Source organism: Pseudophryne corroboree, chromosome 11 (genome assembly GCF_028390025.1).
Source record: "Pseudophryne corroboree isolate aPseCor3 chromosome 11, aPseCor3.hap2, whole genome shotgun sequence".
NCBI lineage: Eukaryota > Metazoa > Chordata > Amphibia > Anura > Myobatrachidae > Pseudophryne > Pseudophryne corroboree.
In genome coordinates, this window is record NC_086454.1 from 332,888,486 (window position 1) to 332,960,574 (window position 72,089).

A 72,089-nucleotide genomic window follows, 5' to 3' on the forward strand; every position below is an offset into this window, starting at 1 on the left:
AAAACCAACACAGAGTGAACAGAGAAGCCCAGAGGCTAAGAAACTGGGTGTCTCCCTAATATTAGAAATGCTCAGATGGAAAAAGCAAGATGTTGTGTTTTAATACGTAGAGAACCCGAAATGCTGTTGCTAAGGGCAACAGCAAAACCCTAAAGGGTTACCAACGGGTGTGGCAGTAAACTCCTTGGTCAGAGATGGAATAATAGACACAAGGAGAGTCTCCACAATCCTAATTCTCACTTGCAGGGCCCAGGTTCAGCTTACTGCCACTAAACTGACACATGGACGCCCTGCACAGTGAGAGAGGATTATGCAGGCAGGTCTGAAAGTACAGCCACAAACCTGCTGGGTTCACAGAATAGCAAAAGAACCTCAGCAGGCTAAACGACTGACTCCAGTCTTACTGCTAGGTCTGGATTGGCAGAGTGTAGTACCAAATGCCCAGGCCTATTTGCAGTAAGCAACAACAAAATACAAAGCTACACAGTACTGGCTAACTTTCAGGAACTGACTAACCAACAAAGATTCAGCAGCATCTGCTTAACCTGAGAAGAGGCCTTATAAAGCAGGTGCTGTCCACGCCCCCCTCAGACCTCACAGACTGTGAGCACAAAAACCAGCACCGGATCCCATGCCTGTAACCACTGCACAGCAAAAGACCCGAACCGGAGTATCAGCTGCGCTCAGGTTACTCCGCTAGCACTTGTCTCCCGGTTGCCATGACGACGTGGCAGCACAGGGCAGGAGACCCTAACAGTACCCCCCCTCTGACGAGGGGTCAAAGAACCCCTACCACCGGGTTTATCGGGGAACTGCGAGAAGAAAGAGCGTATCAGTCTGGGGGCATGAAGATCACAACTGCGCACCCACGACCGCTCCTCCGGGCCATACCCCTTCCAGTGCACCAAAAATGACAGCCGACCCCGAACCATCTTGGAGTCAAGAATCCTTTCAACAACAAACTCCCTCTGGCCACGTATCAGAAGAGGGGAAGGTCTTCCTCTGGAATAAGGATTACTAATCGCCCGTTTTAAAAGGGAACAATGAAATGTTTTATTGATACCCAAAGAACGGGGCAGATCTAACTGAAATGCCACCGGATTGATAACCCTGGTGATCTTATAAGGGCCGATGAACCGGGGGCCTAACTTATGAGATGGCTGTTTCAACTTCAAATTCTTGGTAGACAACCAGACGAAGTCTCCTAATTTGAAGCTGCAGGGTCTTTTCCGCTTATCAAAAACCCTTTTGGTCACTAATGACACAGACACAAGGGCTTTCTTCACTTTCCTCCAAATACCTCTAAGGACCGAAACGACAGAGGAACCACCAGGCGTGGAGTCCAGGGGGTCAAAAGAATTGGCCTTAGGATGATGCCCATACACACAAAGGAAGGGAGAGATCCCTGTAGCAGAGTGAGCCGCGTTGTTATAGGCAAACTCCGCCATTGACAGATGAGCAACCCAGTCAGTCTGACACTTGGAGACATAACACCTGAGGAACTGCTCCAAGGTCTGGTTCACCCTTTCAGTCTGCCCATTAGACTGCGGATGGTAGCCTGACGACAAGCTAACAGAAATCTGGAGATCGGAACAAAATGCCCTCCAGAATTTGGCCACAAACTGGGATCCGCGGTCAGAGACCACATCAAGTGGCAACCCGTGGAGGCGCACAACATGCAGCATAAATAATTCAGACAGGCGTCTGGCCGATGGCAGCCCAACCAGTGGAACGAAGTGCGCCATCTTCGAAAACCTGTCAACGACAACCCAGATGGCTGTCATCCCAGAGGATTTGGGCAAGTCCACATCAAAATCCATTGAAATGTGGGTCCATGGCTTAGATGGAATAGAGAGTGGATGTAATGGGCCAACAGGAACCCCTCTAGGAGTCTTATTTCGGGCACAGATGTCACATGCCCGAACCCACTGATCCACATCCTTAGCCACCGAGGGCCACCACACCGCCCTAGATAGCAACTCCCGAGTTCTGGCAATACCCGGGTGACCTGCCGACTTCTTGGCATGGAATTCCAGGAACACTCGCTGTCTTAACCTAGGAGGCACAAACAAAAGACCTACCGGAAGGTCAGGAGGAGCCTGCTCCTGTGCTCTAAGGACTAATGACAAGAGGTCCTGGGTAATGCCCACTTTAATACATGATGGGGACACAATGGGCAACGGCTCCTCTGTGGTCTCCTGGATTGGAGCAAAACTCCGCGAGAGCGCATCAGCCTTGATGTTTTTTGACCCAGGGCGATATGTTATCAAAAAATTAAAGCGAGCAAAAAACAAAGCCCATCGTGCCTGCCTGGCATTGAGACGCTTCGCTGACTCTAAATATGCCAAATTCTTATGGTCGGTGAGAATTGAGACCACAAACTTAGCCCCCTCAAGCCAGTGTCTCCACTCCTCGAGTGCATCCTTAATAGCCAACAATTCCCGGTTACCCACGTCATAATTCATCTCGGCAGGCGAAAATTTACGGGAAAAGTAAGCACAGGGATGAAGGCGATTATCAGACACTCCCATCTGAGAGAGCACTGCCCCAGTACCCATCTCAGAGGCATCCACCTCCACCACAAAAGGACGCTCTGGATCTGGGTGTCGCAGCACCTTGGCCGAGACAAATGCCCTTTTGAGACGGGCAAAAGCCGCTTTGGCCTCACGAGACCAGTGAGCAACATCCGCCCCTTTCTTAGTGAGTGCCACCAAGGACGAAAATCCAGCGATAAATCGTCTATAAAAATTTGCAAAGCCCAGGAAACGCTGAAGCGCCTTCAAACTAGTAGGCTGCACCCAATCCAGGACTGCCTGTACCTTGGAACCCTCCATTTGGAAACCTTCTGGGGAGATAATATATCCTAGAAATGCGATTTGCTGAACTTCAAATTCGCACTTCTCCAGCTTCGCCCCAAGCCGGTGGTCTCTGAGTTTCTGGAGGACTAAGCGTACATGCTTCCGATGTTCCTCCAGGGAATGGGAGAAGATTAGGATGTCATCTAATTATACAACTAAGAATCTATCCAAATATTCCCTGAGCACATCGTTCATGAAATCCTGGAAGACTGCCGGGGCATTACAGAGCCCAAAAGGCATCACCAAATATTCATAATGCCCTGAGTGGGTATTAAAGGCAGTCTTCCATTCATCCCCCTCTCTTATTCGGATTAGATTGTACGCACCGCGTAGGTCAATCTTAGAAAAAATGGTGGCAGTACGAAGCTGGTCAAACAAGACCGAAATGAGAGGCAGTGGGTATGAGTTTTTAATCGTGATACGGTTCAATTCCCTGAAGTCGATGCAGGGTCGCAATGAACCGTCCTTTTTACCCACGAAGAAGAACCCCGACCCAACTGGAGACTGTGAAGGTCTGATAAATCCTTTAGCCAAGTTTTCCTGAATGTACTCTGCCATAGCCTGAGTCTCAGGACGTGACAGGGAGTACAACCTGCTCTTGGGAAGCTTAGCATTCGGCAACAAATCAATGGCACAGTCATAGGGGCGATGGGGAGGTAGTACCTCTGCAACTTTTTTGGAGAACACGTCCGCAAAATCTGCATAACACCCTGGCAATCCTGGCAAACTTAGCTGCGAGAGCCTGACTGGAAGGCTCAAGCAACTCCTGAAACAATCAGTACCCCAACTAAGAATCTCCCCAGAGACCTAGTCAAATTGAGGATTGTGGGCCCTTAACCAGGGTAACCCCAACACCAATGGGGCAAAAGTACAGACAGTCACATAAAAGGACAATTTTTCAGAGTGTGTGGCTCCAATAAACAAAGAAATCTGGCTAGTGCAAGAGGTAATTTTACCCTGGGATAATGGTTCCCCGTTTAACCCACAAATCTCAATTTCCGACGCCAAGGGTACTAAGGAAACAGAGTGTTTCAGGGCGAATTGGCGGTCCATAAAAACCCCGTCGGCCCCACTGTCCACAAAGGCCTCAGTCTTGACAGTTTGACCGAGGATCTTCAAGGTCACCGGAATGATAAAAGTCTTCTTGGGAAATTCTGACTTCTGGCCTGACAGGATATTTCCCATCACCCTCAGGCCCTGAAGTTTTCCGGCTTTTCTGGGCATGATACTACCACATGACCCTTATTCCCACAGTACAAACACAACCCCTGCTGTCTCCTCCGCGTCTTCTCACGCGAGGAGAGGCGGGTAGCCCCAATCTGCATAGGCTCCTCGGAAAATTCCTCAGAGTCTGAGGTTCCCTTGGGAAAGAAGGAAACCTCGGTCTCCCTTTCAAGCCTACGCTCTCTCAGCCGTCTATCCACCCGGATGGATAACTGCATGAGCTGATCCAAGCTATCAGGCAAGGGATATTGTACCAGTTGGTCTTTTATCTGGTTAGAAAGACCTCTTCGGTACTGGTGTCTCAGGGCTGGGTCATTCCACTGGGTATCATGGGCCAACCTCCGAAACTCCGTACAGTAAACCTCAACTGGCCTTCGCCCTTGCTTAAGGATCGAAATCTGAGCCTCGGCTGAGGCCGTCTTGTCAGGGTCATCATACAACATGCCCAGTGCCGTAAAAAAAGCATCAACACTTTTAAGCGACGGACAGTCAGGCTGCAACCCATATGCCCAGACCTGTGGGTCTCCTTGTAGCAAGGAAATCACTATGCCCACCCGCTGAATCTCTGACCCAGAAGACTGAGGCCTAAGCTGGAAATATAACTTGCAGCTCTCCTTGAAACAAAAGAACTGCGAGCGATCTCCAGAAAAACGATCCGGAAGATTTACTTTCGGCTCCTTAACCCCTGAAGGTGCTGCTGCTGCGGGAGCTCCGCCAGCGGCCTGGGAGGTGTGCATTTTAATGGACAAATCATTAAATTGACGAGTCAGGACCTGCACCTGATCGACCACCTGTTGCAACGTATTTTGAGGGGTATGCTCCATATTCCCACAAAATTTCAACAGGAGTATTGGGCTGCTGAATATGTTATGCACACCAGTGCCTGCAGGAATGTACTGGTGTTTGAACTGTTATACACACCAGTGCCTGCAGGAATGTACTGGTGTCTGAACAGAGAGGGATGCAAAACAAATGAACTCACAGACAGACTGGGAAATATGACATAACGTACACAGAAGGTGATAGGGTAACAAAACCAACACAGAGTGAACAGAGAAGCCCAGAGGCTAAGAAACTGGGTGTCTCCCTAGTATTAGAAATGCTCAGATGGAAAAAGCAAGATGTTGTGTTTTAATACGTAGAGAACCCGAAATGCTGTTGCAAAGGGCAACAGCAAAACCCTAAAGGGTTACCAACGGGTGTGGCAGTAAACTCCTTGGTCAGAGATGGAATAATAGACACAAGGAGAGTCTCCACAATCCTAATTCTCACTTGCAGGGTCCAGGTTCAGCTTACTGCCACTAAACTGACACATGGACGCCCTGCACAGTGAGAGAGGATTATGCAGGCAGGTCTGAAAGTACAGCCACAAACCTGCTGGGTTCACAGAATAGCAAAAGAACCTCAGCAGGCTAAACGACTGACTCCAGTCTTACTGCTAGGTCTGGATTGGCAGAGTGTAGTACCAAATGCCCAGGCCTATTTGCAGTAAGCAACAACAAAATACAAAGCTACACGGTACTGGCTAACTTTCAGGAACTGACTAACCAACAAAGATTCAGCAGCATCTGCTTAACCTGAGAAGAGGCCTTATAAAGCAGGTGCTGTCCACTCCCCCCTCAGACCTCACAGACTGTGAGCACAAAAACTAGCACCGGATCCCATGCCTGTAACCACTGCACAGCAAAAGACTCGAACCGGAGTATCAGCTGCGCTCAGGTTACTCCGCTAGCACTTGTCTCCCGGTTGCCATGACGACGTGGCAGCACAGGGCAGGAGACCCTAACAGGGGAGGATCGGTTCTCCATCTGCGGAGAGGTAGTTGGGTGAAAGAAAGGTCTCAGGTCCGCCTGAGGTCTCGTAACTTTTTGAGGTTGGTTGTTGCTCCTTCTAGAAGATTTTGTGGTTCGCCCCATAATCCGGTGAGATCAGCGAGGGGGATGTTTGCAATAAGCTCAGAATGTATCGGGTTCAAACGGAAACATACAGCAGCATGGCTCCTAGGGAGCGGTCACTCCCCGTGGCCTGGTCTCATGTGGTCATCAGGTGACCTCGAGTAGGATATCAGAGGACTTGTGTCCAGGGAGGCACATTTCTGTGAACAGAGGTGTTGCTGGCAGCGTATGGCAGGTCTATGGAGTACACTGAAGCGGATACGCCTCGGACAATTGTTGTGGATCGTTGAAGATAAAATCAGGGCACTGACAATTCGTAAATCAGGAGAGAGAATGGGGCGTAGTTCTGTAAAGCAGAGTGGCTAGGAAGTTAGGGGATCCCTATATAAGAGAAGGGGTCAGGCAGCAGGATATGAGAGAGAGTGGCCTGTGTGGGATCCCTCCGGGGGGGAAGGGGGGGGGTCCGCAACGAACCCCTAAGTGTTGACGGTCTCTATTTGTAACCTCGCTGAGAGATCACCAGCAGGGATGGCCTATGTAGCTTCGTGTGAAGCGGGCCCACTGCCAGGGGTCATCCAATGAGCAGGGCCGCGGTTACAGGCTATTCATTAGGCCGCAGCTAGAAGACCTATTCTCCGTCTCCGGGTATATCGCCCCAAGGAGCGAGGGGAGGCTTTGCGGGGTCCCCCGGGGGAAGCGGGGTGTCAGGGATTGCCCCAAGGGGCACGAGAGTCTGGCCCCGGAGTATGCCCGTATGAGGCGAGGGACCGCGTCCCACCCAGCGGCCTGTCAGAGGTGGGTGATGACGCCTGTCGGTAATGAGGGCGTGAGGGGGGAGAGGAGGAGGACACCTCTCGCGGGCTGGGGCAGGGGGAGAGGCTCACCTGGCCACGGAGGGTCGCCCCCACCGGGTATTTGCTGTGTCCCCCTCTGTCTCCCGAGATCTAAGATGGCAGCCGCCGGGGCTCCGGATCACCCGCTCCGTCACCGGCCGGGTCCCGGGCCCTCCCTCTCCGTCCGGCTGGTCCCAGCGGTGTGGGAGTGACGATCCGGCGCCACGAGCGAGGTGCAGGGATCTCTGTCAGGCGCTCCAGGTAGGGTCACTTCGCGGCGGGGACGCCGTCAGCAAATCGAGGCCCCGGCTTGTATGTGGTGAGTAGGCCGCAACCCGCAGGAGCCAGAAAATCGGCTCCCCAATTCCGCAGCACCAGCTCACCACTACCACAGCCGTTCCTTACTGCAGGGCTTTAAAGTCTGTAATGTGTAAGGCGCGTGGAGGCTTAATTTAATCAGAAAAACTCCTGGTTTCAGAGGAGCTCACTGAAAGTGCTGCCAGCCTGATCAGCCTCCAGGCCACGCCCCCGGTAACATATGTTTAATTCAAGTGAACACCTGGAACCTGATCCCTAGATGAGGAGGTGGGGCCACCCAGGCAGTGGGGCCCACCGGGGGTTTTCCCTGTATCCCTGTGGGCCAGTCCAACCCTGAGGGGCATTTTCAGGCCCGGCGCATACCGCTCAGCGAAGGGATGCAGTGCAGGTAGGCGCCAGAAAGGAGAGGCGTTCTACCTGCTCTGCATCCCCGCTGTTTTGTCCCTGCTGCTGCCCGCTGCCGCTGCGCATGTTGCACTGTCCGACAGGCAGCAGCGGCGCCAGCAGCGCGAAGTGCGGCGCCTTCCCTTTGCTTGCTGCAGGTCAAGATGTCTTCCCAGTGGCCCTCACTCATCCCACCGACCGGGCCGGCTGAGCTGCTGCGATCGGATGTCAGCTCTGATCCGCAGTGTCCAGGGAGCCGCACAGCAGGGAGAGGAGCACGACGGCAGGAAGCGGTAGCTAGAGAGATCACTGAGTGACTTCAGCTGCAGTGCCAGCCAGGATGCATCATGGGTGGAGGCTTGCTGCATGCTGTGAGTGAGGGGGATGTCAGCAGGGCTGTTTCTAGCCAATTTGGCTCCCAGTGCGAGATTTAAAATTGCGCCCCCCCAATGACATTTAAAAAAAATGCGCCCCCTCTAGATTAAAAAAAAACTAGCGCGCGCGCTCCCAGCAAGCAGCTGTGACCTCATTTTGATGGGCGTGGCTTCATTTTAATGGGCGTGGCCTCATCGGAAAAGACTACCTTATACCCCAGTATTTGACCCTGCAGCAACAGATCATGGCCACCATAGGAAAAAATTAATTCTACCATATTAAGCCCCACACAGTAATGCCCCCTGCACCATATTATGCCACACACCGCAATGCCCTTGATACATTAAATCCCCACATTACGGCAGACAGAGTCCCCATTTTATACATTACGGCAGGCAAGAGTCCCCATTTTACACATTACAGCAGGCAAGAGTCCGTCATTCCGCAAAACTCCGCCCCCCCGAACTGGGTACTCGGGGAGAGGGAGGAGGAGGAAGCCAGGGAGCCACAGTCAGTGCCGAGGCGGGCGCCCCGTGCGATTGCACTGCTCGCCCGCCCCAAGAAACGGCCCTGGATGTCAGAAGGTGGCTGCTGTATGTGTAGTAGATCTAGGGGGAGAGGAGAGGAGTGTCAGGTGTTGGCTGCTGTGTGTGTGTGTGTGTGGGGGGGGGGGGGGGGGGGATGGGGGGCTGAGGAGGGAGGGGGGGGGGCTGAGGAGATGTGGATGCTGGATCAGTATGGGGGGGTCTCTCTGGACACAGCTATACTGTTTCTCTGGCTACTGTTATGCACCAGAGGGAGGACAGACTGGGAGGGAGGGCGTCTTGTGCTTGTCAGCTGCCGGTCACTGCTAAGGGGAGGGAAGGTCGGCCACTGCTGTGTGCTTGGGGGGAGGATAGAGTGTAGGACAGGACGGCTGCTGTGTGTGGTGGAGGAGGTGCTTACTGCTAGTGTGGGGTGTGCAGATGTGTGCTCCCTATATTGTCCTCCTAATAAATATAAATGATGTGTGTGTGTGTGTGTATATATATATATATATATATATATATATATATATATTGCAGAAGACCCGGCACTCCACGAGGTATTATCAGCTGGATTTGGTGCCCTTACACAAGAAAGGTATAGCAGCACAAACGTACGGCACTCAAAACCACTTGTTAAAAAATGACAAAAGCATATTTTGAGTTTTTCTTCAGGTTAACAACTCAAAATAGAGTTTGAAACGTTGTTATACGCAAACATGCTTTTGTCATTTTTTAACAAGTGGTTTTGAGTGCCGTACGTTTGTGCTGCTATATATATATATATATATATATATATATATAAAATATAATATACAGTATGTCAAGGGATGGGTGGTGCAGGGTTCCAGGGTGATGTTGTGGGTCGAGGGTAAGGGTGCAGGGTTGAGGGGGGCAAACAGAGATATCAGTGTATCAGGCCCAAAGATTTCTGTTGCTGGCCCTGGGAGCAGGAACACCATTCGTGTAACAAGGTTCCCACATAATCCCGGCCGGAGTGCAGCAGAGGTTCCACCAGTGAGTCCGTACTTGGAGGCACTGAATGCAGGTGAGCGGTGGTGCGGGGCTTTGTCTTAGCATGGTCCTGTGTGCACATGTGCCCAGTCCCACCCCCTTATTACACACTCGCCCCCCCCCCCCACTCAACATCCTGTGAGCATTATGCGTATAAGCGGCACTACTAACTGTGGATATTATGTGTATAAAGGGCACCACTACCTCTAGGCATTAGGTGTTTATAGGGCACCACTACCTGTGGGCATTATGTGTATAAGTGGCAATACTATCTGTGGGCATTATGTGTATAAGTGGCAATACTATCTGTGGGCATTATGTGTATAAGTGGCACTACTACCTGTGGGCATTATGTGTATAAGTGGCACTACTACCTGTGGGCATTATGTGTATAAAGGGCACTACTACCTGTGGGCATTATGTGTATAAAGGGCACTACTACCTGTGGGCATTGTGTATAAGTGGCACTACTACCTGTGGGCATTGTGTATAAGTGGCACTACTAACTGTGGGCATTATGTGTATAAAGGGCACTACTACCTGTGGGCATTGTGTATAAGTGGCACTACTACCTGTGGGCATTATGTGTATAAGTGGCACTACTAACTGTGGACATTATGTAAAATAAACAGCACTACTACCTGTGGGCATTATGTGTATAAGCAGCACTACTACCTGTGGCCATTATGTGTATAATCAGCACTACCTATGGGCAAGTATAATTGGCACTGCTGTGTGGCGTAACATGTACGAGGGGCACTACTATGTGGTGTAATGTCAATAAGATTGTACTACTGTGTGGTGTAATTTGAAAATGTTGGTACCATTTTGTGGCCACACCCCTTTTTTTTGCAAAACAAGCTTTCGGTGCACAATATCCCTTTGTAACGTATGGAAGGGAGGGCGCAAATGTACAGTTTGCAGGGGGGCACCGAACACCCTAGCACCGACCCTGCACAAAAGGGGTCATTCCGAGTTGATCGCTCGCTAGCTATTTTTTTGCAGCGCTGCGATCAGATAGTCGCCGCCTATGGGGGAGTGTATTTTCGCTTTGCAAGTGTGCGAACGCCTGTGCAGCCGAGCTCTGCAAAAACATTTTGTGCAGTTTCTAAGTAGGTCTGAACTTACTCAGCCGCTGCGATCACTTCAGCCTGTCCGGTCCCGGAATTGTCGTCAGACACCCGCCCTGCAAACGCTTGGACACGCCTGCGTTTTTCCAAGCACTCCCAGAAAACGGTCAGTTGACACCCACAAACGCCCTCTTCCTGTCAATCTCCTTGCGATCACCCGTGCAAATGGATTCTTCGTTAAATCCATCACTCAGCAATGATCCACTTGGCACCCGTACGACGCGCCTGCGCATTGCGGTGCATATGCATGCGCAGTAGTGACCTGATCGCTGCGCTGCGAAAAACGGCAGCGTGCGAACAGGTCGGAATGACCCCCAAAGTCTCATATACCCAGCTACGGCGCACAGCACCGAGATCATGCATTCAGTGTACGGTTATGATCCATATGTGTAGAGTTTGTATGTGTCTACCATGTTTTCGTGGGGTTTCTGATGCAGCAGAATGCAACTCCCCGCACCAACAGATTGCTGAACTCCTAACAATCAAACCACGTATTTCATGAAAATAAATATATTACTTGGGTGTTGTTTTATATTGCATTGTATTGTATGTATGTTAGACAGCTGGAGAGCTGCTTTTCTTTACAAAGCCAAGCTAACACATAATACACTATTAATAAACGATATCCGCAAAGTGCGGTGTGTAAGTAATTATGTATAAAATCATATGTAACGCTGAGATCAGGCGCATGCGCCCATGCTGCTGGCACTGGGACTATTTGTCAGGTGTAACACTACGCGGAAGGTTACTCGCACAAGACGCAACAACGTACCACACCAACATCAGAACAGCGTCTGTATCACCACGCCCATCCAAGAACCACGCCTATTTATGCTAATAACAGATCGTTCGTCCAATCACGGTATTGTTTTCGTCTTCGGGACCTCCCCCGGAAGTAGCTTTTGCGGCGAACTGGGAGGAGGAGGTGTTGCTGCCAGGTGCACGCCGGCTGTGTGTACGGCGGGGGCGCCGGTGCTGCTGCGGTGCCATGGATGCCCGCGGCGGCGGTGGTGGTGCCGGTACCCGGGTGCGGGCGCTGTACTCCTGCGAGCACTGGGAGATTGTGAAGCCGTCCGTCAGCGAGCTGTCTCGGGAGGTCCGCACCAACATACTGTGCACGGTGAAGGGATGCGGCAAAGTTCTCCCCAACCCCCCCGCCCTCAACATGCACTTGGTGAAGTCCCATGGCGTGCAGGTGAGGTGATTGTGGGACGTACCGCAATGAGAAGGCATGGAGGGGTGTCCTGTGTAGTAAATATGGGAATTGCACAAGATGGAGGTTTTGATGTGGGGAGAGTGACTGCGACCTTACATGGTCAGGAGGCTGCGTGCAGTCCTGGTGTCAGTGTGGGAATGAATGGCTAAGGTGGTGCTATGTATTTCCATGGTCATGTAGCATGTTCCCAATGGTCCTGCCTTTAGGAGGGTGACATGCTGGGGTGACATGCCTGGTCTGTGCCAGCCCAGGGTGTGACACAGACCAGGCATGCCAAGCTGGTATATGTACTGCTCTGCCCATCATCTCTGGTGTGTCTTCAGGTCTCTGACACTGTTGCAGCCTATCTCCCAACATCACTGGGGTCAATTCAATGACATTGGGCTTGATCATAGCCTGGAGAGAGATAAATTAGAAAGAGGGAAAAGTCCCAGCCAATCAGCTCCTAACTGCCATGTTGCAGGCCCTGTCTGATAAATGACAGCTAGGAGCTGATTGGCTGATAGTTTACCACTCTCCAAGAGATGATGCATCTAGCCCATAGAGCTTTGCCGGAGCGATGCGCCACCATATTGGGGGGGGGGGGGGGGGGCCTGCTGTACTGTATATGGAGACCTTTCATTTGCTGCTACATCACTGGATGCTGTGCATACGTCTATGAGAGAACAGGACCCGGCAGTATACATAAAGGATAATCACGTAGGGGGTCTCCCTGGCCGTTGTGGTGGGGAACCTCTTACTGTTACAGCATAGGTAGACCACTTACATTTGTGGAAAGGCCCTTTCCTGTGTCAGCATGACAGTGCCCCCTATTCAAAGTGAGGGCCGTCCAAAAACTGGTCTTGATGTAGACCTTGATAAGACGGTACGGAGATCTGACCTTGACGCAAAGGAATACCTGTGGGATGATTTGGATGGCAGATTGCAAGCAAGGCCTTCATGCCCAACAGCAGCCGCAAAAGTGTGTGGGGTGCGAGGGGGTTTAAACTTCTTAGTAATGCGCAGTGTTTTGGAATGAGCTGTGCAACTAGCACGTATAGGTGTAATGAATGGCTGGCTATGTACTTGTGGCTATGTTGTCTATTTGGTTTGCAGTGGAATAACATAAAACACAATGTTTCGGTAAAGCTGGATACACTCTGCTAAAATCGGTCTTGTCAGCCGGTATTAGGCTGGTTGGTCTGGTCCGTGCACAGTATGTACGTAGCACCTGGAGCGGACAGCACAAACCTATTACACCTGCTCCCGACATCAGGAGTGTTGCACAACGTTCATTGGTCCTGATGAGCCAATATAGTGCCATCAATGTAGTGTGTACATGGGGCCTAATTCAGACCTGATCGCAAAAGCAACTTTGTTAGCAGATGGGCGAAACCATGTGCACTGCAGGGTGGGCAGATGTAACATGTGCAGAGAGAGTTAGATTTGGGTGGGTTATTTTGTTTCTGTGCAGGGTAAATACTGGCTGCTTTATTTTTACACTGCAATTTAGATTTCAGTTTGAACACACCCCACCCAAATCTAACTCTCTGCACATGTTACATTTGCCCCCCCCTGCAGTGCACATAGTTTTGCCCATCTGCTAACAAAGTTGCTGCTGCGATCAACTCTGAATTACCCCCTTGGTTGGGCTAGCAAAGTGCATTTATAAACATCACCCCTCAGGAGGTTGCAAGCTGAAATGTGTCCCCCCTGCTGCATGCGCACTGAACGGAGCAACAATTGAATTGCTCAGGTGCCATCTAGTGCTAGTAGGTGGGGGACAATTGAATCGCCCCCATACAATGTATTGTTGTTTCTGCAACTCGCAAAGGTAAAATGTTCTCCACAGCATCTTATCCAAAGCAGATCTGAGGGAAGCCTGAGTGGGTGAGGGCATATAGCAAGTTAACATGCAGGGAAAAAAGAAAATGCAGGTGCACATTCTAAACAATAAGGGCGGAATTGAAATGTTATCCCCGCCGGCAGTCACTAGATGGCGTCAAACTGAGCTATTGAAATGTTGCTCCGTTTGGGTGCGATCGGCTGCCGGTGTCTACATTTCAGCTTGCACACGCCGGGGGTGGCAAGCTGAAATGTGTGGAAAGTGACCCAAATGGCACTTTTCCCGATTGTGCCCATTAGTTTAATCTGGTTTAGCTGCTTAATGGGTGCGATAGGGAACTTCAGTTGTATATCTCTCCCTGCGATCTCCCGTTACTTTAGACGGGAGATTGGGGGCGATAACATTTGAATACCCCCACTCTCCATATGTAATTTGCATACCTACTTTGAAATATTTTTGTGCAATTTCTGAATTTAATGTTCCACCACAATGGGGTCAATTCTATTCGGCAACTAAAGAATAGCGCCGGGAATTAGCTCCCGACGCTATTCAATTCTGCTACTAGTTGCCCGCAATTGTCGGGAATTCTTCTCTCATCCCCGGGGGATGAGAGAAGAAACCCGACAAAAGTGCTGCCTCGCGGCCGGCGCGAGGCTGATTCTGTCGGGAATCAGCCTCGCGCCGGGTAGTTAAGTCGGAGAATGTCCGTTCTCCCGACAAAACTACCTGTTAAGTCGGCGAGAACGGGACATCGCCGACTTAACTTTAGCTGAATTGAATAGCGTCGGGAGCTAATTCCCGGCGCTATTCTTTAGTTGCCGAATAGAATTGACCCCAATGACATTGTAATAAAAACCCCAAAGTAATGGGCCCTACACCTGCCGACTGGGGGGAGTGAAGTTTCTTCTCTTCACCTGGCCCCATAGCAGGGCATGCTAATATGGACGATATTGTCCATATTGGCTTGCATGTATAAACGAGCCGGCACCAACGATGAACGAGAGCGGGGCCGCACATCATTCATCGCTGGTGCATACACACTGAACGATGTTGAATGAGACTGTTCATATCTTTCAGTGTAATCGCTAAGTGTGTAGGGCCCTTAAGTTACTTTGTGCAAAGCATTGGTGACCTTTGCAAATGTGTGTAAACATTTCTAGGGTCCTTCAGAACTGAAGGTGCACTTAAGGTAAAACGAAGATGGTGTAGGAATTGCAATGCATTCCTGACTTTGCAGTTGACCAAACACTGGCCGGTTGCTAAAACTACATGGCCGGATCATACATACTGGACACGTGTTCTATACCAGGACTGTCAGATGTGGTCTGTTGGCACCGCTCATTCATCCTGTGATGTCACACCAAGGGGGTGGGGCACTAGGAAACGGAGCACTGACTGTACTCTGGGCAGCTCTACATGCTGCAGAGTGTGGGTGCCCTGAAAGCCAAATGCAGGTGCTGCGTCCTGGGCGACTGCACACTCGCACACCACTGGTTACAGCCCTGGTCTAGGCAGACTGAAGATATTTGAGTAGTGGATAACTGTGGAATGTGTGGATGGAGAACAGGAAAAGGGAGGAGAGACGAGAGGAAGGTCAATGTTCGTACAATAAATGAGGGGGAAATAGGAAGCGGGAATTGCTGGCATGGAATGTGGTGAGAGGAAGCCTACATGAAATTCAATTTTAGCCTCATGAGAGTTTGTGAGTGTGTCCATAGAGATAGCTGATGATGTACTCTAGGTCACAGGTTCTCAAACTCGGTCCTCGGGACCCCAAATTGTCGGGTCGCCCAGCAGGTGCACAGGTGTAGTAATTATCCACTGACACACTTTAAAAGGTCCACAGGTGGAGATAATTATTTCACTTGTGATTCTGTGAGGGGACCTGGAAAACATGAACTGTGTGGGGTCCTGAGGACCGAGTTTGAGAACCTGTGCTCTAGGTGATAAGTATGCCGAAAGGCACTGTGTGCAGGACGAAGGGGGGGTTTAAGATTCTTCAGTTAACTGCTATGGTGCAGTTAGCTGCGTTTAAGTATGTGATTAATACTTGAGTGAGGTTATCGGTGTTGGGAACAGGGAGGGAGAATGAAAGACGGCGCGGGAGTGAGATACCCGTAAGTGAGCAAATTAGTGCACCGCGTCCCAAACATCCCAAATCTTCGGGCTGTGCACGAAGTATGGCAAAAGGTGCCCTCTTCCCCACAGAGCCTCCAACACCTATTAGAGGCCTGAGAAAATATAGCGTGAAGGCCAGTAGTCACTAAGGGTGATATTCAATTGCTATAGCGCACCCGATCTCCTGTCTCCAGTGACGGGAGATCGCGGGGCAATATTCAATTGTCCCCTGTTATCGGGCACATAGCAGTCGGGTTTATCTGCGTAAAGCAGCTAAATCAGATTAGTCATAGGCGCGATCGTGAAAAGTCCCTTTTAAGCGACCAAACGGGTAACTTTTTGCGCATTACAGCTTGCCACCCACGGGGATAGCAAGCTGAAATCCTGATTTCTCTGACGTCCTAGTGGATGCTGGGAACTCCGTAAGGACCATGGGGAATAGCGGGCTCCGAAGGAGGCTGGGCACTCTAGAAAGATTTATGACTACCTGGTGTGCACTGGCTCCTCCCACTATGACCCTCCTCCAAGCCTCAGTTAGATCTTGTGCCCGGCCGAGGTTGGATGCACACTAGGGGCTCTCCTGAGCCTCTAGAAAGAAAGTATAGAATTAGGTTTTTTATTTTCAGTGAGACCTGCTGGCAACAGGCTCACTGCAGCGAGGGACTAAGGGGAGAAGAAGCGAACTCGCCTGCTTGCAGCCGGATTGGGCTTCTTAGGCTACTGGACACCATTAGCTCCAGAGGGATCGACCGCAGGCCCAGTCCTTGGTGTTCGGTCCCGGAGCCGCGCCGCTGTCCCCCTTACAGAGCCAGAAGCAAGAAGAGGTCCGGAAAATCGGCGGCAGAAGACATCAGTCTTCACCAAGGTAGCGCACAGCACTGCAGCTGTGCGCCATTGCTCCTCATGCACACTTCACACTCCGGTCACTGAGGGTGCAGGGCGCTTGGGGGGGCGCCCTGAGCTGCCCTGAGCTGCAATAAAAACACCTTGGCTGGCAAAAATACCACAATATATAGCCCTAGAGGCTATATATGTGGTAAATTCCCCTGCCAGAATCCAGAAAAAAGCGCGAGAATAGGCCGCGGAAAAGGGGCGGAGCTATCTCCCTCAGACACACTGGCGCCATTTTCTCTTCACAGTGCAGCTGGAAGACAGCTCCCCAGGCTCTCCCCTTTAGATTTCAGGCTCAAAGGGTTAAAAAGAGAGGGGGGGCACTAAATTTAGGCGCAATATTGTATATACAAGCAGCTATGGGGGAAAATGCACTCAGTTATAGTGTTAATCCCCACATTCTATAGCGCTCTGGTGTGTGCTGGCATACTCTCTCTCTCTGTCTCCCCAAAGGGCTTTGTGGGTCCTGTCCTCAGTCAGAGCATTCCCTGTGTGTGTGCGGTGTGTCGGTACAGCTGTGTCGACAGGTTTGAGGAGGAGGCTTATATAGTGACGGAGCAGATGCCGATAAATGTGATGTCGCCCCCTGTGGGGCCGACACCAGAGTGGATGGTTAGGTAAAAGGTATTAACCGACAGTGTCAACTCCTTACATAAAAGGGTGGATGACGTAACAGCTGTGGGACAGCCGGCTTCTCAGCCCGTGCCTGCCCAGGCGTCTCAAAGGCCGTCAGGGGCTCAAAAACGCCCGCTCATTCAGATGGCAGACACAGATGTCGACACGGAGTCTGACTCCAGTGTCGACTAGGTTGAGACATATACACAATCCACTAGGAACATCCGTGACTTGATCCCGGCAATAAAAAATGTGTTACACATTTATGACATTAACCTCTAAAAAATGGGTTTTTATGTTTGGGGAGAAAAAGCAGGCAGTGTTTTGTTCCCCCATCAGATGAATGAATGAAGTGTGTGAAAATCGTGGGTTCCCCCTGATAAGAAACTGGTAATTTCTAAAAAGTTACTGATGGCGTACCTTTTCCCGCCAGGGGATAAGTTACGCTGGGAGATATCCCCTAGGGTGGATAAGGCGCTCACACGGTTGTCAAAATAGGTTTGGCACTGCCGTTTTAGGAACGGCCACTTTGAAGGTACCTGTTGATAAAAAGCAGGAGGCTATCCTGAAGTCTGTATTTACACACTCTGGTACTAGACTGAAACCTGTAGAGCGTGCTGCTGCAGCGTGGTCGGTGACCCTGTCAAACATACTAGTTTGCTAACATGAGAACATATTAAAGACGTCGTCTTATATATGAGGGATGCACAGAGGGATATTTTGCCGGCTGGCATCCAAAATTAATGTAATGTCCATTCTGTCAGGAGGGTATTAGAGACCTGTCATTGGACAGGTGATGCTGCCCTTAAAAGGCGCATAGAGATTCTGCCTTATAAGGGTGAGGAATTATTTGGGGATGGTCTCTGGGACCTCGTATCCGCAGCAACAGCTGGGAAGAAATATTTTACCTCAAGTTTCCTCACAGACTAAGAAAGCACTGTATTATCTGGTACAGTCCTTTCGGCTTCAGAAAAGCAAGCGGGTCAATGGCGCTTCCTTTCTGTACAGAGACAAGGGAAGAGGGAAAAAGCTGCACCAGTCAGCCTGTTCCCAGAATCATAATTCTTCTCTCGCTTCCTCTGAGTCCACAGCATGACGCGGGGGCTCCACAGGTGTAGCCAGGTACGGTGGGGGGCCGTCTCAAAAATTTCAGCGATCAGTGGGCTCGCTCACAGGTGGATCCCTGTTTCATTCAAGTAGTATTTCAGGGGTACATGCTGGAATTCGATATGTCTTCCCCCCCCGCCGTTTCCTCAAATATGCCTTGCCGACAACTCCCTCAGGCAGGGAGGCTGTGCTAGAGGCAATTAATAAGCTGTATTCCCAGCAGGTAATACATAAGGTGCCCCTACTCCAACAAGGACGGGGTTACTATTCCACACGGTTTTGGGGTACCGAAACTGCATGGTTCGGGGTGACCCTTTTTTATATTTAAAATCCTTGAACACATACATAAAAAATTCAAGTTCAAGATGGAATCGCTCAGGGCGGTTATTGCAAGCCTGGACGAGGGGGATTACATGGTATCCCGGGACATCAAGGATGCTTACCTGCATGTCCCTATTTACTATCCTCGCCAGGAGTACCTCAGATTGTGGTACAGGATTACCATTACCAAGTCCAGACTCTGCCGTTTGGACTGTACAGGGCACCGAGGGTGTTACCATGGTAATGGCCGGAATGAGGATACTCCTTCGAAAAGGGGAGTTTTTAATTATCCCGTATTTGGACAATCTCCTTATAAGGGCGAGGTCCAAGGAGCAGTTGCTAGTCGGGGTAGCACTATTTTGGAAAGTGCTACAACAGCACGGTTGGATTCTAAACAGTCCAGAGTCACAGCTGGTTCCTACGACACGTCTACTGTTCCTGGGGATGGTTCTGGACACAGACCAGAAATAAGTGTTTCTCCAGGAGGAGAAAGCCAAGGAGCTGTCATCTCTAGTCAGAGACCTCCTGAAGCCAAAACCGTTATCGGTGCATCATTGCACGCGAGTCCTGGGAAAAATGATAGCTTCCTACGAAGCAATCCCATTCGGCAGGTTCCATGCAAGAACTTTTCAGGGGGACCTGTTAGACAAGTGGTCCGGGTCGCATCTTCAGATGCATTAGGCTGATAACCCTGTCTCCAAGGACCAGGGTATCTCTACTGTAGTGGCTGCAGAGTGCCCATCTTTAAGAGGGCCGCAGGTTCGACATACAGGACTAGGTCCTAGTGACCATGGATGCCAGCCTTTGAGGCTGGGGGGCAGTCACACAGGGAAGAACCTTCCAGGGACTTTGGTCAAGTCAGGTGACTTCCCTACATAAATATTCTGGAACAGAGGGACATTTACAATGCCCTGAGTCAGGCAAGGCCTCTGCTTCAAAACCAGCCGGTCCTGATCCAATCAGGCAGCATCACGGCAGTCGCCCATGTAAACCAACAGGGCGGCACAAGAAGCAGGATGGCGATGGCAGAAGCCACAAGGATTCTCCGATGGGCGGAAAATCATGTGTTAACACTGTCGGCAGTGTTCATTCCCGGAGTGGACAACTGGGAAGCAGATCTTCTCAGCAGACACGACTTCCACCCGAGAGTGTGGGGACTTCATCCAGAAGTCTTCCAAAGGATTGTACACCATTGGGAAAGGCCACAGGTGGACATGAAGGCGTCCCGCCTCAACAAAAAGCTATAAAAGATATTGCGCCAGGTCAAGGGACCTTCAGGCGATAGCTGTGGACGCTCTGGTAACACCGTGGGTGTACCAGTCGGTTTATGTGTTCCCCCCCCTCTGCCTCTCATACCAAAGGTACTGAGAATTCTAAGAAGGCGAGGAGTAAGAACGATACTCGTGGGTCCGGATTGGCCAAGAAGAGCCTGGTACCCAGAACTTCAAGAAACTATATATCAGAGGACCCATGGCCTCTGCCGCTCAGACAGGACCTGCTGCAACAGGGGCCCTGTCTGTTCCAAGACTTACCGCGGCTACGTTTTGATGGCATGGCAGTTGAACGCCGGATCCTAAAGGAAAAGGGCATTCCGGAGGAAGTCATTCCTACGCTGATTCAAGCCAGGAAAGATGTTACTGCAAAACATTATCACCGCATATGGCGGAAATATGTTGCTTGGTGTGAGGCCGAAAAGGCCCCAACAGAGGAATTTCAACTAGGTCGATTTCTGCATTTCCTACAAGCAGGAGTGTCTATGGGCCTAAAATTAGGCTCCATTAAGATACAGATCTCGGCTCTGTCGATTTTCTTCCAGAAAAAATTAGCTTCAGTACCTGAAGTTCAGACATTTGTGAAAGGAGTGCTGCATATTCAGCCCCCAGTTGTGCCTCCAGTGGCACCTTGGATCTCAACGTGGTGTTGAGTTTTCTTAAAATCACATTGGTTTGAACCACTAAAAACCGTGGATCTAAAATATCTCATGTTGAAAGTGGTCATGTTATTGGCCTTGGCTTCGGCCAGGCGTGTATCAGAATTGGCGGCTTTGTCATATAAAAGTCCTTATCTGATTTTCCATATGGATAGGGCAGAATTGAGGACTCGTCCCCAGTTTCTCCCTAAGGTGGTATCAGTTTTTCACTTGAACCAACCTATTGTAGTGCCTGCGGCTACTAGGGACTTGGAGGATTCCAAGTTACTGGACGTAGTCAGGGCCTTGAAAAATTATGTTTCCAGGACGGCTGGAGTCAGGAAAATTGACTCGCTATTTATCCTGTATGCACCCAACAAACTGGGTGCTCCTGCTTCTAAGCAGACTATCGCTCGCTGGATCTGTGACACGATTCAGCAGGAGCATTCTGCGGCTGGACTGCCGCATCCTAAATCAGTGAAAGCCCACTCCACAGGGAAAGTGGGCTCATCTTGGGCGGCTGCCCGAGGGGTCTCGGCTTTACAACTTTGCCGAGCAGCTACTTGGTCAGGGGCAAACACATTTGCTAAATTCTACAAGTTTGATACCCTGGCTGAGGAGGACCTGGAGTTCTCTCATTCGGTGCTGCAGAGTCATCCGCACTCTCCCGCCCGTTTGGGAGCTTTGGTATAATCCCCATGGTCCTTACGGAGTTCCCAGCATCCACTAGGACGTCAGAGAAAATAAGATTTTACTCACCGGTAAATCTATTTCTCGTAGTCCGTAGTGGATGCTGGGCGCCCATCCCAAGTGCGGATTGTCTGCAATACTTGTAAATAGTTATTGCTAACTAAAGGGTTATTGTTGAGCCATCTGTTGAGAGGCTCAGTTGTTTTCATACTGTCAAACTGGATATAGTATCACGTGTTGTACGGTGTGATTGGTGTGGCTGGTAAGAGTCTTACCTGGGATTCTAAATCCTTCCTTATTATGTCTGCTCGTCCGGGCACAGTGTCCTAACTGAGGCTTGGAGGAGGGTCATAGTGGGAGGAGCCAGTGCACACCAGGTAGTCATAAATCTTTCTAGAGTGCCCAGCCTCCTTCGGAGCCCGCTATTCCCCATGGTCCTTACGGAGTTCCCAGCATCCACTACGGACTACGAGAAATAGATTTACCGGTGAGTAAAATCTTATTATTGCGCCTGTCTGCAGAAACAATTGAAGGGCTGCCGACGGGCAAAATAGGGGGCAGACATAATTGAAATCTGTCCTAAGCACCATCTGTATAGAGGTCTGTAAGTATTCTCCTTAATGCAAATGGAAGATATAGCTGCATTTTCACCATTCTTAGTCCAATCCTCCAGCTCCAGAGTTGCCCCCAACTCTCTCCCAGGCCAACCCTTGGGTTCCTGAAGGGGCCAGTTGTGAGCCATCAGACCATAAAGGGATAATACAGATGTGTCCACATACATCTAGCCTCCTTGCATGTTAAACAGCACTTCTAGTGGCGCGACTCGGTAGTGTGACTTTTTCCATGAAAATGCATCCTATTGGCAAAATGATTGAATATGACGCACAAGCAGCTTATGCTGCTTAAATTGACATGCGGCGTGTCTATGTTCTGTGTGCGACCGCTCCTATATCTGTATACGAAGTGCTACCTTACAGTGTTTACCTAGAGAACGCTGTAACATACCATTTCATATGCAGCTGCAGACGCATGCATAATATAGGCATGCATGCCACATATTTTAATCAGCAGAGTCTCTTTGTGCGTCTTATTCACATAGTGATGTGATTAAGACTTTTTTGTGGCAAAAAGACGTCCGGCGCTAACGGAGTTGCACGGGAACTGTCTGCTTACTCACGCGAGCATCTCCCGCTGCCAAGATGTATGAGGACACATCTGTATAATGGTGCTCATACACTCGTGCGATGCCCGTGACGCGACATCACGGGGCATCGCACTGGCAGTTCAGGTGCGATGAAATCACACCTGAACTGCCAAAGTGAATACCGTGCAATAGATCGCATGGTAATCACGTGATGGGCATGTCACCGCCGAGTGGGAGTGGCTCTGTCTGCTCCCGGCGGGTGCCTATCGCGCATCGCAGTGCGATATATCGCATGTATTTTTAAAAACGCATGCGATCGCACCGCGATTCGATAAATATTAAGTGCAGCACATACTATCTTGAGAAGCGAGATTCGACCGGCGTGCCCGCGCATCGCGTCGCAAGGTACCTAAAATGTGCATACAATCCCCCGATTTCTCTCACAGATCCAGTCGAAATCAAAGGCTAGTACCGATAATCTCACAAGTGTATGGGCACCATAAGGCCTCTGCATTCAGATCTAAGTAGGCAAGAGGTTTCCAGAGGGGTAGACGGCTGCCTGTAGCAAGTGCCAAAAAGGGAAGTATGTAAGTGTCTAAGGGCCATATGCAATTGCGGTCGAATTCCCGAAAATGTCGAAAAACGGGACATTTTCGCCCCCAAAAAAATTTCGACAATGCAATTGAGTACTTTTCGACAAAAAAACGGACTTTTCAAATTCGACATTTGACAAATTCGTCATTTCTGCAATGGTACAAATGCGGCTTTTCGACAAAAGTATATTCAATTGAAGAATGTAAATTCGACATTAGTGCTTTTCGTCAGTAAATTCGTCATTTTCAATCCGCCTCACTTTGCTGGCGGAATCTAATAAAAATTTTTATAAACATGTTTTGTTTTTTTGGGTGTTTTTTTTTTTTTTTTTTTTTTTTTATATTGCTAATAGCATATCTATTTATATTAGAAGGGATTAGGTACTTGGTTTGTCTATTTAGGAGGCACAAGTATTATATATTTTTTAAAATATTTTTTGTTTTGTTTTTATGGAATAGCTTAAAAATTAGGAGAAAAAAATGCGTGGGGTCCCCCCCTCCTAAGCATAACCAGCCTCTGGCTCTTTGAGCCGGTCCTGGTTGCCAAAATACGGGGAAAAAATGACAGGGGATCCCCCATATTTTAACAACCAGCACCGGGCTCTGCGCCTGGTCCTGGTGCAAAAAATACGGGGGACAAAAAGCGTAGGGGTCCCCCGTATTTTTTGCACCAGCACCGGGCTCCACTAGCTGGACAGATAATACCACAGCCAGGGGTCACTTTTATGCGGGATAAAAGTGACCCCCGGCTGTAGAATTATCTGCGGCCGTGGCATTAAATATCCAACTAGTCACCCCTGGCCGGGGTACCCTGGAGGAGTGGGGACCCCTTCAATCAAGGGGTCGTCCCCCCCCCCCCCCCCCCCAGCCACCCAAGGGCCAGGGGTGAAGCCCAAGGCTGTCTCCCCCCCCCCCCCCCCCCCATCCATGGGCTGCGGATGGGGGGCTGATAGCCTTGAGTAAAATCAAAGAATATTGTTTTTTTCTCTAACGTCCTAGTGGATGCTGGGGACTCCGTCAGGACCATGGGGAATAGCGGGCTCCGCAGGAGACAGGGCACATCTAAAAAGCTTTTTAGGTCACATGGTGTGTACTGGCTCCTCCCCCCATGACCCTCCTCCAAGCCTCTGTTAGGTTTTTGTGCCCGTCCGAGAAGGGTGCAAACTGGATGGCTCTCTTAAGGAGCTATTTAGTAAAGTTTTTTTTTAGGTTTCTAATCAGTGATTCCTGCTGGCGACAGGATCACTGCAACGAGGGACTTAGGGGAGAGACTGGCAACTCACCTGCGTGCAGGAGGATTGAAGTCTTAGGCTACTGGACACTGAGCTCCAGAGGGAGTCGGAACACAGGTCAGCCTGGGGTTCGTCCCGGAGCCGCGCCGCCGATCCCCCTTACAGACGCTGAAGAAAGACGGCGGAACGGAGGTCCGGAAACAGGCGGCAGAAGACTTCACAGTCTTCAGAGAGGTAGCGCACAGCACTGCAGCTGTGCGCCATTGTTGTCACACGGCTCACTGACACGGTCACGGAGGGTGCAGGGCGCTGCTGGGGGCGCCCTGGGCAGCAATATAAATACCTATTTGGCAAATAAATACATCACATATAGCCATTAAGGCTATATGTATGTATTTTAACCCAGGCCAGTTATTAAAAAACCGGGAGGAAAAGCCCGCCAAAAAGGGGCGGAGCTTATTCTCCTCAGCACTCAGCGCCATTTTCCTGATCAGCTCCGCTGGTGAGGAAGGCTCCCACTCTCCCCTGCACTGCACTACAGAAACAGGGTTAAAAGAGAAGGGGGGCATAAATTGGCGATATAATGATATATTAAGAGCGCATATATAGAAACAACACCTTCTAGGGTTGTTATATACATTATAGCGCTTTTGGTGTGTGCTGGCAAACTCTCCCTCTGTCTCCCCAAAGGGCTAGTGGGTCCTGTCCTCTATCAGAGCATTCCCTGTGTGTGTGCTGTATGTCGGTACGTGTGTGTCGACATGTATGAGGAAAATGTTGGTGAGGAGGCGGAGCAAATTGCCTGTAATGTTGATGTCACTCTCTAGGGAGTCGACACCGGAATGGATGGTCTACTTATGGAATTACGTGATAATGTCAACACGCTGCAAGACGGTTGACGACATGAGATGGCCGGCGGACAAATTAGTACCGGTCCAGGCGTCTCAGACACCGTCAGGGGCTTGTAAAAACGCCCATTTACCTCAGTCGGTCGACAGACACAGACATGGACACTGACCCCAGTGTCGACGGTGAAGAAACATACGTAATTTTCCTTTAGGGCCACGAGTTACATGTTAAGGGCAATGAAGGAGCTGTTACATATTTCTGATACTGCAAGTACCACAAATAAGGGTATTTTGTAGGGTGTGAATAAACTACTTGTAGTTTTGCCTGAATCAGATAAATTAAATTAAGTGTGTGATGATACGTGGGGTTCCTCCGATAGAAAGTTATGGGCGGTATACCCTTTCCCGCCAGAAGTAAGGGCGAGTTGGGAAACACACCTTAGGGTGGATAAGGCGCTCACACGCTTATAAAAACATGGCGTTACCGTCTCTAGATACGGCCGCCCTCAAGAAGCCAGCTGATAGCAAGCTGAAAAATATCATGACAGTATATACACACATACTGGTGTTATACTACGACCAGCAATCGCCTCAGCCTGGATGTGCAGCGCTGAGGGGGCTTGGTCGGATTTCCTGACTGAAAATTTTGATACCCTTGACAGGGACAAGATTTTATTGACTATAGAGCATTTTAAGGATGCATTTCTATATATGCGTGATGCGCAGAGGGATATTTGCATTCTGGCATCAAGAGTAAATGTGATTTACATATCTGCCAGACGAAGACACGACAGTGGTCAGGTGAGGCAGATTCCAGACGGCATGTGGAAGTATTGCCGTATAAAGGGGTGGTCCATCGGACCTGGTGGCCATGGCAACAGCTGAAAAATCCACTTTTTGTTACCCCGAATCACATATCGGCAAAAAAGGACACAGTCTTTTCAGTCTCAGTCCTTTCGTCCCCATAGGGGCAGGCGGGCAAAGGCCAGTCATATCTGCCCAGGGGTAGAGGAAAGGGAAGAAGACTGCAGCAAGCAGCCCATTCCCAGGAACAGAAGCCCCTCACAGCTTCTGCCAAGTCCGCAGCATAACGCTGGGGCCGTACAAGCGGACTCAGGTGCGGTAGGGGGTCATCTCAAGAGTTTCAGTACGCAGGGGGCTCACTCGCAAGGGAACTCCGGGATCCTACATGTAGTATCCCAGGTGTACATTGGAAATTCGAGACATCTCCCCCTCACACAATTCACAGGCTGTATTCCCAGCAGGTGATAATCAAAGTACCCCTCTTACAACATGGAAGGGGGTAGTATTCCACACTATATTGTGGTACTGAAGCCAACCGGCTCGGTGAGATCTGAAATATTTGAACACTTACATACAAGCGTTCAAATCAAGATGGAGTCACTCAGAGCAGTGATAGCGAACCAGGAAGAAGGGGACGATATGGTGTCACTGGATATCAGGGACGCTTACCTACAGGTCCAAATTTGCCCTTCTCACCAAGGGTACTTCAGGTTCCTGGTACAGAACTGTCACTATCAGTTCAGACGCTGCCGTTTGGGTTGTCCACGGCGCCCCGGGTCTTTACCAAGGTAATGGCCGGAATGATGATTTTTCTTAAAAGGAAACATGGACGCTTTCCTGATAAGGGCAAGGTCCAGAGAACAGTTGGAGGTCGGAGTAGCACTATCTTAAGTAGTTCTACGTCAGCACGAGTGGATTCTAAATATTCCAAAATCGCAGCTTTTTCCGATGACACGTCTACTGTTCATAGGGATGATTCTGGACACAGTCCAGAAAAACGTGTTTCTCCCAGTGGAGAAAGCCAGGGAGTTATCCGAGCTAATCGGGATCCTCCTAAAACCAGGAAAAGTGTCAGTGCATCATTGCACAAGAGTCCTGGTAAAAATGGTGGCTTATTACGAAGCAATTCCATTCGGCAGATTTCCCGCAAGAACTCTTCGGTGGGATCTGCTGGACAAATGGTCCGGATCGCATCCTCAGATGCATCAGCGGATAACCCTATATCCAAGGACAAGGGTGTCTCTCCTGTGGTGATTACAGAGTGCTCATCTTCTAGAGGGCTGCAGATTTGGCATTCAGGATTGGATGCCGGTGACCACGGAGGCCAGCCTGAGAGGCTGGAGAACAGTCACACAGGGAAAAAATTTCCAGGGAAGTGTGATTAAGTCTGGAGAATTCTCTCTGCATAAATAAGCTTAGAGCAAATTTATAAGGCTCTAAACTTAGCAAGACCTCTGCTTCAAGGTCAGCCGGTATTGATCCAGTGGGATAACATCGCGGCAGTCGCCCACGTAAACAGAAAGGGCGGCACAAGAAGCAGGAGGGCAGTGACAAAACTGCAAGGAGTTTTCGCTAGGCGGAAAATCATGTGATAGCACTGTCAGCAGTGTTCTTTCCGGGAGTGGACGACTGGGAAGCAGACTTCCTCAGCAGGCATGACCTCCACCCGGGAGAGTGGAAACTTCATAGGGAAGTTTTTCAGCATGATTGTGGACCGTTGGCAAAGACCAAAGGTGGACATGATAGCGTCCCGCCCGAAAAACGGGACAGGTATTCCGCCAGGTCATGAGACCTTCAGGCGATAGCTGTGGATGTTCTGGTAACACCGTGGGTGTACCAGTCTGTGTATGTGTTCCCTCCTCTGTTTCTCATAACCAAGGTATTGAGAATTATAAGACATAGAGGAGTATGAACTATACTAGTGGCTCCGGATGGGCCAAGAGTGACTTGGTACCCGGAGCTTCAAGAGATGCTCACAGAGGACTAAGGGCCTGGGGAGCTAAGAAGGGACTTGCTTCAGCAAGTACCATGTCTTTTCCAAGAATTACCGCGGCTGCGTTTGACGGCATGGCGGTTGAATACCGGATTCTGAAGGGAAAAAGGCATTCCATAAGAGGTCATACCTACCTTGGTCAAAGCCAGGAAGGAGGTGACCGCACAACGTCATCACCACATGTGGTGAAAATATGTTGCGTGGGTAAGGCCAGGAAGGCTCCACGAAGGAAATTCAACTAGGTCGATTCTGCACTTCCTGAAAACAGGAGTGTTTTGAGTCTCAAATTGGGGTTCATTAAGATTTAAATTTCGGCCCTGTAGATTTTCTTCCAGAAAAAATTGACTTCAGTTCCTGAAGTCCAGATTGTAAAGGGTGTATTCCATATACAGTTCTTTTGTGCCTCTAGGGGCACCGTGAGATCTCAACATAGTGTTGGGATTCCTTAAAATCATATTGGTTTGAACTGCTCAAATCTGTGGATTTGAAATATCTCACATGGAAAGTGACCATGCTGTTGACCAATATCTCACATGGAAAGTGACCATGTTGTTAGTCCTGGCCTCGGCCAGGCGATTGTCAAAAAGAATGGGCGGTTTTGTTTTACAAAAGCCCATATTAGAATTTTCCATTTGAACAGGGCAGAACTGGGACTCGTCTCCAGTTTCTTCCTAAAGGGGTGTCAGCGTTGTCACCTGAAACAACCTATTGTGGTGCCTGCGGCTACTGGGGACTTGGACTCCAAGTTACTAGACGTTGTCAGGGCCCTAAAAATATATATATATATATATATATATATATATATATATATATATATATATATATATATATATATATATATATATATATATATATATATATATACAAACAGAGAACCCAGCACTCACCAAAGTAAACTCACTTATCCTCAACAATTCAATAAATAAATGATGGGGGTTTAGTTGGTGGATTGGCCAATGCACGGAAGCCTGTATACCGATTCAAGGTACCCCACCTTCATACAGGTCCTACACTATCACAGAGTCTTAAAACCTGACTACCACACTGCTGCATCATCTGCCTGCTAGATGTAATGTGTACCTGCCACAGACTATATGGCTTTTAAAGGCACACTAGTCACCTATTGCACTGGCTCAAAGATGATTGCTAAAAAACAGCTGAGACAGGTTCAGGATAATGAAGTCCACACAGGGGTGCATGAGAAAGCTAGTGGCCACGGTTAATAAGAGCTAACCATAGATTAACCCCTTCATATACACACAGAGTAAAAACCACAGCACTCACCGCACCAGAAGCGGGGCACAGCTATGCACTTACCACTCACAGGGTGGGGTGCATGTAACACTGCACTCTCCACCACAGAAGCGGGGTACACAGCTGTACTTACCACTCACAGGGCGGGGTGCATGTAGCCCATGACCACATCGCTCTAATAAATACAAACAGAGAACCCAGCACTCACCAAAGTAAACTCACTTATCCTCAACAATTCAATAAATAAATGATGGGGGTTTAGTTGGTGGATTGGCCAATGCACGGAAGCCTGTATACCGATTCAAGGTACCCCACCTTCATACAGGTCCTACACTATCACAGAGTCTTAAAACCTGACTACCACACTGCTGCATCATCTGCCTGCTAGATGTAATGTGTACCTGCCACAGACTATATGGCTTTTAAAGGCACACTAGTCACCTATTGCACTGGCTCAAAGATGATTGCTAAAAAACAGCTGAGACAGGTTCAGGATAATGAAGTCCACACAGGGGTGCATGAGAAAGCTAGTGGCCACGGTTAATAAGAGCTAACCATAGATTAACCCCTTCATATACACACAGAGTAAAAACCACAGCACTCACCGCACCAGAAGCGGGGCACAGCTATGCACTTACCACTCACAGGGTGGGGTGCATGTAACACTGCACTCTCCACCACAGAAGCGGGGTACACAGCTGTACTTACCACTCACAGGGCGGGGTGCATGTAGCCCATGACCACATCGCTCTAATAAATACAAACAGAGAACCCAGCACTCACCAAAGTAAACTCACTTATCCTCAACAATTCAATAAATAAATGATGGGGGTTTAGTTGGTGGATTGGCCAATGCACGGAAGCCTGTATACCGATTCAAGGTACCCCACCTTCATACAGGTCCTACACTATCACAGAGTCTTAAAACCTGACTACCACACTGCTGCATCATCTGCCTGCTAGATGTAATGTGTACCTGCCACAGACTATATGGCTTTTAAAGGCACACTAGTCACCTATTGCACTGGCTCAAAGATGATTGCTAAAAAACAGCTGAGACAGGTTCAGGATAATGAAGTCCACACAGGGGTGCATGAGAAAGCTAGTGGCCACGGTTAATAAGAGCTAACCATAGATTAACCCCTTCATATACACACAGAGTAAAAACCACAGCACTCACCGCACCAGAAGCGGGGCACAGCTATGCACTTACCACTCACAGGGTGGGGTGCATGTAACACTGCACTCTCCACCACAGAAGCGGGGTACACAGCTGTACTTACCACTCACAGGGCGGGGTGCATGTAGCCCATGACCACATCGCTCTAATAAATACAAACAGAGAACCCAGCACTCACCAAAGTAAACTCACTTATCCTCAACAATTCAATAAATAAATGATGGGGGTTTAGTTGGTGGATTGGCCAATGCACGGAAGCCTGTATACCGATTCAAGGTACCCCACCTTCATACAGGTCCTACACTATCACAGAGTCTTAAAACCTGACTACCACACTGCTGCATCATCTGCCTGCTAGATGTAATGTGTACCTGCCACAGACTATATGGCTTTTAAAGGCACACTAGTCACCTATTGCACTGGCTCAAAGATGATTGCTAAAAAACAGCTGAGACAGGTTCAGGATAATGAAGTCCACACAGGGGTGCATGAGAAAGCTAGTGGCCACGGTTAATAAGAGCTAACCATAGATTAACCCCTTCATATACACACAGAGTAAAAACCACAGCACTCACCGCACCAGAAGCGGGGCACAGCTATGCACTTACCACTCACAGGGTGGGGTGCATGTAACACTGCACTCTCCACCACAGAAGCGGGGTACACAGCTGTACTTACCACTCACAGGGCGGGGTGCATGTAGCCCATGACCACATCGCTCTAATAAATACAAACAGAGAACCCAGCACTCACCAAAGTAAACTCACTTATCCTCAACAATTCAATAAATAAATGATGGGGGTTTAGTTGGTGGATTGGCCAATGCACGGAAGCCTGTATACCGATTCAAGGTACCCCACCTTCATACAGGTCCTACACTATCACAGAGTCTTAAAACCTGACTACCACACTGCTGCATCATCTGCCTGCTAGATGTAATGTGTACCTGCCACAGACTATATGGCTTTTAAAGGCACACTAGTCACCTATTGCACTGGCTCAAAGATGATTGCTAAAAAACAGCTGAGACATATATATATATTTAGGACGGCTGGAGTCAGAAAGTCTGACTTGCTGTTTATATTGTATGCACCCAACAAGCTGGGTGCTCCTGCTTCTAAGCAGTCTATTGCACGCTAGATTTGTAGTACAATTCAGCTTGCACATTCTGTGGCAGGCCTGCCACAGCCGAAATATGTAGATGCCCATTCCACAAGGAAGGTGGCCTCATCCTGGGCGGCTGCCCGAGGAGTCTCGGCATTATAACTTTGCCGAGCAGCTACGTGGTCAGGGGAGAACACGTTTGTAAAATTTTTACAAATTTGATACTCTGGCTAAAGAGGACCTGGAGTTCTCTCATTCGGTGCTGCAGAGTCATCCGCACTCTCCCGCCCGTTTGGGAGCTTTGGTATAATCCCCATGGTCCTGACGGAGTCCCCAGCATCCACTAGGACGTTAGAGAAAATAAGAATTTACTTACCGATAATTCTATTTCTCGTAGTCCGTAGTGGATGCTGGGCGCCCATCCCAAGTGCGGTTTGTCTGCAATGCTTGTACATAGTTATTGTTACAAAAATCGGGTTATTACTATTGTTGTGAGCCATTTTTTCAGAGGCTACTTCGTTTTGTTATCATACTGTTAACTGGGTTCAGATCACAAGTTGTACGGTGTGATTGGTGTGGCTGGTATGAGTCTTACCCGGGATTCAAGATCCTTCCTTATTGTGTACGCTCGTCCGGGCACAGTACCTAACTGAGGCTTGGAGGAGGGTCATGGGGGGAGGAGCCAGTACACACCATGTGACCTAAAAAGCTTTTTAGATGTGCCCTGTCTCCTGCGGAGCCCGCTATTCCCCATGGTCCTGACGGAGTCCCCAGCATCCACTACGGACTACGAGAAATAGAATTATCGGTAAGTAAATTCTTATTTTTACAGAAGAACTACAAGTCCCAGCAAGCCTCCCCCGCAAGCTGGTACTTGGAGAAGCACAAGTACCAGCATGTGGGGGGGGGGGGGGGGGAACGGGCCCGCTGGTACCTGTAGTTCATCTGCAAAAAAAATACCCAAAATAAAACAGGACACAGACACCTTGAAAGTAAAACTTTATTACATACATGCCGACACACACATACTTACCTATGTTGACACGCCGACTGTGTCCACGTCTCCAATTCCGGGGTACCTGCAAATAAAAATTATACTCACCTGATCCAGTGTCCTGATATTGTAATCCACGTACTTGGCAAAAAAAAACCCGAATACCCGACCAAGCCGGACTGAAAGGGGCCCATGTTTACGAATGGGACCCCTTTCCCCGAATGCAGAGACCCCCTGTGACTACTGTCACAGAGGGTCCCTTCAGCCAATCAGGAAGTGCCACGTCGTGGCACTCTCCTGATTGGCTTTGCGCGTCTAAGCTGTCAGACAGCGCATCGCACAGCTCCCTCCATTAGTTTCAATGGTGGGAACTTTGCGGTCAGCGGTGGGGTTACCCGCTGACCGCGGGTAACCCCACAGCTGACGGCAAAGTTCCCACCATTGAAACTAATGGAGGGAGCTGTGCGATGCGCGTCTGAGAGCTCAGCCAATCAGGAGAGTGCCACGACGTGGCACTTCCTGATTGGCTGAAGGGACCCTCTGTGACAGTAGTCACAGGGGGTCTCTGCATTCGGGGAAAGGGGTCCCATTTGTAAACATGGGCCCCTTTCAGTCCGGCTTGGTCGGGTATTCGGGTTTTTTTTTGCCAAGTACGTGGATTACAATATCAGGACACTGGATCAGGTGAGTATAATTTTTATTTGCAGGTACCCCGGACGTCAGAATTGGAGACGTGGACACAGTCGGCGTGTCAACATAGGTAAGTATGTGTGTCGGCATGTATGTAATAAAGTTTTACTTTTCAAGGTGTCTGTGTCCTGTTTTAATTTGGGTATTTTTTTTGCAGTAGAACTACAGGTATCAGCGGGCCAGTTTCCCCCCCGCATGCTGGTACTTGTGGTTCTCCAAGTACCAGCTTGCGGGGGAGGCTTGCTGGGACTTGTAGTTCTGTAAAAACCAATATTCTTTGATTTTACTAAAGGCTATCAGCCTCCCATCCGCAGCCCATGGATGGGGGGGGGATAGCCTCGGGCTTCACCCCTGGCCCTTGGGTGGCTGGGGGGGGACCCCCTTGATTGAAGGGGTCCCCACTCCTCCAGGGTACCCCGGCCAGGGGTGACTAGTTGGATATTTAATGCCACGGCTGCAGGGCGCGGTATAAAAGTGACCCCCGGCTGTGGCATTATCTGTCCAGCTAGTGGAGCCCGGTGCTGGTGCAAAAAATACGGGGGACCCCTACGCTTTTTGTCCCCCGTATTTTTTGCACCAGGTCCAGGCGCAGAGCCCGGTGCTGGTTGTTAAAATACGGGGGATCCCCTGTCATATTTCTCCCCCCCCCCCCCCCCCCCCCCCCCCGTATTTTGGCAACCAGGACCGGCTCAAAGAGCCCGAGGCTGGTTATGCTTAGGAGGGGGGACCCCACTCAATTTTTTTCCGTTTTTTTTTAACCATTTTTAAAAATCGCATCAAAATCCGTCAATTGGTCCGTTTTTCGACAGTGGGACTGTCGAATCTGTTTTTTATTGAATATGTCGAATTCCGGCACCCGCCGGCCGGAATTTGACGGTCGAATTGTGTCGTATTTAAAAACGGGCGAAAAAGTACCGCAATTCGCCCGGAATTGCATATACCCCATAGTTGGAGCTATTGATACCAGCATTTAGACAGGAGACCATGGGGGGAAATGTAATAGGGTCCAAGTTTGCTGAGGTCCAGGATTTCGGCTGAGACTGCATGTATTTTTAAAGCGGCAATCATTTTACAAGGCAAAACCACATGGGTATTGTCTTGTAAATGATTGCCACTTTAAAAATACATGCAGTCTCAGCCGAAATCCCGGACCTCGGCAAACTCTGACCCTATTACATCTCCCCCCTTCACACACACCATTTCTTTGCCAGAGATTCCAAAATTGGGGAAATACCCAGATGAAAAGGTTGTGAAGGAACTTAATGTAGTCTGTTCTAAAAGATAGGGGAGGTTGTTGTTGATTTATAGAGGGGTCGTGAAGGGCCAGTTTTCAGTCCAACCAAACACTTGCAGAAATCCATATTGAGAGAGAGAATTGGATTATACTGTACGTGTCCTGTCTTACTGTGGTGCCAGGTCCCATGCGACTCCACTGAGCATCTTTCTCCCTCACTGTGCATCTATTGTGCACAAATAAAACTGGGAGCAAGAAACCTACGTTGCTGGCTGCACTGATCATTTGTACATCTGAATCTGTGTATAAAGGGCGAGCGGCTGTGGCTTTCCTCACACAGAATTCCGTTGTGCTTCATCTGGGACTTTGTACGTGTTCAAAACTAACTTGCAGCCCAGTGTCTCTAGTACACTGAGTGTTTAGTCCAGAGGTTCCCAAACTGTGTGTCGTGGCTCTTTGGGGTGCCTCGGGACACTTGCAGGGGTGCCCTGGGTTGGTGGTCCAAGACAAATTCAAATTATTCATGGTCAATATAATAGGCAAAACCAGTACTGGTGGCTGCCAGTCATAAAATATGTGTCACAATCCGGGTATCTGGACGCCATTTCTTACCCATCAGATGCCTCCTAAGGCTGGCTCAGCGCTCCAGGACCGGATCCCATCTGTTATCCTGATGTGTACATTCCTGTATCCTCTCCTGTCACTCTGGGACGCTGTCACAGTAAACGCCATATTACACCTGGCATGGCGTCTCCCGCGGCCTCCGCCGCCGTCCCTGAACTTCTGCATGCAGAGTGTCTGAGTGGCGATTACGTCAGCCGCGGCCTCCGCTGTGTCCGCGTGGTTGGATGTGCATCTGTCAGCCTGGCGCCTCCTGTCTCTGGTGGCCGGCGCCGCCATTACTGTTTTCATTACCACATGGATTACAAACCAAACTTCCCTCCAAGTGTCTGCATGGGCGCAGCCATCTTGGATTCTGTCAGCTGATCATTTCCACCAATCTGTTCTCAGTATTGATAATCTGCATAATTGCCTAGCCAATCCCTTCCTTGCTGCAGGTATAAATACACTGTGCCTGAGCAAGGAAGGCGTCAGTGCTTTGGTTGTCAAACCTAGTTCCTGTTTGTCTCTCTCCTGTGATTGTCTTCCAGGTTCCAGCTCCTGTCTCAAGACTTCCACCATAGAGACCCGCACCAGCATTCCACCTGCGGTGTAGCCTGACTCTCCAATCCATTGTGGATTCATCTGTTTCCAGCTACAACATTACCTGCTTCCAGCTCAGCTTCCAGCAGAGTACAGCTTCCCTTAAAGGGTCGGTGTCCTTTCTACACTTTACCACTCTCCACCGGTATTATTATTTCTCCGCTCTCAAGTTCTACATTTCAGTTCATATTTCATCGCTCCCAAGTTCATTTATTATTTAACTGGTTCCAGCCAGTATCCACTCCGTGCTAACAACAGTCTGGTTCCAGCCAGTATCCACAGCAGCTGTTTTATCTTCAGCAACCCAGCTTTTCCTGGAACACCAGCTGGCACAATCCTGGGTTATCTCCATTGCTACAGTCGGGCCTGGTAAGGACTTTCCATCTAGAAGATCATAAGAACTATCTCACACTACCAGTGCCCTGTGGCTCCTGCCATCCTGTAGTACCCAGGAACTGTATTTATTCTTTGCTGACTTTTACGTTTTCTTTTACTGCTGCTGTGTTGCGGAGTTGTCATAATAAACATCATTGACTTTTATCCAAGTTGTCGTGGTCACGCCTTCGGGCAGTTATTATTTATGTTACTTACATGTCCAGGGGTCTGATACAACCTCCCAGGTTCCGGTACATCTCAGCCCCTACAACTGAGGCTGCCTCCCGTCAGCTCAGGCCCTCAGTTGTGACAGTAAGCACTGACCTAATGAATCCAGCCGGAGACCAGGATCAAGCGGCCAGGCCGATGCAAGAACTGGCAGCCCGACTAGAACATCAGGAGGCTGCACAGGGCCACATCATCCGCTGTCTCCAGGATCTCTCTACTCGGCTGGATGGGATTCAGACAACTCTCCGTGGATCAGGCGCGTCTGGTGCGTCAACCACAGTGACTCCAGCTATAACCCCACCCACCTTACCCATTTCTGCTCCACGTCTTCATCTTCCAACGCCAGCAAAATTTGACGGATCTCCAAGATTCTGCAGGGGATTTCTCAACCAGTGTGAGATTCAGTTTGAGCTACAACCTGGCAATTTTCCCAGTGACCGTACAAAAATTGCCTACATTATTTCTCTTCTCAGTGGCTCAGCCCTTGATTGGGCATCACCGTTATGGGAGAGGTCCGACACCCTGCTATCTTCCTACACTGCCTTCGTGTCAACATTCAGGCGCATCTTCGACGAGCCAGGCCGGGTAACCTCAGCTTCATCCGAGATTCTCCGTTTACGCCAGGGGTCACGTACTGTAGGACAATATCTGATACAGTTCCAGATCCTGGCGTCCGAACTGGCATGGAACGACGAGGCCCTGTATGCTGCATTCTGGCATGGCTTATCTGAGCGTATTAAAGATGAGTTAGCTACCAGAGACTTACCTTCTAAGTTAGATGAGCTAATCTCACTCTGCACGAAAGTTGATTTACGTTTCAGAGAGAGAGCAACTGAGCGTGGAAGATCATCTGCTCCAAAATCTTCTGCTCCTCCTCCTCGTCAACTGTCACCATCTAAAGATGAGCCCATGCAACTTGGCCGTTCCCGTTTAACTCCTGCTGAGCGCCGAAGACGTCTCTCCGAGTTTCTCTGTCTCTATTGTGCAGCTCCGTCTCACACCATTAATGCCTGTCCCAAACGTCCGGGAAACTCCAAATCCTAGCTCGCCAAGGAGAGGGCCGGCTAGGAGTAATGATCTCCTCTCCATCTTCTCAAGATTGTAATCTCCCAGTCTCGCTTCAAGTTGCTCAACGTTATCGGAACGTCATTGCCCTCCTTGATTCCGGAGCAGCTGGGAACTTTATTACCGAAGCCTATGTTAAACGGTGGTCCCTACCCACCGAGAGACTTCCTTCGTCCATTTCTTTAACTGCCGTGGATGGCAGCAAAATTTTTGATGCAGTTATTTCTTTAAGGACTCTACCAGTTCGTCTGAGAGTGGGAGTTCTTCATTCCGAACTTATTTCTTTTTTAGTGATTCCAAGAGCCACACATCCTGTGGTCCTGGGCCTTCCATGGCTCCGTCTTCACAATCCTACAATTGATTGGACGACTACGCAAATCCTGGCATGGGGTTCCTCCTGTGCTGAGACATGTTTTGTTTAAAGTATTGCCTGTCTGTTCTTCCTCCCCCAGGTCGTCTGATGTTCCACCTCCTCCATATCAAGATTTCACGGATGTGTTCAGTAAAGCTTCTGCTGATATCCTTCCTCCTCATAGAGAATGGGACTGTCCGATTGATCTCGTTCCAGGGAAGGTTCCACCTCGAGGCCGAACTTATCCGTTGTCTCTGCCTGAGACGCATTCTATGGAGGAATATATTAAAGAGAACCTAGCAAAGGGGTTCATTCGACCTTCTTCTTCTCCAGCCAGCGCAGGCTTCTTTTTTGTAAAAAAGAAAGATGGTGGTCTGCGGCCGTGCATCGACTACAGAGGTTTGAACGACATTACCATCAAGAACCGTTATCCTTTACCCCTGATTACTGAGCTCTTTGACAGAGTTAGCGGAGCTACCATCTTTACAAAGCTGGACTTGCGAGGTGCATACAATCTCATCCGGATCCGTGAGGGTGACGAGTGGAAGACCGCATTTAACACCCGTGACGGACATTATGAGTACCTCGTCATGCCCTTCGGATTGAGCAATGCTCCAGCTGTCTTCCAGCATTTCGTCAATGAGATCTTCAGAGACATTCTATACCGTCATGTCGTGGTCTATCTAGATGATATCCTCATTTTTGCCAACAATTTAGAGGAACATCGTTTTTGGGTAAAGGAGGTTCTGTCCCGTCTCCGTGTCAATCATCTCTATTGCAAATTAGAGAAATGCGTCTTTGAAGTCAAGTCCATTCCGTTTCTAGGGTACATTGTGTCCGGTTCCGGACTAGAGATGGATCCTGAGAAACTACAAGCAATTCAGAATTGGCCGGTACCCTTAACCCTCAAAGGGGTCCAGAGGTTCTTAGGGTTCGCCAATTATTACCGAAAGTTTATACGAGACTTTTCCACCATTGTGGCGCCTATTACTGCTTTCACCAAGAAGGGTGCTAACCCGTCCAAGTGGTCTGAAGAAGCCATGCAAGCTTTTCATCTTTTAAAACAGAGGTTCATCTCTGTGCCTGTCCTGAAACAGCCTGACATCGACTCTCCTTTCATCCTAGAGGTGGATGCCTCCTCCGTTGGAGTAGGAGCGGTGTTATCTCAGAGGGCTAAAGATGGCCATTTACATCCTTGCAGTTTCTTCTCACGGAAGTTCTCCCCAGCGGAGCGCAACTATGCCATTGGCGACCAGGAGTTGCTAGCCATCAAGCTCGCTCTAGAGGAGTGGAGATATCTGTTGGAGGGAGCTTCTCATTCAATCACCATCCTTACAGACCACAAGAACCTTCTATATTTGAAAGGCGCACAATGTCTCAACCCTCGTCAGGCCAGATGGGCACTTTTCTTTTCCAGGTTCGACTTTAAACTCCAGTTCTGTCCGGGCTCTCAGAATCGCAAGGCCGATGCCCTTTCCCGCTCATGGGAGCAAGAAAATGAGTCAGAGTCTTCAGACAAGCATCCTATTATAAGTCCGTTGGCATTCTCCACGGTAGGGATGGACTCTACGCCCCCATCAGGGAAAAGTTTTGTGAAGCCGATGCTAAGGAAGAAGCTCATGCATTGGGCCCATGCTTCCCGTTTTGCCGGACATACAGGTATCCAAAAAACCCTGGAGTTTATCTCTAGGTCCTATTGGTGGCCAACTCTGAAAAAGGACGTCTTGGAGTTTATTGCATCTTGCCCAAAGTGTGCCCAACATAAAGTATCCCGCCAGTCGCCTGCGGGGCAACTGGTTCCACTATCCGTTCCCCGTCGACCATGGACCCACTTGTCGATTGGATTTCATTACAGACTTACCCATGTGCAACAAGTTCAATACCATCTGGGTGGTAGTTGACCGGTTCACCAAGATGGCACACTTCATTCCTCTCACCGGTCTTCCGTCAGCTTCCAAGTTGGCTCAAGTATTCATACAAGAGATCTTCCGACTCCACGGTCTTCCTGAAGAAATTATCTCTGATCGAGGAGTTCAATTCACAGCCAAATTCTGGCGAAGTTTATGTCAAGTCCTCCAAGTCAAGCTAAAGTTTTCCACGGCTTACCATCCTCAGACCAATGGTCAAACCGAGAGGGTGAATCAGGACTTGGAGGCCTTCCTCCGCATCTATGTGTCCTCTCAAGATGACTGGGTTCAATTACTTCCCTGGGCCGAGTTCTGTCATAACAACCAGTATCATTCTTCATCTGCTTCAACACCATTCTTCACTAACTTTGGATTCCACCCTAAAGTCCCTGAGTTCCAACCGCTTCCAGCAACTTCTGTTCCCGCAGTGGATATCACCTTGCATCAGTTTGCCAATATCTGGAAGAGCGTACGATCAGCTCTGCTCAAGGCATCGTTCAGGTACAAGAAGTTTGCGGATAAGAAGCGTCGAGCAGTTCCTGCTCTCAAGGTGGGTGATCGGGTATGGTTATCCACGAAGAATTTGAGGTTAAGAGTTCCCAGTATGAAGTTTGCACCTCGCTATATCGGTCCTTTCAAGATTGAACAAGTCATCAATCCTGTTGCTTACAGACTCCAGTTGCCTCCCTTCTTAAAAATACCCAGGACATTCCATGTTTCCCTGTTGAAACCGCTGATCTTGAATCGGTTTCATTCCTCACTTCCTCCAACTCCGAAAGTCCAAACTCAACGAGGCGTTGAGTATGAAGTGGCCAAGATCCTGGACTCGCGTCACCGTTACGGTCAACTACAATATCTTATTGACTGGAAGGGTTATGGTCCTGAGGAACGTTCATGGACCAATGCTTCTGATGTCCATGCTCCTGCCTTGGTCCGGAGATTCCATTCCAAGTTTCCTCAAAAGCCAAAGAAGTGTCCTGGGGCCACTCCTAAAGGGGGGGGTGCTGTCACGATCCGGGTATCTGGACGCCATTTCTTACCCATCAGATGCCTCCTAAGGCTGGCTCAGCGCTCCAGGACCGGATCCCATCTGTTATTCTGATGTGTACATTCCTGTATCCTCTCCTGTCACTCTGGGACGCTGTCACAGTAAACGCCATATTACACCTGGCATGGCGTCTCCCGCGGCCTCCGCCGCCGTCCCTGAACTTCTGCATGCAGAGTGTCTGAGTGGCGATTACGTCAGCCGCGGCCTCCGCTGTGTCCGCGTGGTTGGATGTGCATCTGTCAGCCTGGCGCCTCCTGTCTCTGGTGGCCGGCGCCGCCATTACTGTTTTCATTACCACATGGATTACAAACCAAACTTCCCTCCAAGTGTCTGCATGGGCGCAGCCATCTTGGATTCTGTCAGCTGATCATTTCCACCAATCTGTTCTCAGTATTGATGATCTGCATAATTGCCTAGCCAATCCCTTCCTTGCTGCAGGTATAAATACACTGTGCCTGAGCAAGGAAGGCGTCAGTGCTTTGGTTGTCAAACCTAGTTCCTGTTTGTCTCTCTCCTGTGATTGTCTTCCAGGTTCCAGCTCCTGTCTCAAGATTTCCACCATAGAGACCCGCACCAGCATTCCACCTGCGGTGTAGCCTGACTCTCCAATCCATTGTGGATTCATCTGTTTCCAGCTACAACATTACCTGCTTCCAGCTCAGCTTCCAGCAGAGTACAGCTTCCCTTAAAGGGCCGGTGTCCTTTCTACACTTTACCACTCTCCACCGGTATTATTATTTCTCCGCTCTCAAGTTCTACATTTCAGTTCATATTTCATCGCTCCCAAGTTCATTTATTATTTAACTGGTTCCAGCCAGTATCCACTCCGTGCTAACAACAGTCTGGTTCCAGCCAGTATCCACAGCAGCTGTTTTATCTTCAGCAACCCAGCTTTTCCTGGAACACCAGCTGGCACAATCCTGGGTTATCTCCATTGCTACAGTCGGGCCTGGTAAGGACTTTCCATCTAGAAGATCATAAGAACTATCTCACACTACCAGTGCCCTGTGGCTCCTGCCATCCTGTAGTACCCAGGAACTGTATTTATTCTTTGCTGACTTTTACGTTTTCTTTTACTGCTGCTGTGTTGCGGAGTTGTCATAATAAACATCATTGACTTTTATCCAAGTTGTCGTGGTCACGCCTTCGGGCAGTTATTATTCATGTTACTTACATGTCCAGGGGTCTGATACAACCTCCCAGGTTCCGGTACATCTCAGCCCCTACAACTGAGGCTGCCTCCCGTCAGCTCAGGCCCTCAGTTGTGACAATATGTGGCCAAACAAAAGCAAATCTTGTCCCTCACCACACAACTGACCCTAAGGATGACATATAATAAACGCGATCTACTTAATGTAATATTTCTTTCTAAATTACTCAATAAGAAACTTTTGGCCTAGGGGTGCCGTGAAAAGAATTCTGATATTCTAGGTTGTCGTGATTCAAAAAAGTTTGGAAACCACTGGTTTAGTCGCATCTGCAACTCCTTCCCTCCTACCAACTCTGACAACTTCCTTCCCTATATCTGGAGAGGACGTCATGATCCTCATCCGGTCCTCACCCCCTCCATCTCCCCACTTGACCCTATTCCCTCCTGCCTTCTCCGCTTCCTCTCTTCTGCCTGTTCTCATCTTGCCCATCTTCTCACTCTCCCTATCATCAGGCACTGTCCCCTCTGCCTTCAAGCATGCACTTGTCTCCCCTATTCTTAAAAAATATACCCTTGATCCACACTCTCTCCAACTACCGACCCATCTCTCTTCTCCCTTTTGCCTCCAAACTCCTTGAGCGTATTGTCTACAACTACCTTACTGCCATTCTTTCTTCCCACTCACTGCTTGACCCATTCCAGTCTGGTTTCTGTCCTCCGCACTCCACTGAAACTGCCCCCACGAAAATCTGTAATGATCTCCTTGCTGCTAAATCCAGGGGCCACTACTCTCTGCTTATTCTCCTTGACCTCTGTGCTACTTTTGACACTGTAGATCACCCTCTCCTGCAAATCCTTTACTCCCTTGGTTTGCGTGATACTGCCCTCTCCTGGCTGTCCTCCTACCTCTCTGACTGTTCCTTCTGACTCCTCTCATGACTTAACCTCCCCCTTCCCCCCACACACTTCCTCTACCAGTAGGTGTCCCCCAAGGTTCTGTTCTCGGGCCTCTCCTTTTCTCTCGACACATCCTCATTAGGTGAGCTCATTAGCTCTTTTGACTTGAAATATCTCTACGCTGACGATACTCAAATCTACCTTTCCTCCCTTGCTCTCCTCGCTTGTATCTCCAACTGTCTCTCTGCTATCTCCTCCTGGATGTCCCAGCGCTTTCTTAAACTTAACATGTCTAAGACTGAGCTGATCATCTTCCCTCCCTCCCGCATAACCTCACCTCCCACAATTTAATTATCCATTGATGGCACAACTATCTCCTCTATCCCCCAAGTGCGATGTCTTGGAGTAATCCTTGACTCCTCCCTCTCCTTCAAACCACACATTCAGTACCTGTCACAAACCTGCCATTTCCATCTCAAAAATATCTCCAGGATCAGATCCTTTCTCACCCAGGATGCCCTCATCCACTCGTACTGGTCATCTCCAGATTGGACTACTGCAATCTCCTCCAATCCATCCTCAATGCTGCAGCCCGTCTCATCTCCCTCACCAAACGCACTACATCCCCTCTCTTGCAGGACCTTCACTGGCTACCATTCTCATTCAGAATCCAATTCAAGCTTCTCACACTCTCCTACAAAGTCCTCACCCACTCTTCTCCCTCTTACATCTCTGACCTTATCTCTTTACATTCCCACCCATCCTCTTCGCTCTGCTAATGCACGCCAGCTCTCCTGCCAACTGATTACCTCCTACCTACAAGATTTTGCATGTTCCGCTCCATATCTCTGGAATGCTCTACCTCTACAAAACTTCAAATGGGCTCTCAAGACCCACTTCTTCACCAAACCCAGCCAAATCTCATCCTAACCCTCTTGTATATGCTCACTGTCTACCACTTCTGTGTCACCCCGGTCTGTAAGATTGCAAGCTCGCAAGAGCAGCTACTTCTTTCCTCATGTGCCTTGCCTTTTCTTACTTACACTATCTTGTACTCCATACTCCCTTTGATGGCACCTAACCCCTTTCTATACCTGTCCTATATTGTCTTGAACTGTAAGTGCTGTTTTCTTGTTTGCTCATTTGATTATGTACAGTGTAATGGGCGCTGCGGATCCCTTGTGGCGCCATACAAATAAAGGAAGATAATAATAAAGAGGTGTACGCTTCTCACCAAAGCCTACCATCCCTCCTACATCTCCACTCTTCTCTCCTGTCCTTCACTTTTCCGCAGTTCACCCCTCTTAGAATGTATGCTCACACGGGTAAGGCTTCCTCCTATTCCCCATAAGCACTATTCTTGTTGCAGGAGCTCCTGGTCTCCTAATCCCACTCAACGGGGTAAATTTACTAAGATGGGAGTTCTATTTAAGATGAGTTGTTGCCCACACCATCCAATCAGATTCCAGGTATTATGTTCTAGAACAGGGGTGTCAAACTCAAATTCATCGGGGGCCGCATCAGCAGTTTGGTCCCCATCAAAGGGCCGGTTGTATCGGTAGGTCTATCCAAAATTTACCGCTCCACCTGCCTTATATGTGCCCAGCCATCTGCCCCCTTTTATAGTGCCCAGCCATGTGCCCCCTTTTATAGTGCCCAGCCATGTGCCCCCTTTTATAGTGCACAGGTCCCCATTTTACACATTGCGGCAGGCACAGGTCCCCATTTTACACATTGCGGCAGGCACAGGTCCCCATTTTACACATAGCGGCAGGTACAGGTCCCCATTTTACACATTGTGGCAGGCACAGGTCCCCATTTTACACATAGCGGCAGGTACAGGTCCCCATTTTACACATTGTGGCAGGCACAGGTCCCCATTTTACACATTGTGGCAGGCACAGGTCCCCATTTTACACATAGCGGCAGGTACAGGTCCCCATTTTACACATTGTGGCAGGCACAGGTCCCCATTTTACACATTGTGGCAGGCACAGGTCCCCATTTTACACATTGTGGCAGGCACAGGTCCCCATTTTACACATTGTGGCAGGCACAGGTCCCCATTTTACACATTGTGGCAGGCACAGGTCCCCATTTTACACATTGCGGCAGGTGGTGGAAGGAGGGAGAGAGAAAGAGAGGAAGGGAGAGGGGCTGACTTACATTTGAAGCGGTTCTCGCCGCTCTTCAGCCGCCTCTCCCTCCTCGTCTGCGCGGCTCCCTTCTCCCTCCTCCGACGGGGTTTCGTTGAATGACGCGTTTGCGCCGTGACGTCACGACGCAATCGCGTCATTCCGCGAAACCCCGCCCCCCCCCCCCCCCCCCCCCCCCCCCGAGCTGGGCACTCGGGAGAAGGGGGTTTCATGGCGGCGGCACCGCGGGCCATCAGACGAGGTCTGGCGGGCCGGATTTGGCCCGCGGGCCTTGTCTTTGACACCCCTGTTCTAGAAGGTGCTAGATGAATGAGAAGTAGGATTTGATTGGTTGCTATGGGCAATATCCCATCTTAAATAGAACTCCCATCTTAGTAAATTTACCCCACTGACTCTAAACCTGTGTGCTTGCCCTTCGTTGGGTACAGGCTCAGTTAGTGCTGATCTGACTGAGCTCCCATTGATCGCCTCCACTTGCCTGTGAAAATACAGGGAGATCCCCGACCCTCGCCTCGTACCTAATTTGTTGGTTTATTGCTGCTGCTTCCATAGATATTCAGGTTACCGTACCACTGATGTGTAATGTCTTATGGTTACATTATATATGCTTTGGAAATCTTATGGTAACTTAAAACTAAAGGAGGTTGACTATGTCTGAAATTCTTCAGTTGGTGGCATTCGTTACCGGTAGAAGACTCAATAGATGCACAGCCCTCTGTTAGCCTCTCTCTATACCGGTTTTATTAGCATAGAATCGGAGTGCGCCGGAACACTGCCAGGTCTCGCATGGTGATGTGGCCGTTATTCACCACCTTCGGTGGTTATCATGTTATCATCTAGGTGTTGGATTTGTCACCTGGAAACATGTTATCCAGACAAAGTAATGATTAATCATACACTTGGGCGTGATCCCGGTGTCTTCCTACAGTCGCTGAGGAATTCACGGACGGGGGTGCCAGAGGCAGTACGGGGAACACAGGGACGATTGTTGCATGTAATTTAGTATGGTTTGGGCATGGTGCTCCAACTTCTGGGGAAGAAAAAAAAAACCTCTCTGGGAAACGCCAAGTCCCAAGCATCGTGGATAAGAGATCCTAGGCCTGTATTTGCTATAAAGGTCTCCTTCGTTAGATACTATTATACAGGATCTTTTTATAGCAAGAGCGTGTTGTAACTTGCAGTAACATAAGCTTCGGGGGAACAGATGCAGACGTGACGCTCTGTCCTCACTAGTACAGTGCTGTGTATATCGAGCCTTTCTCTAATGGACCGATGTCAGGAAATCATAATGTGATGACAGCTAGGATCCACTGCCGGCTGCACACAGCGGGCATTGTTCACCAGTCTATGTAATTACGTACATTCCACCACTAATTAATACAAAGACATTATTCTGTATTCCCATGTCTTACCACTTCTATACAGCATGTGTTCCATTCACGGATTATTATTTATGAAGGCATGTGGTTCTATGAATCCATCCTGCTTTTCACCGTGACTTACCCACTGCATCTAAATCGCACTTTATAATACGTGTTGTCACCACTGGATACTACGTTAAAGCACTGAGCCCATCGCAGTTTCCCGGATAAGGATACTATTGCAAATAGAAGGATATAGGTATTTATAAGCGGACTTGCAGAAACTAGGTACAAGATGCCGGTAATCGGTGTACACAGACCGTATGGTTGACATCTTATCACTGTTTTGCTTTCAGACTGTAGTCCCTGTTGTTGACGCCAATTATCTGTTGCAGCTTTTTCCATATGGGAAGTTTTGTTGTTTTGGGTTTTTTTTTGCTCCCCCCCCCCCCCCCCCCCAATTTTTTTTAATCTCCTTTTGGGTCTGTTTGCCTCCAAAACAGGCGCTACTTATTGACTGGAGTGAGATGGTCACTGGGTGATTTGGTTTCTACTGTAACAATGTCATTAATATGCATTTTAATGTAATATTGTAGTCCACCTGTCCGTCCGTAAACTAAACCCCTTTCCCTTTTGCAGGACGGTATAACCAATCCAACACTACGGAAAGATTTGAAAGCGTCCCAGAAACTGTACTGCTGCCCAATTGAAGGCTGCCCCAGGGGAACGAACCGGCCCTTTTCACAGTTCTCTCGTGTAAAGCAGGTATGTATCTTCGGCATTTTGTGTAAAGGTTTTTTTTTTCTGTTTATCTTCAAGTAGAATTTGATCCCTAGAGTATCTTGGATCTATTAAGCAGAAATGATGTCAAGGGCTCACTCAAAGATAATTGGAACCAAAGAAAGCAGCATCTGGTGAATTTCATCATACAACATTAAGTGCATTATGCAGAAATAATATGCACTCGCTTCAAATACTAGTTGTTTATGACGTGTACCAGATGCCCACCCCATGTAATTGCAGAGTACACCTCTACTGTGTATACACCAGGCAGAAGAGCAATGGGTGATGTGGGCTGCACATCTCGCCTCAGTGGAGAGCTGGACACTAGGAACATTGGGGCAGATGTATTAAGCCTGGAGAAGTGATAAGTGGAAGGTGATAATGCACCAGCCAATCATTACGGGTTTGAAAAATAACAGGAGCTGACTGGCTGGGGTGTTATCACTGTCCACTTATCACTTCTCCAGGCTTAATACCAGGGCCTTAACTAGGCGCGTGCAGAAGGTGCATTGCCCACAGCGGATTTTCCCTGTGGGCGCACCTTCCACATACACCCCGGGTGTCTGCATATTCCCCCTGCTGGCAGACTCTCCTCTCGAGTCCCTTCCCCTGTGTGCCCTTGCAGCATCTGGCGCCCGCAGCCAAGCTCTGACCAGCGAAAGCCTCTGCCGCATACAGTCAGCGGCAGCGCTGGCTATCACTAAATTACCCGTGTGCAGCGCACCCGCGCCCCCCCCCCCCCCCCCCTTTTGGCCTTTAGTGCAGTGTACAGAGGGAGCGCTGGGTCAGGAGCCGGCAGCAGCACAGCCACAGGAAGGTGAAATCATGCAAGTGGCTGCACTACAGTACACCACACCCTAAGGTTAGGGGGGGGGGGGGGTGTAATGTGCTCCGCCTGCCGGCATGTGTGAAGGGGAGCTCCGCCTGCCGGCATGTGTGAAGGGGAGCTCCGCCTGCCGGCATGTGTGAAGGGGAGCTCCGCCTGCCGGCATGTGTGAAGGGGAGCTCCGCCTGCCGGCATGTGTGAAGGGGAGCTCCGCCTGCCGGCATGTGTGAAGGGGAGCTCCGCCTGCCGGCATGTGTGAAGGGGAGCTCCGCCTGCCGGCATGTGTGAAGGGGAGCTCTGACCTGCCGGCGTGTGGGACGGGGAGCTCCGCCTGCCGGCGTGTGTGAAGGGGAGCTCCGCCTGCCGGCATGTGTGAAGGGGAGCTCCGCCTGCCGGCATGTGTGAAGGGGAGCTCCGCCTGCCGGCATGTGTGAAGGGGAGCTCCGCCTGCCGGCATGTGTGAAGGGGAGCTCCGCCTGCCGGCATGTGTGAAGGGGAGCTCCGCCTGCCGGCATGTGTGAAGGGGAGCTCCGCCTGCCGGCATGTGTGAAGGGGAGCTCTGACCTGCCGGCGTGTGGGACGGGGAGCTCCGCCTGCCGTCGTGTGTGAAGGGGAGCTCCGCCTGCCGGCATGTGTAAAGGGGAGCTCTGACCTGCCGGCGTGTGGGACGGGGAGCTCCGCCTGCCGTAATTTGAACAATGGAGACTACTGTGTAGTTTAATATGAATTGGTATTTTGTGGTTACGCCTCTTTCCCATGAAGCCACGCCGTACATTTTGGTTGCGTGCCTCTGGCCCTATTTTAAATATGGAAAGGGGGGCGCCGATGCTATTTTTTTGCACACAGCGCTAAAATGTCTAGTTACGGCACTGCTTAATACGTCTGCCCCACTGTATCTGGTGGAACGCTGACTATATTCTTATCCTGGCCGTGCAGTCTGGGTCACTTCATGTACTGTACTTTCTGCAGTTACTACAGACCTATTACAGCAGACTGTATAAACCAGTGGGCACTAATGGAAGCTAGTCACACTTATAGATAAACTAAAGGGTTTAAATCTGAATGGGTTTGTTGGGTCACCACTATTGGTCGACAGACACTAGGTTGGCACCTTGAAAATGTCGACATGGAAAAATGTTGACATGAGGGTTATTTTGTGTCGTTTTCCTCATAAAGTGACCAGGAACGCCAATTCGTGCGAAGGCAAGGTGTCTCGCTCCGCTGCGCTCGGCACAGGTTACCGTTCCCAATCGCAGTCCACGTGGATCGTAAAGTATGAAAAAGTTCAAAAAAAGATATGTGAAAATCCATGTTGACCTAATTGCTGTGTTGACTGGACTGTTAGTGGGCCTTGAGGACTGACGTTGGGAAAACCTGCTCAAAGCAATAGCTGGTGTCTGCCCAGTTCTCACCAGTCACTATGAGAGTGACCGGTCTAGAATGGGAGGGCAAATTATACTAAAGAGGTAATAACTACAAAAAAAACCCGCAACAGGCTGTGTCCATAGATAATGGTGAGTGGTTCTGGTAAGTTATACATATGAACGGTACGTGGTCATGTGGGGATTTAGTTTCACTTTAAGACTCATTCTAGTTCTTTATCCATCATTTTTATAATGGAGAGATGAGATGAAATGTGTAGAGAACTTGCCTGCTGTGGGAGGATCGGGGCTGGTTATGCTGTGGGAGGATCGGGGCTGGTTATGCTGTGGGAGGATCGGGGCTGGTTATGCTTTGGGAGGATCGTGGCAGAATTGTGGCTGGTCAGTGTATAACCGTAATCTTCCTTATTTCAGCACTTCATGAAAATGCATGCCGAAAAGAAGCACAAATGTGAGAAGTGTGGGAACTCCTACGGCACAGAGTGGGACTTAAAGCGGCACGTCGGGTACTGCGGAAAGACCTTTAAGTGCACGTGCGGCTGCCCTTATGCCAGCAGAACGGCGCTGTTGTCACACACCCATAGAATGGGCCATGAGATTCCCATCGAGCACAGGTGAAACACTTCTAAATCATTTGCACAACATTTCTCTTTCAAGCAGCAATCTCATGAAAGAATTCTCTCTCTGCTATTAAGGGTGCACAGTGGTGCATGAGCCACTAAGCAGAGGAGCTCTGGAACACATGATAGCTGCTCTGTCACCCCCACCAGACACCACATGACATGCTGCAAGCAGACAATCTCGTCTATGCTTCAGAGAGGCTCAAAGAATGATTTCAGAATTAGTAGGGGTAGCTAACAAACATGACATGCATTTATACACGGTCAAGTGAGATTATTATGACCACCAGCTAGTAGCCGGAGTTACCGCCGTGTGCGGCACGGACAGCAGCTACATGTCTGCTGAACTATCAAGTTAGACACAGGTTCCTGCTGACGGTTAGCCGCTCCGCTGTAGCGTGTCGGTCGGCCCTCACGCACCTTCGTAGCAGACGTTCACCTCTCACATCAATGGCACGTGGTGCTCCGCCGTTTCCACGTCGGTAATTCGCAATGGTGCCATTTGTCCAGTCACAATACACCGTCACCGCAGCAGCACGCGGACAGGTTACACACTGCGCTGTGTCAGATATACTGCCACCTTTGGCTCGGAAGCCGATGATCCTCCCTCCCTTTTCTCTGACGTCCTAGTGGATGCTGGGACTTCCGTAAGGACCATGGGGAATAGCGGCTCCGCAGGAGACTGGGCACAAAAGTAAAGCTTTAGAACTACCTGGTGTGCACTGGCTCCTCCCCCTATGACCCTCCTCCAAGCCTCAGTTAGATCTCTGTGCCCGAACGAGAAGGGTGCACACTAGGGGCTCTCCTGAGCTTCTTAGTGAAAGTTTTAGTTTAGGTTTTTTATTTTCAGTGAGACCTGCTGGCAACAGGCTCACTGCATCGAGGGACTAAGGGGAGAAGAAGCGAACTCACCTGCGTGCAGAGTGGATTGGGCTTCTTGGCTACTGGACATTAGCTCCAGAGGGACGATCACAGGTCCAGCCTGGATGGGTCCCGGAGCCGCGCCGCCGGCCCCCTTACAGAGCCAGAAGAGCGAAGAGGTCCGGGAAAATCGGCGGCAGAAGACGTTCCTGTCTTCAATAAGGTAGCGCACAGCACTGCAGCTGTGCGCCATTGCTCTCAGCACACTTCACACTCCGGTCACTGAGGGTGCAGGGCGCTGGGGGGGGGGAGCGCCCTGAGACGCAATAAAACACTGTAAAAACCTTATATGGCTAAAGAAATGCATCACATATAGCTCCTGGGCTATATGGATGCATTTAACCCCTGCCAGTTTTCCTGAAAAAAGCGTGAGAAAAGGCCGCCGTGAAGGGGGCGGAGCCTTTCTCCTCAGCACACAAGCGCCATTTTCTTTCACAGCTCCGCTGGAAGGACGGCTCCCTGACTCTCCCCTGCAGTCCTGCACTACAGAAACAGGGTAAAACAGAGAGGGGGGGCACTATTGGCAGCTAATATATAAATACAGCAGCTATAACAGGGAGTAACACTTATATAAGGTTATCCCTGTATATATATAGCGCTCTGGTGTGTGCTGGCAAACTCTCCCTCTGTCTCCCCAAAGGGCTAGTGGGGTCCTGTCCTCTATCAGAGCATTCCCTGTGTGTGTGCTGGGTGTCGGTACGATTGTGTCGACATGTATGAGGAGGAAAATGATGTGGAAGCAGAGCAATTGCCTGTGTTAGTGATGTCACCCCCTAGGGAGTCGACACCTGACTGGATGGTCGTATTTAAAGAATTACGTGACAATGTCAGCACTTTGCAAAAAACTGTTGACGACATGAGACAGCCGGCAAATCAGTTAGCGCCTGTTCAGGCGTCTCAGACACCGTCAGGGGCGCTAAAACGCCCGTTACCTCAGATGGTCGACACAGACCCAGACACGGATACTGAATCCAGTGTCGACGGTGAGGAGACAAACGTAATGTCCAGTAGGGCCACACGTTACATGATCACGGCAATGAAGGAGGCATTGAACATTTCTGACACTACAAGTACCACAAAAAAGGGTATTATGTGGGGTGTGAAAAAACTACCAGTAGTTTTTCCTGAATCAGAGGAATTAAATGAGGTGTGTGATAAAGCGTGGGTTTCCCCCGATAAAAAACTGCTGATTTCTAACAAATTATTGGCACTATACCCTTTCCTGCCAGAGGTTAGGGCACGTTGGGAAACACCCCCTAGGGTAGATAAGGCGCTCACACGCTTATCAAAACAAGTGGCGTTACCGTCTCCTGATACGGCCGCCCTCAAGGAACCAGCTGATAGAAGGCTGGAAAATATCCTAAAAGGTATATACACACATACTGGTGTTATACTGCGACCAGCAATCGCCTCAGCCTGGATGTGCAGTGCTGGAGTGGCTTGGTCGGATTCCCTGACTGAAAATATTGATACCCTGGATAGGGACAGTATTTTATTAACTATAGAGCATTTAAAGGATGCATTACTATATATGCGAGATGCACAGAGGGATATTTGCACCCTGGCATCAAGATAAAGGGGAGGAGTTATTTGGGGTCGGTCTATCAGACCTGGTGGCCACGGCAACGGCTGGAAAGTCCACCTTTTTACCCCAGGTCACCTCTCAGCAGAAAAAGACACGGTGGGGGCCCGTCTCAAAAATTTCAACGCGCAGTGGGCTCACTCGCAAGTGGACCCCTGGATCCTGCAGGTAGTATCACAGGGGTACAAATTGGAATTCGAGACGTCTCCCCCTCGCCGATTCCTGAAGTCTGCTCTTCCAACGTCTCCCTCCGACAGGGAGGCAGTATTGGAAGCCATTCACAAGCTATATTCCCAGCAGGTGATAATCAAGGTACCCCTCCTACAACAGGGAAAGGGGTATTATTCCACGCTGTTTGTGGTACCGAAGCCGGACGGCTCGGTGAGACCAATTTTAAATCTAAAATCCTTGAACACTTACATAAAAAGGTTCAAATTCAAGATGGAATCACTCAGAGCAGTGATAGCGAACCTGGAAGAAGGGGACTATATGGTATCTCTGGACATCAAAGATGCTTATCTCCATGTCCCAATCTTCCCTTCTCACCAGGGGTACCTCAGGTTTGTGGTTCAAAACTGTCATTATCAGTTTCAGACGCTGCCGTTTGGATTGTCCACGGCACCTCGGGTCTTTACCAAGGTAATGGCCGAAATGATGATTCTTCTTCGAAGAAAAGGCGTCTTAATTATCCCTTACTTGGACGATCTCCTGATAAGGGCAAGGTCCAGAGAACAGTTGGAGGTCGGAGTAGCACTGTCTCAGGTAGTGCTACGTCAGCACGGGTGGATTCTAAATATCCCAAAATCACAGCTGATTCCAACAACACGTCTACTGTTCCTGGGGATGATTCTGGACACAGTCCAGAAAAAGGTGTTTCTCCCGGAGGAGAAGGCCAGGGAGTTATCCGAGCTAGTCAGGAACCTCCTAAAACCAGGCCAAGTGTCAGTGCATCAATGCACGAGAGTCCTGGGAAAAATGGTGGCTTCTTACGAAGCAATTCCATTCGGAAGATTCCATGCAAGAACTTTTCAGTGGGATCTGCTGGACAAATGGTCCGGATCGCATCTTCAGATGCATCAGCGGATAACCCTATCTCCAAGGACAAGGGTGTCTCTCCTGTGGTGGTTACAGAGTGCTCATCTTCTAGAGGGCCGCAGATTCGGCATTCAGGATTGGATGCTGGTGACCACGGATGCCAGTCTGAGAGGCTGGGGAGCAGTCACACAGGGAAGAAATGTCCAGGGCTTGTGGTCAAGCATGGAAACGTCTCTTCACATAAATATTCTGGAACTAAGGGCCATTTACAATGCCCTAAGTCAAGCAAGGCCTCTGCTTCAGGGTCAGTCGGTATTGATCCAATCGGACAACATCACGGCAGTCGCCCACGTCAACAGACAGGGCGGCACAAGAAGCAGGAGGGCAATGGCAGAAGCTGCAAGGATTCTCCGCTGGGCGGAAAATCATGTGGTGGCACTGTCAGCAGTGTTCATTCCGGGAGTGGACAACTGGGAAGCAGACTTCCTCAGCAGACACGACCTCCACCCGGGGGAGTGGGGACTTCACCCAGAAGTCTTCCAAGTGATTGTAAACCGTTGCGAAAAACCAAAGGTGGACATGATGGCGTCCCGTCTCAACAAAAAACTGGACAGATATTGCGCCAGGTCAAGGGACCCTCAGGCAATAGCGGTGGACGCTCTGGTAACACCGTGGGTGTACCAGTCGGTGTATGTGTTCCCTCCTCTGCCTCTCATACCCAAAGTACTGAGAATCATAAGAAGGAGAGGAGTAAGAACTATACTCGTGGCTCCGGATTGGCCAAGAAGAACTTGGTACCCGGAACTGCAAGAGATGCTCACGGAGGACCCGTGGCCTCTACCTCTAAGAAAGGACCTGCTCCAGCAGGGACCTTGTCTGTTCCAAGACTTACCGCGGCTGCGTTTGACGGCATGGCGGTTGAACGCCGGATCCTGATGGAAAAAGGCATTCCAGATGAAGTCATCCCTACCCTGATCAAAGCCAGGAAGGATGTAACCGCGAAACATTATCACCGCATTTGGCGGAAATATGTTGCGTGGTGTGAGGCCAAGAAGGCCCCCACAGAGGAATTTCAACTGGGTCGTTTCCTGCATTTCCTGCAAGCAGGACTGTCTATGGGCCTAAAATTAGGATCCATTAAGGTTCAGATTTCGGCCCTGTCGATCTTCTTCCAGAAAGAACTGGCTTCAGTGCCTGAAGTTCAGACGTTTGTCAAGGGGGTACTGCATATACAGCCTCCTTTTGTGCCACCAGTGGCACCTTGGGATCTCAATGTAGTTTTAGGGTTCCTAAAATCACATTGGTTTGAACCACTCACCACTGTGGAATTAAGATATCTCACATGGAAGGTGGTCATGCTGTTAGCTCTGGCGTCAGCCAGGCGTGTCTCAGAATTGGCGGCTTTGTCATATAAAAGCCCTTACCTAATTTTTCATTCAGACAGGGCAGAATTGAGGACTCGTCGTCAATTTCTCCCTAAGGTGGTTTCAGCGTTTCACATGAACCAACCTATTGTGGTGCCTGCGGCTACTAGGGACTTGGAGGACTCCAAGTTGTTGGACGTAGTCAGGGCCCTGAAAATATGTTTCCAGGACGGCTGGAGTCAGAAAATCTGACTCGCTGTTTATCCTGTATGCACCCAACAAGCTGGGTGCTCCTGCTTCTAAGCAGACGATTGCTCGTTGGATTTGTAGTACAATTCAGCTTGCACATTCTGTGGCAGGACTGCCACAGCCAAAATCTGTTAAAGCCCATTCCACAAGGAAAGTGGGCTCATCTTGGGCGGCTGCCCGAGGGGTCTCGGCTTTACAACTTTGCCGAGCAGCTACTTGGTCAGGGGCAAACACGTTTGCAAAATTTTACAAATTCGATACCCTGGCTGAGGAGGACCTGGAGTTCTCTCATTCGGTGCTGCAGAGTCATCCGCACTCTCCCGCCCGTTTGGGAGCTTTGGTATAATCCCTTGGTCCTTACGGAAGTCCCAGCATCCACTAGGACGTCAGAGAAAATAAGAATTTACTTACCGATAATTCTATTTCTCGTAGTCCGTAGTGGATGCTGGGCGCCCATCCCAAGTGCGGATTGTCTGCAATACTTGTGTATATAGTTATTGTTACAAAAAAATCGGGTTGTTTATTGTTGTGAGCCATCTTTTCAGAGGCTCCTACGTTTATCATACTGTTAACTGGGTTCAGATCACAGGTTGTATGGTGTGTTTGGTGTGGCTGGTATGAGTCTTACCCGGGATTCAAAATCCTTCCTTATTATGTACGCTCGTCCGGGCACAGTATCCTAACTGAGGCTTGGAGGAGGGTCATAGGGGGAGGAGCCAGTGCACACCAGCTAGTCTAAAGCTTTTACTTTTGTGCCCAGTCTCCTGCGGAGCCGCTATTCCCCATGGTCCTTACGGAAGTCCCAGCATCCACTACGGACTACGAGAAATAGAATTATCGGTAAGTAAATTCTTATTTTTGCAACTCTGATAAATCGCCCCTTTTACCCATGACTGCGACGAGTGATACATGTGCAGACGGCCTGTCGCACACTTTGTATACCCACCATGCGAACGCACAACGTGACGCACTTCATAGGCGATGCGTTGCCGATGTCAAATGTAGGAGGTGGTCATAATATGACTCGACCGTGTATATTTAAAAGGTACTTTCAATATTAAAAAAAAAAAAAAAAAAAGGAAAAATGGGATTGCTACTTCAGCTGACTTATTTATCATTTCATATGTTTTATTAACTGTTTCTTATAGCGCAGCATATTCCGTTACACTTTACAATTGGAACAACAGCAATAGAACAGAACTGGGTAATAACAGACAGACCTAGAGGTAGGAGGGCCCTGCTCACAAGTTTACAATCTATAGGGAGAACAGGCATTGATACACGTGGACAGGTGCTATCTATTGCATAATGGTCCAGACAGATTGCAAAGGCTGCATGATATGGTCACACAGTAATGCTGGCCAGGGGTCAGGAGGGTGTGGAGTATAGAGAGGATGTACTGGAGTAGGATACAGATGTAAGCCACGCTCATCCATGATGCGATGCGTACGCGACTAGTGTCCCTGCGAATGAGTCGCTCGCTTCCACATGCACGCGTCCATTCATTCCTACGTTGTGAACGCAGCTTGCTGTGATGTGTATTCCCATGCATATGCATCACGGTAAGGATGAGCCTGGCTGCATCTATAGCTTATGAAGGCTGCTTAATTCCGTTCAGGTTAATATGTTAGAAAAGGAAACTAGTCTGTCCTATTGAGTGACGAGGCCTGAAAGTAATTTCTCCTTGACTTGCAGAGACCCACCTGTGAAGAAGAGAAAAATTGAAGCATCAAAGCAAAGACAGAATACGGTTTGCGAGGAGAGAGCATTGGCACACAGTCTTTCTGCAGCTGCAGTTACTACAGCTGACCAGCAGATGGCAGAGTTAAAGGCACGGCCGGCCAGTGAAATGTACACTAATTCCTATGTTACAGAGAGTGCTCCTCTGCAACCATATCAAGCCCAAAAACTCTTGTTACCAAAGCCTAAGCTAACTATAATTAAGCTACCAGTAATGCAACTGGCCCACTTGCCTGTCTTCGTTTCTTCTTCTGAATGTCCTATGAAACATATGGTCGTGGCAGTCAATAATCAAGGCTCCGTCATGAGTACGTTACAAATTGTACCTCATTTTAATGGGACGGTTCTCCCAAGTGTGGATGCTGAGGCTTCCGTACCGAATAACCTCTCTCAGGCTAGAAATGAAGGGTACAGTTCACTAGGTTCTGTAAACTCTTATGTGCAAGTCAATATGGAAGGGAGCAGCTCGTCCACCAAAACCAGAATCACGTCTGATGTTCAGACGGACTTATCATACTTTGCTTCTAACCTATTACCAAGCAACCCCTGGATTCCCAGTGACTCCTATGTATCCTCCTGTTCCCAAACAGACTTGTCATTCAGTGCCCAGATGTCCCTGCCTATCAGTGTTGAGACTCAAACACTTCAGGGAAGTGCGGCATCTCTGTCGGAGGTCTCGGACAGTCCTTGCGTAAATTACGGAGTTTCCCGGGAAACTCAAACGAACACAATCTCTTTTCCAAGAGACAACCCGTTGCTGGTGGACCAGTCTGTCATGTGTGATGATCTCTTTGGCGGCACCAACTCTCTTTACACTGTATCGACGCAAACAAGTCAGGCAGCAGACTGTTATATTTCTGGCAACTTAGGTCAGAACCTCTTGGACAACGATGAGATCAAGGAAATAAGGGAAGAGGAAATGAAGTCTACGTTCATGAACTTTAATACACAAAATGGGCCGTTCCCATCTCAGAACATGACTGATAACCAGACTCAAACAATGGAGCTTTTGAGCGACCTAGAAAAAATCCTTTCTGACAATATCTCCAGCCAATCCATGGATAGCCGCGGCCTATTGTCAGGGGGCGATGCCCAACTGTCCTCCAGTTGTAACCCCAACCCCAGCATAGATTTTGACATCGAGGAGTTCTTCTCCGCATCCAATATCCAGACTCAGACGGACCAGAGTGTGCTGGGGAACCTCAACTCTGAATATCTGGATATCGAGACACAAACTGATTTCTTATTTTCAGATGACTCTACTCATTCGTTCTCTAACAAAGGAAACTCCAACCTCATGGGCATGGAAATGTTTGATACGCAGACCCAAACCGACCTGAATTTCTTTCTGGATAATAACGCTCACTTGCGTCTAGGTAATATCCTGAAACAGTCTAGCTTCTCCATTAGCACGGACTCGTCCGATGCGGAGAGCCAAGCGAATGGTGACGCAGCCAGCAAAGATATGCCCTGCCCTCCGCTGGACGGTTCCGTACAACAGAACAGCGCTGAGACGCAGACCACAGACAGCTGCTTTGAAACACTCGGAAGCTTATTCCTTACCAGCAACGAGACCCAGACTGCAATGGATGACTTCCTACTTGCAGATCTGGCGTGGAACACAATGGAGTCTCAGTTCAGCTCCGTGGAAACCCAGACTTGTGAGGAGAGGTTCTCTTTGTTCTCCACGGACAAATCTGGCAACTGAACCATGTACCTCCAAAAGCAATCATCGATAGCAGTGAATGAGCACCTTTCCCCCCTTCTATTTATTGGTTTGTCCCTGCATGTCTTAATGTATTTTGCAAGAGCAAACCGTGCCGCTTCTGTACTCCACTGTAGCCTTTATGAAACGTGTTGGCAGGCTCCGAGCCTTCCTTAGTAAGGCGCAGACAACCTGCCATAGCCTAATGAGCTTTACAAACCTATTTTGCGTTAAATCTGAAATGCATGTCTTGCTGTACACAACAATTGTATAAGTATGGTCTCTTTTGTATATTGGCTATAACAACTAGAAAAGCACTTTATTTATTTGATTTTCATTGTGAATTATTTATACTGTGATTATAAAGAGTGTCTAACGGTAATATGTTCAACTTTGTTTTTTACACTAATTTATACCAATAGACACGGGAGAGTTACTATATGCTAAGTCTGTTTTGAAGGTGGAATAGAAACCACAGAAGATTGGCTTAAAATATCTCAATGGCAGACACGGGAGGGGGACACGCACGTCCTACCCAGTCACTAGTGACACACCTGACGTGCACGTCCTACCCAGTCACTAGTGACACACCTGACACGCACGTCCTACCCAGTCACTAGTGACACACCTGACGTGCACGTCCTACCCAGTCACTACACCTGACACGCACGTCCTACCCAGTCACTAGTGACACCTGACGTGCACGTTCTACCCAGTCACTAGTGACACACCTGACGTGCACGTCCTACCCAGTCACTACACCTGACACGCACGTCCTACCCAGTCACTAGTGACACCTGACGTGCACGTCCTACCCAGTCACTAGTGACACCTGACGTGCACGTCCTACCCAGTCACTAGTGACACCTGACGTGCACGTCCTACCCAGTTACTAGTGACACCTGACGTGCACGTTCTACCCAGTCACTAGTGACACACCTGACACGCACGTCCTACCCCAGTCACTAGAGACACACCTGACGTGCACGTCCTACCCAGTCACTAGATACTAGTGCAGGCATGTTCAAACTGCGGCCCTCCAGCTGTTGTGAAACTACATATCCCAGCATGCCCTGACACAGTTTTGCTGTCAGAGAATGCTAAAGCTGTGTCAGGTCATGCTGGGATGTGTAGTTTCTCAACAGCTGGAGGGCCGCAGTTTGGACATGCCTGCACTAGTGACACACCTGACATGCACGTCCTACACATTCACTAGTGACACACCTGACATGCACGTCCTACACATTCACTAGTGACACACCTGACATGCACGTCCTACACATTCACTAGTGACACACCTGACATGCACGTCCTACACATTCACTAGTGACACACCTGACATGCACGTCCTACACATTCACTAGTGACACACCTGACATGCACGTCCTACACATTCACTAGTGACACACCTGACATGCACGTCCTACACATTCACTAGTGACACACCTGACATGCACGTCCTACACATTCACTAGTGACACACCTGACGCGCACGTCCTACACATTCACTAGTGACACACCTGACGCGCGCGTCCTACACATTCACTAGTGACACACCTGACGCGCGCGTCCTACCCAGTCACTAGTGACACACCTGACGCGCGCGTCCTACCCAGTCACTAGTGACACACCTGACGCGCGCGTCCTACCCAGTCACTAGTGACACACCTGACGCGCGCGTCCTACCCAGTAACTAGTGACACACCTGACGCGCGCGTCCTACCCAGTAACTAGTGACACACCTGACGCGCGCGTCCTACCCAGTAACTAGTGACACACCTGACGCGCGCGTCCTACCCAGTAACTAGTGACACACCTGACGCGCGCGTCCTACCCAGTAACTAGTGACACACCTGACGCGCGCGTCCTACCCAGTAACTAGTGACACACCTGACGCGCGCGTCCTACCCAGTAACTAGTGACACACCTGACGCGCGCCTTACCCAGTAACTAGTGACACACCTGACGCGCGCCCTACCCAGTAACTAGTGACACACCTGACGCGCGCCCTACCCAGTAACTAGTGACACACCTGACGCGCGCCCTACCCAGTAACTAGTGACACACCTGACGCGCGCCCTACCCAGTAACTAGTGACACACCTGACGCGCGCCCTACCCAGTAACTAGTGACACACCTGACGCGCGCCCTACCCAGTAACTAGTGACACACCTGACGCGCGCCCTACCCAGTAACTAGTGACACACCTGACGCGCGCCCTACCCAGTAACTAGTGACACACCTGACGCGCGCCCTACCCAGTAACTAGTGACACACCTGACGCGCGCCCTACCCAGTAACTAGTGACACACCTGACGCGCGCCCTACCCAGTAACTAGTGACACACCTGACGCGCGCCCTACCCAGTAACTAGTGACACACCTGACGCGCGCCCTACCCAGTAACTAGTGACACACCTGACGCGCGCCCTACCCAGTAACTAGTGACACACCTGACGCGCGCCCTACCCAGTAACTAGTGACACACCTGACGCGCGCCCTACCCAGTAACTAGTGACACACCTGACGCGCGCCCTACCCAGTAACTAGTGACACACCTGACGCGCGCCCTACCCAGTAACTAGTGACACACCTGACGCGCGCCCTACCCAGTAACTAGTGACACACCTGACGCGCGCCCTACCCAGTAACTAGTGACACACCTGACGCGCGCCCTACCCAGTAACTAGTGACACACCTGACGCGCGCCCTACCCAGTAACTAGTGACACACCTGACGCGCGCCCTACCCAGTAACTAGTGACACACCTGACGCGCGCCCTACCCAGTAACTAGTGACACACCTGACGCGCGCCCTACCCAGTAACTAGTGACACACCTGACGCGCGCCCTACCCAGTAACTAGTGACACACCTGACGCGCGCCCTACCCAGTAACTAGTGACACACCTGACGCGCGCCCTACCCAGTAACTAGTGACACACCTGACGCGCGCCCTACCCAGTAACTAGTGACACACCTGACGCGCGCCCTACCCAGTAACTAGTGACACACCTGACGCGCGCCCTACCCAGTAACTAGTGACACACCTGACGCGCGCCCTACCCAGTAACTAGTGACACACCTGACGCGCGCCCTACCCAGTAACTAGTGACACACCTGACGCGCGCCCTACCCAGTAACTAGTGACACACCTGACGCGCGCCCTACCCAGTAACTAGTGACACACCTGACGCGCGCCCTACCCAGTAACTAGTGACACACCTGACGCGCGCCCTACCCAGTAACTAGTGACACACCTGACGCGCGCCCTACCCAGTAACTAGTGACACACCTGACGCGCGCCCTACCCAGTAACTAGTGACACACCTGACGCGCGCCCTACCCAGTAACTAGTGACACACCTGACGCGCGCCCTACCCAGTAACTAGTGACACACCTGACGCGCGCCCTACCCAGTAACTAGTGACACACCTGACGCGCGCCCTACCCAGTAACTAGTGACACACCTGACGCGCGCCCTACCCAGTAACTAGTGACACACCTGACGCGCGCCCTACTCATTCAGTAGATAATAGTGACTGACTATTTCTGTTGGACAGTCCCGTGTTTCCGCAGTGTCCCGCAGTTGGCTGGGAGACTGCATAACACCACCGCTTCAGCCTCTGCAGAGCAGCAGTGAATGGATATTGCACACATGCACGTGGCTCCCATTCAGTGCCTGGCGTAGGCTGGAGATAGCCCAGCAGCTGCAGGAGTGCTGGGCTGCCCCAGAGTTATGAGGAAAAGGGGCTAAAATGGAATAAATCGCAGGGTGTGACCTAATGCCCCCCCCAACCCCCCTCCCTCCCCTTCCAACAGGCTCCTTACCCTTTCTCGGGTGCGGTTCCACTACGCAGAAAATTCAGAGTTCAGTTGGGAGGTATGCCATTTGCTGCCGCCATCTCCGACGTACACACTACCCACTCGCTAGGGCCATCCCCCTACGTGCACCCTACCCGCTCTCGCCATCCCCCTACGTGCACCCTACCCACTCACTAGAAACTAGCAACATCACTGACGTATACTGTTCTCTTTACTTGTAGTTGCTGACTTCGCTGGTGTTTACACTACTCATTCATTAGAAGTCACTGGCGTACACCCTACTCATTCACTAGGAATTAATGTTCCTGTATAAGGCACATCTGAATAAAGTAAATTTATTGCAACGTCCCCCTTAAAAAACCCAAAAGAAACCTTAATCATAAATTTGTATTTTACTATAAACTCAAATTACAGAAGTAATTGTGTCCTCATTAACTAAATGAAAGCAAACATCCTCTGATCTAATTGCATGTACTGTAAGTTGTTCCACTTGTTTTGCAGTTTCCTCGGATGCCTTTCACACAAGGAGCCATCGCACCATTTATTAGTGTCTGATTCTACTGAAATAAATTCTTCCAAAGAGAGAAAGTTTGAAGTAATCTTTTCGGAGGCAATAGTCTGGAAATAATAAGAATTTACTTACCGATAATTCTATTTCTCGTAGTCCGTAGTGGATGCTGGGAACTCCGTAAGGACCATGGGGAATAGCGGCTCCGCAGGAGACTGGGCACAAAAGTAAAGCTTTAGGACTACCTGGTGTGCACTGGCTCCTCCCCCTATGACCCTCCTCCAAGCCTCAGTTAGGATACTGTGCCCGGACGAGCGTACACAATAAGGAAGGATATATGAATCCCGGGTAAGACTCATACCAGCCACACCAATCACACCGTACAATCTGTGATCTGAACCCAGTTAACAGCATGATAACAGAGGAGCCTCTGGATAGATGGCTCACAACAACAATAACCCGATTTAGTTAACAATAACGAAGTACAAGTATTGCAGACAATCCGCACTTGGGATGGGCGCCCAGCATCCACTACGGACTACGAGAAATAGAATTATCGGTAAGTAAATTCTTATTTTCTCTGACGTCCTAGTGGATGCTGGGAACTCCGTAAGGACCATGGGGATTATACCAAAGCTCCCAAATGGGCGGGAGAGTGCGGATGACTCTGCAGCACCGAATGAGAGAACTCCAGGTCCTCCTCAGCCAGGGTATCAATTTTGTAGAATTTTGCAAACGCGTGTGCCCCTGACCAAGTAGCTGCTCGGCAAAGTTGTAAAGCCGAGACCCCTCGGGCAGCCGCCCAAGATGAGCCCACCTTCCTTGTGGAATGGGCTTTTACAGATTTTGGCTGTGGCAGGCCTGCCACAGAATGTGCAAGCTGAATTGTATTACAAATCCAACGAGCAATAGTCTGCTTAGAAGCAGGAGCACCCAACTTGTTGGGTGCATACAGGATAAACAGCGAGTCAGATTTTCTGACTCCAGCTGTCCTGGAAACATATATTTTCAGGGCCCTGACTATGTCCAACAACTTGGAGTCCTCCAAGTCACTAGTAGCCGCAGGTACCACAATAGGTTGGTTCAGGTGAAACGCTGAAAACCACCTTAGGGAGAAAATGAGGACGAGTCCTCAATTCCGCCCTGTCTGAATGGAAAATCAGATAAGGGCTTTTACAGGATAAAGCCGCCAATTCTGACACGCGCCTGGCCGAGGCCAGGGCCAACAGCATGACCACTTTCCATGTGAGATATTTTAACTCCACAGATTCAAGTGGTTCAAACCATTGTGACTTTAGGAACCCCAAAACTACATTGAGATCCCAAGGTGCTACTGGAGGCACAGAAAGGAGGCTGTATATGCAGTACCCCTTTTACAACCGTCTGAACTTCAGGAACTGAAGCTAGTTCTTTCTGGAAGAAAATTGACAGGGCCGAAATTTGAACCTTAATGGACCCCAATTTTAGGCCCATAGACACTCCTGTTTGCAGGAAATGCAGGAATCGACCTAGTTGAAATTCCTCCATCGGGGCCTTACTGGCCTCGCACCACGCAACATATTTTCGCCAAATGCGGTGATAATGCTTTGCGGTTACATCCTTCCTGGCTTTGATCAGGGTAGGGATGACTTCATCCGGAATGCCTTTTTCCTTCAGGATCCGGCGTTCAACCGCCCTGCCATCAAACGCAGCCGCGGTAAGTCTTGGAACAGACAGGGTCCTTGCTGGAGCAGGTCCCTTCTTAGAGGTAGAGGCCACGGGTCCTCCGTGAGCATCTCTTGAAGTTCCGGGTACCAAGTCCTTCTTGGCCAATCCGGAGCCACGAGTATATTCTTACTCCCCTCCGTCTTGTAATTCTCAGTACTTTTGGTAAGAGAGGAAGAGGAGGGAACACATACACTGACTGGTACACCCACGGTGTTACCAGCGCGTCCACAGCTATTGCCTGAGGGTCCCTTGACCTGGCGCAATACCTGTCCCAATTTTTTGTTTAGGCGGGACGCCATCATGTCCACCTTTTGGTTTTTCCCAACGGTTTACAATCATGTGGAAGACTTCTGCTGAGGAAGTCTGTTTCCCAGTTGTTCACTCCCGGAATGAACACTGCTGATAATGCTATCCCATGATTTTCCGCCCAGCGAAAAATCCTTGCAGCTTCTGCCATTTCCCTCCTGCTTCTTGTGCCGCCCTGTCTGTCTACGTGGGCGACTGCCGTGATGTTGTCCAACTGGATCAGCACCGGCTGACCTTAAAGCAGAGGTTTTGCTTGGCTTAGGGCATTGTAAATGGCCCTTAGCTCCAAGATATTTATGTGAAGTGATGTCTCCAGGCTTGACCACAAGCCCTGGAAATTTCTTCCCTGTGTGACTGCTCCCCAGCCTCGCAGGCTGGCATCCGTGGTCACCAGGACCCAGTCCTGAATGCCGAATCTGCGCCCTCTAGAAGATGAGCACTCTGCAACCACCACAGAAGAGACACCCTTGTCTTTGGTGACAGGGTTATCCGCTGATGCATCTGAAGATGCGATCCGGACCATTTTTCCAGCAGGTCCCACTGGAAAATTCTTGCGTGGAATCTGCCGAATGGAATTGCTTCGTAGGAAGCCACCATTTTTCCCAGGACCCTTGTGCATTGATGCACTGACACTTGGCCTGGTCTTAGGAGGTTTCTGACTAGTTCGGATAACTCCCTGGCTTTCTCCTCCTGGAGAAACACCTTTTTCTGGACTGTGTCCAGGATCATCCTTAGGAATAGAAGACTTGTCGTCGGGATCAGCTGCGATTTTGGAATATTAAGAATCCAACCGTGCTGCCGCAACACTACTTGAGATAGTGCTACCCCGACTACCAACTGTTCCCTGGATCTTGCCCTTATCCGGAGATCGTCCAAGTAAGGGATAATTAAAACTCCCTTCCTTCGAAGGAGTATCATCATTTCGGCCATTACTTTGGTAAAGACCTGGGGTGCCGTGGACAAACCAAACGGCAGCTTCTGAAACTGATAGTGACAGTTCTGTACCACAAACCTGAGGTACCCTTGGTGAGAAGGGTAAATTGGGACATGGAGATAAGCATCCTTGATGTCCAGAGACACCATATAATCCCTTTCTTCCAGGTTTGCAATCACCGCTCTGAGTGACTCCATCTTGAATTTGAACCTTTGTATGTAAGTGTTCAAGGATTTCAGATTTAAATTAGGTCTCACCGAGCCGTCCGGCTTCGGTACCACAAACAGCGTGGAATAATACCCCTTTCCCTGTTGTAGGAGGGGTACCTTGATTATCACCTGCTGGGAATACTGCTTGTGAATGGCTTCCAATACTGCCTCCCTGTCTGAGGGAGACGTCGGTAAAGCAGACTTTAGAAAACGGCGAGGGGGAGACGTCTCGAATTCCAATTTGTACCCCTGAGATACCACCTGAAGGATCCAGGGGTCCACCTGTGAGTGAGCCCACTGCACGCTGAAATTATTGAGACGGGCACCCACCGTGCCTGAGTCCGCTTGTAAAGCCCCAGCGTCATGCTGAGGACTTGGCAGAAAACGGGAGAGGGCTTCTGTTCCTGGGAACTGGCTGTTTTCTGCAGCCTTTTTCCTCTCCCTCTGCCACGGGGCAGAAATGAGGAGCCTTTTGCCCGCTTGCCCTTATGGGTCCCAAAGGACTGCGCCTGATAATACGGCGTCTTCTTATGTTGAGAGGCTACCTGGGGTAAAAATGTGGATTTCCCAGCCGTTGCCGTGGCCACCAGGTCTGTTAGACCTACCCCAAATAACTCCTCCCTTTTATAAGGCGATACTTCCATATGCCTTTTGGAATCAGCATCACCTGACCACTGTCTTGTCCATAACCCTCTCTGGCAGAAATGACAGTGCACTTACTCTTGATGCCAGTCGGCAAATATCCCTCTGTGCATCACGCATATATAGAACTGAATCTATCAATATTGTCAGTCAGGGAATCCGACCAAGCCACCCCAGCACTGCACATCCAGGCTGAGGCGATTGCTGGTCGTAGTATCACACCCGTGTGAGTGTATATACATTTTACTGCTTTCTGTCAGCAGGTTCCTTAACGGCGGCCGTGCCTTTAGACAAGCGTGTGAGCGCTTTATTCACCCTAGGGGGTGTTTCCTAACGTGCCCTATCCTCTGGCGGGAAGGGGTATGATGCTAATAACTTTTTAGGAATTAACAGTTTTTATCGGGGGAAACCCACGCATCATCACACACTTCATTTAATTCCTCAGATGCAGGAAAAACTACAGGCAGTTTTTTCTCACCCAACATAATACCCTTTTTAATGGTACTGGTATTATCAGAAATGTGTAAAAATAAGAATTTACTTACCGATAATTCTATTTCTCGGAGTCCGTAGTGGATGCTGGGGTTCCTGAAAGGACCATGGGGAATAGCGGCTCCGCAGGAGACAGGGCACAAAAGTAAAGCTTTCCGATCAGGTGGTGTGCACTGGCTCCTCCCCCTATGACCCTCCTCCAAGCCAGTTAGGTACTGTGCCCGGACGAGCGTACACAATAAGGGAGGAATTTTGAATCCCGGGTAAGACTCATACCAGCCACACCAATCACACCGTACAACTTGTGATCTAAACCCAGTTAACAGTATGATAACAGCGGAGCCTCTGAAAAGATGGCTCACAACAATAATAACCCGATTTTTGTAACTATGTACAAGTATTGCAGATAATCCGCACTTGGGATGGGCGCCCAGCATCCACTACGGACTCCGAGAAATAGAATTATCGGTAAGTAAATTCTTATTTTCTCTATCGTCCTAGTGGATGCTGGGGTTCCTGAAAGGACCATGGGGATTATACCAAAGCTCCCAAACGGGCGGGAGAGTGCGGATGACTCTGCAGCACCGAATGAGAGAACTCCAGGTCCTCCTTAGCCAGGGTATCAAATTTGTAGAATTTAGCAAACGTGTTTGCCCCTGACCAAGTAGCTGCTCGGCAAAGTTGTAAAGCCGAGACCCCTCGGGCAGCCGCCCAAGATGAGCCCACCTTCCTTGTGGAATGGGCCTTTACATATTTTGGCTGTGGCAGGCCTGCCACAGAATGTGCAAGCTGAATTGTATTACACATCCAACTAGCAATAGTATGCTTAGAAGCAAGAGCACCCAGTTTGTTGGGTGCATACAGGATAACAGCAAGTCAGTTTTCCTGACTCCAGCCGTCCTGGAACATATTTTCAGGGCCCTGACAACATCTAGCAACTTGGAGTCCTCCAAGTCCCTAGTAGGTGCAAGGCACCACAATAAGCTGGTTCAGGTGAAACACTGACACCACCTTAGGGAGAGAACTGGGGACGAGTCCGCAGCTCTGCCCTGTCCGAATGGACAAACAGATATGGGCTTTTTTTGAGAAAAAACCGCTAATTTGACACTCGCCTGGTCCAGGCCAGGGCCAAGAGCATGGTCACTTTTCATGTGAGATGCTTCAAATCCACAGATTTGACTGGTTGTAAACCAATGTGATTTGAGGAATCCCAGAACTACGTTGAGATCCCACAGTGCCACTGGAGGCACAAAAGGGGGTTGTATATGCAATACTCCCTTGACAAATTTCTAGACTTCAGGAACTGAAGCCAATTCTTTCTGGAAGAAAATCGACAGGGCCGAAATTTGAACCTTAATGGACCCCAATTTGAGGCCCATAGACACTCCTGTTTGCAGGAAATGCAGGAAACGACCGAGTTGAAATTTCTTTGTGGGGCCTTCCTGGCCTCACACCACGCAACATATTTTCGCCACATTTGGTGATAATGTTGTGCGGTCACCTCCTTTCTGGCTTTGACCAGGGTAGGAATGACCTCTTCCGGAATGCCTTTTTCCCTTAGGATCCGGCTTTCCACCGCCATGCCGACAAACGCAGCTGCGGTAAGTCTTGGAACAGACATGGTACTTGCTGAAGCAAGTCCCTTCTTAGCGGCAGAGGCCATAAGACCTCTGTAAGCATCTCTTGAAGTTCCGGGTACCAAGTCCTTCTTGGCCAATCCGGAGCCATGAGTATAGTTCTTACTCCTCTACGTCTTATAATTCTCAGCACCTTAGGTATGAGAAGCAGAGGAGGGAACACATACACCGACTGGTACACCCACGGTGTTACCAGAACGTCCACAGCTATTGCCTGAGGGTCTCTTGACCTGGCGCAATACCTGTCCCGTTTTTTGTTCAGACGGGACGCCATCATGTCCACCTTTGGTATTTCCCAACGGTTTACAATCATGTGGAAAAAACTTCCCGATGAAGTTTCCACTCTCCCGGGTGGAGGTCGTGCCTGCTGAGGAAGTCTGCTTCCCAGTTTCCATTCCCGGGATGAAACACTGCTGACAGTGCTATCGCATGATTTTCCGCCCAGCGAAAAGTCCTTGCAGTTTTTGCCATTGCCCTCCTGCTTCTTGTGTCGCCCTGTCTGTTTACGTGGGCGACTGCCGTGATGTTTTTCCCACTGGATCAATACCGGCTGACCTTGAAGCAGAGGTCTTGCTAAGCTTAGAGCATTATAAATTTACCCTTAGCTCCAGTATATTTATGTGGAGAAAAGTCTCCAGACTTGATCACACTCCCTGGAAATTTTTTCCTTGTGTGACTGCTCCCCAGCCTCTCGGGCTGGGCTCCGTGGTCACCAGCATCCAATCCTGAATGCCGAATCTGCGGCCCTCTAGAAGATGAGCACTCTATAACCACCACAGGAGAGACACCCTTGTCCTTGGATATAGGGTTATCCGCTGATGCATCTGAAGATGCGATCCGGACCATTTGTCCAGCAGATCCCACTGAAAAGTTCTTGCGTGAAATCTGCCGAATGGAATTGCTTCGTAGGAAGCCACCATTTTTACCAGGACCCTTGTGCAATGATGCACTGTTTTTAGGAGGTTCCTGACTAGCTCGGATAACTCCCTGGCTTTCTCTTCCGGGAGAAACACCTTTTTCTGGACTGTGTCCAGAATCATCCCTAGGCACAGCAGACGTGTCGTCGGGATCAGCTGCGATTTTGGAATATTTAGAATCCACCCGTGCTGTTGTAGCAGTATCCGAGATAGTGCTACTCCGACCTCCAACTGTTCCCTGGACTATGCCCTTATCAGGAGATCGTCCAAGTAAGGGATAATTAAGACGCCTTTTCTTCGAAGAAGAATCATCATTTCGGCCATTACCTTGGTAAAGACCCGGGGTGCCGTTGACAATCCAAACGGCAGCATCTGAAACTGATAGTGACAGTTCTGCACCACGAACCTGAGGTACCCTTAGTGAGAAGGGCAAATTTGGGACATAGAGGTAAGCATCCCTGATGTCCCGGGACACTATATAGTCCCCTTCTTCCTGGTTCGTTATCACTGCTCTGAGTGACTCCATCTTGATGTGAACCTTTGTAAGTGTTCAAAAAAAAATTTTTAGAATAAGTCTCACCTAGCCTTCTGGCTTCAGTACCACAATATAGTGTGGAATAATACCCCTTTTCTTGTAGTAGGAGGGGTAATTTAATTATCACCTGCTGGGAATACAGCTTGTGAATTTTTTCCCATACTGCCTCCTTGTCGGAGGGAGACTTGGTAAAGCAGACTTCAGGAGCCTGCGAAGGGGAAACGTCTCGACATTCCAATCTGTACCCCTGGGATACTACTTGTAGGATCCAGGGGTCCTGTACGGTCTCAGCGCCATGCTGAGAACTTGTCAGAAGCGGTGGAACGCTTCTGTTCCTGGGAATGGGCTGCCTGCTGCAGTCTTCTTCCCTTTCCTCTATCCCTGGGCAGATATGATCTTATAGGGACGAGAGGACTGAGGCTGAAAAGACGGTGTCTTTTTCTGCAGAGATGTGACTTAGGGTAAAAAACGGTGGATTTTCCAGCAGTTGCCGTGGCCACCAGGTCCGATGGACCGACCCCAAATAACTCCTCTTCCTTTATACGGCAATACACCTTTGTGCCGTTTGGAATCTGCATCACCTGACCACTGTCGTGTCCATAACATCTTCTGGCAGTTATGGACATCGCATTTACTCATGATGCCAGAGTGCAAATATCCCTCTGTGCATCTCGCATATATAGAAATGCATCCTTTAAATGCTCTATAGTCAATAAAATACTGTCCCTGTCAAGGGTATCAATAGTTTTAGTCAGGGAATCCGACCAAGCCACCCCAGCTCTGCACATCCAGGCTGAGGCAATCGCTGGTCGCAGTATAACACCAGTATGTGTGTATATACTTTTTATGATATTTTCCAGCCTCCTGTCAGCTGGTCCTTGAGGACGGCCCTATCTATAGACGGTACCGCCACTTGTTTTGATAAGCGTGTGAGCGCCTTATCCACCTTAAGGGGTGTTTCCCAACGCGCCCTAACTTCTGGCGGGAAAGGGTATACCGCCCATAATTTTCTATCGGGGGGAACCCACGCATCATCACACACTTTATTTAATTTATCTGATTCAGGAAAAACTATGGTAGTTTTTTCACATCCCACATAATACCCTCTTTTGTGGTACTTGTAGTATCAGAAATATGTAACACCTCCTTCATTGCCTTTAACGTGTGGCCCTAATAAGGAATACGTTTGTTTATTCACCGTCGACACTGGATTCAGTGTCCCTGTCTGTGTCTGTGTCGACCGACTAAAGTAAACGGGCGTTTTAAAACCCCTGACGGTGTTTTTGAGACGTCTGGACCGGTACTAATTGTTTGTCGGCCGTCTCATGTCGTCAACCGACCTTGCAGCGTGTTGACATTATCACGTAATTTCCTAAATAAGCCATCCATTCCGGTGTCGACTCCCTAGAGAGTGACATCACCATTACAGGCAATTGCTCCGCCTCCTCACCAACATCGTCCTCCTACATGTCGACACACACGTACCGACACACAGCACACACACAGGGAATGCTCTGATAGAGGACAGGACCCACTAGCCCTTTGGAGAGACAGAGGGAGAGTTTGCCAGCACACACCAAAAACGCTATAATTATATAGGGACAACCTTATATAAGTGTTTTCCCTTATAGCATCTTAATATATAAGCATATCGCCAAATTAGTGCCCCCCCTCTCTGTTTTAACCCTGTTTCTGTAGTGCAGTGCAGGGGAGAGCCTGGGAGCCTTCCCTCCAGCCTTTCTGTGAGGGAAAATGGCGCTGTGTGCTGAGGAGATAGGCCCCGCCCCTTTTTCGGCGGCCTCGTCTCCCGCTCTTAACGGATTCTGGCAGGGGTTAAATATCTCCATATAGCCTCCGGAGGCTATATGTGAGGTATTTTTAGCCAAAATAGGTATTCATTTGCCTCCCAGGGCGCCCCCCTCCCAGCGCCCTGCACCCTCAGTGACTGCCGTGTGAAGTGTGCTGAGAGGAAAATGGCGCACAGCTGCAGTGCTGTGCGCTACCTTTAGAAGACTGAGGAGTCTTCTGCCGCCGATTCTGGACCTCTTCTTACTTCAGCATCTGCAAGGGGGCCGGCGGCAAGGCTCCGGTGACCATCCACGCTGTACCTGTGA

General features: G+C 49.6%; 1 protein-coding gene across 1 annotated transcript; it reads left to right on the forward strand.

Annotated features, from left to right (window-relative positions):
• The first annotated feature begins 11,423 nt into the window (after positions 1-11,423).
• On the forward strand, positions 11,424-59,133 carry ATMIN (ATM interactor). Its single transcript, XM_063945771.1, has 4 exons — positions 11,424-11,750; positions 46,699-46,824; positions 49,465-49,664; positions 56,517-59,133. Exons 1-4 carry the CDS (start codon positions 11,544-11,546, stop codon positions 58,267-58,269), a joined length of 2,286 nt encoding a protein of 761 aa, XP_063801841.1. The 5' UTR covers positions 11,424-11,543; the 3' UTR covers positions 58,270-59,133.
• Positions 59,134-72,089: the final 12,956 nt, after the last annotated feature.

What these genes read in the sequence shown, in the direction of transcription:
- ATMIN (XM_063945771.1), top strand. Translation starts at nt 11,544, where the DNA reads ATGGATGCCCGCGGCGGCGGTGGTGGTGCCGGTACCCGGGTGCGGGCG. An exon ending in TGAAGTCCCATGGCGTGCAG is followed by an intron (nt 11,751 to 46,698) that starts GTGAGGTGATTG and finishes TCCCTTTTGCAG; the next exon opens with GACGGTATAACCAATCCAAC. An exon ending in AGTTCTCTCGTGTAAAGCAG is followed by an intron (nt 46,825 to 49,464) that starts GTATGTATCTTC and finishes TCCTTATTTCAG; the next exon opens with CACTTCATGAAAATGCATGC.